At 31.3% G+C, this 72,089-nt stretch overlaps 1 protein-coding gene across 1 annotated transcript; it reads left to right on the top strand.

The window, feature by feature from the left end:
- The first annotated feature begins 22,189 nt into the window (after nucleotides 1–22,189).
- Nucleotides 22,190–70,293, top strand: LOC133194554 (uncharacterized). Its single transcript, XM_061330500.1, has 6 exons — nucleotides 22,190–22,242; nucleotides 22,527–22,764; nucleotides 67,482–67,601; nucleotides 69,289–69,361; nucleotides 69,503–69,645; nucleotides 70,084–70,293. Exons 1-6 carry the CDS (start codon nucleotides 22,240–22,242, stop codon nucleotides 70,155–70,157), a joined length of 651 nt encoding a protein of 216 aa, XP_061186484.1. The 5' UTR covers nucleotides 22,190–22,239; the 3' UTR covers nucleotides 70,158–70,293.
- Nucleotides 70,294–72,089: the final 1,796 nt, after the last annotated feature.

Genomic DNA, 72,089 nt, shown 5'->3' with positions numbered 1-72,089 from the left:
CTTCATGTGTATAACTTAAACAAACTTGCTATAAATAATATACCCTACTGTATTTAATGTTGATTTTCTTCTAAATAAGATTTTAAACGTGTTCTGTGGTTCACTCATAAATTATTTTTTACAACTTTCTTTTCTTTTTTAATTTAGTTTTAAAGGGAACAACGTCTTCAAATAAAGGAAGGAATTAAATGTATCTATATAACTATGTAAGTAATATTAAACTCTAAGCTTCGAATAATTAATGATCATTAACTGTACGCATTTTACGTTCTCCATGTTCACCTAGATGTTTTTTGTTATGTAACACAATCCGCGATCCCACGTTGCCGAGGTCACCATCGACCAGCCACCTGCGGTCATAAACCATGTAAACAAAACAAATATCTGTGAAGACTGTGATCACGTTTTAAATCCATCGTGTAGAAACAACGACTAATGAAACATTGTGTTTTTCCTTTCTTTTCTTTTTTTTTTTTTTTTTTTTTTTTTTTTTTTTGAATCTTTAACAGTTTAAGATAACTTAATCTTATCTTTGATTTAATCTTAAATTCAGACACTAGTGCATAAAATCATTTCGAATTTTAATCGCTTTTACCGGCCTGTTCACTGTCGACACAGCAATACGATTTTTTAAAAGTAAAAACAAAACAAACAATTTATTTCTCTGTCCCGTGTAATTGCATCTTTGATTTAATCTTAATTTCAAACACTAGTGCATAAAATCATTTCGAATCTTAATCGCTTTTACCGGCCTGTTCACTGTCGACACAGCAATATGATTTAAAAAAACAAACAAACAAACAAACAATTTATTTCTCTGTCCCGTGTAATTGTATTCTATTTCAATTGTAATTGAAAAGGTGCTAAGGCAAATAATTGCAATTAGTGATGGAAGTATTAAGGATTAATACTTGTGTAAAGTATAATTTTTACTATCAGTCTCTTAATTGTTTCTTCATTTAATTTTTCATTAAATATTAAACTATATACATCAAATAATACTTTTAAACATACAATAATTCATGCCTTCTTACAGCACAGTTTACATTCTGCTCTGTCGCTTTGTAACCCAGTCTTCGTGCACACGTGGCCGCAGAGAGTCGGGGTCATATCGGTGTTAAAATACATTGTGTACTCATAGCGATTAATGGAAAATTGGGTTTAAAATCATTTCGAATCTTACATATTATTTTATTTTACTTTATCTCACGCTTATTTTTATCAATCCTTACCGCCCGTGCATTTATTCATTTCAAGTTTTACGCATTTTAATTGCCGACTTAACCATTAAGTTTGCAACAATTTATTTTTCTGTCTCGTGTTTTAAACTGCATGTACACATGCATGATAATTGTAAGTGGAGGTGACTTTTTCAATTCTCGGCATCCTCACAATGTCAAGGTATTGTGATTTCGGAACCTGAATTGACATTGTGAGGATGAATTCTCGGGAAAATCGAAAAGTTTTACGGATACATACATACATACATACATACATACATACATACATACATACATACATGCATGCAAGTACAGAACATGCTCTTTTTATAAGCACGATCATGAATTCGAATGTACAAGTGTACATGTATATGCAAGAGCGCCCCAAATGTACGCATATCGAGTGTTTAAAATACAGAGAAATACAAAATCCCCGGTCTCTGTTTTACATTATCTTTGCAACAAAATATTGGTTAATCTGAAATCAATTTTATTGATCTATAGCTTATTTTGAAGTAAATTATTGGTCCACTGAGTTGATAATGAGTTGTTTTTATAACGGGTACATTTATAGTATTCCGAATCACTTTTTACATTTTGACTGTAAACGATTTTATTAACAAGTTTATAAATGGTTGGTTGGTATTAAAGGAAAGCCAATTCAATGAAAAATCAAATCTACAGTACACTGCGAGTCTATCTACGATACAGCGGCCTTGACAGGTGTTATATTTACATCACCTTTTTAGTGTATTGCAGGTCACTTCCGGGTATTTCGAATCACCAGGTAAATGGCTAAAAACAGTCAGATAACAACATTATAATTAATGAATTAGTTGGTATTGTTTACCAAAAGAAAAAAATTATTTTCTTGTTGAATGTTGTTGTTTTTTATATTAAGTTATTAAAGCCCCCCCCCCCCGCCCCCTCCCTTCTGTAGACACACTATAAACAGCGCTCTCAGAGGCGGATCGTGCAGAAAAGCAAATACCAACAGAATATTACTTTCTAAAATTACCTGATTGTAAATTGTTGTCCTGTAAATATAATCATGATAATTATGTAATTTTTTTTTACCTATGTGATTTTTTTTAATGCAAATAATTAACATTGAACAGTCATAATTCTACGAGTAGGCTACCAAATAATGATATAATAATGATAAAAAATATTGTGAAAAGGAATTAAACCAACTCATGTTTAGATTTCATGATTATCAAGAATGACGTTTATCACTGCATACGTGTACTCGTACATATCACCATTGATCAACACTGATCAAGTGTATACCGGGACCCGGGATAGTCTTATTATAGCTCTTGCATTGTCAAATCATTACTTTCATACCCATTGCATTTAAGAAAAACAATGTTAGAAAAAAAATAATAATCTGACATATAACAAGTATACATGTAGCGTGTGCAATTTATTTGGCTAGGGGCATGTACACACGTGGTTCGCAACTGTAGGGGGCTACAAATGCGGCCATAACTAGTATATTTTTAAGGTGTTATTAAAAACAAATAATACTCACAAAAGCTTATAAAATTGCCGTTCTATCGATACCTTATATGCCATGTTTCATCCACCAACAACGCCACGACATCGATGAGAAATACCATGCAACGTTTCCACACGGGCATTTTCTTCGAAAAGGATAGGAAGTTAATGAATTAAAATAATTAATTCTTTTACTTAACGCATTATGTTTACCTCTTTATTTGTTGTATGCAATAAGTATAGATCTTACTAATAATGACTGTTTGGTTGTCACACCTGTGCATGTGTCGTGCGAGGTACAGCGGTAACTAAGGTAAATTACCGAGAGTCGCGATATGCGGGGTGATTCGGAATACCCTAAATAACTGTGGTCCATTGAATTTCTACTAGTAAATCAACCTGTCAAATATAACATGGGCCCACATAATACGACTAAATTCGTTTCATGAATGAACTGGTTCTTAACAAATATATGTACAGTATACAATATCTTTTCTTTAAATCTGTTTGTTTATTATTTTCAACCACAATCTGCAGTACATGTATAGTTACACGAAATGCATGCACAACGGCGCTACACCTGTCAATCAAAATCACTCGATATTGTGAACTCAGTCTGGTGCTACGGTAGCATTTCCGAAGTGATTCAAAATATTCTTTCGGCTAATTCTAATTTTTCGCGTTGAATAATAATATTTTGGAACAAAGTTGGAATTAAGGCTGGAGCTGCATGCTGTGACTTTATCACACCGGCAGTCTGAAGTCTTCTCTTCTTACATGTATGTGAAGCATCTGTTGAGTAATGAATCAGAGAGCATAATATGCGGAACAAGTTTGATTGAGATTTTTACTTTTCCTTTAAGATAAAATGATTAATAACATAATTTATACATCTAATAGATACATATAAATGTACATGTATAGCTTTTTAAAAACAAGAATCTGTAATTGAAAATGTGAAAGTGAAGAGTTTAGGTAATAGTTCTTAACCAAAATTTAATGACAGTTCATTCCTTCCTAGTCTCTATATAACTTTAAATACGGCCGTGCCCTCTCCCCTTCAATTGATGTCTTATACATGCTTTTAAATTCTGTTTATGTATCAAGAAATTTCCACAGGTACTTGTGGACAGGATCCCCCCCCCCCCCCCAAATTCAACCCCGATGTTTGTTGGACACTTTTTCCCCCACAAATTATATTTATTACACTTATTCATCATGTGTACCATAGGAAAAAATCGAGTATAAGTACCTGTGGAAATTTCTATTTGCCCCCCCCCCCCACCTCCCAAAAAAAAAAACTGAAATTGCTTTCTACGGGATTGACAACAGGTACTTGTTGACAGACACCCCCCCCCCCGCCCCCCGATATTCAACCCCGGGGCTTGGACATTTTTTTCCACAAATTATATTTATTGCACTTACTCATCATGTGTACCATATGAAAAAATCGTGAAAACCTCAAAATAATCGTTCCACACAAAAATGCCTCACTATGTATAGTTAAAACATTAAATTTTCATATTTCTTGATGAAATTAACATTAAAAAAATCAACACAAAATTAATACCGAATTACATATCACTTGAATTTATCATAAAGCAGAAAATCTGTTCTGCGGGCTTCAAGGCCAGCTCAGGAACCTAAAGATATCCTCATTTTCCAAGTCCAGTACAGAACGTAAAATAAATGAAATAAATCACACGATCACTGGGATGAACTCAAAGAAAGAAGACTCTTGAGGAAAAGATATTTTGGTTCGAATTATAGACTGAAATAAACCGATATTCTCTTTTTGCCACTCTTTCCTGGTGCCCTGGGACTCTGAATGTAGGATCAGTATTTTTTTCACAGGTCCGTTGTACGGGGGGGGGGGGGGGCAGAACTTCTGAAAATAGTCTTTTGCTGTAGTTTTAATATGTAAATTTTGATTTAGTTGCTGCTTGCACCCTCCCCACTCTTTGTTTCTCTACGGTCATACATAGGCGAATCCCAGCAAAAATGTAATGACCTCCCCCCCCCCCCCTCCAACACACACTTTTTTTTAATGTGTATTGCGATAGGACTTAAAATTGGAAAACATTTTCTGTATATCTCTACATCGAAAAATATAAAACAAATATTTTTTTATATTTCCTTTTTAAAACAACATAGATAATTATGCATAGCTAATTAAATACTGAATTAAATATTTATCTTTGCAGACAATATGCTCTGGGTTATAGAACATGATGTGAAAGCGTATCGTAATGCACCTTGTAATCCTTTGGATTTTCAGATATAAGGCCAATGCGAAAACCCAAAGACGCCGACATTTTTTTATGCTACTGTAATCGAAGATCCGGGGGGCATACAGTTTTTGTCCTGTCCACCTGTCTATTTGTCTGTTAAATTGTGTTAGCCTCTTTGTCCGCAAAAACTTTAACTATGCCCATAAAATTTGATTGGTTGGAACTACTGCTTTCATATTTCTTATGTGTATTCCTAGTAACAAGGACTTCCTTCAGGTACCAACATATTTGACCTCTTGACCCTGAACTTGGAGTTTGAACATCTTTCGCAAAATTTTACCAAACTATTATAACCTTGGCCAAAACTTTTGAACAGTTGGTGCTAGGACTTTTATACTTCACATCTGTATCCCTTGTGTTAAGTCTCCTCCTTGGGTATAAATATGTTTGACCATTTGACCTTGACCTTGGAGTTTGACCAACTTTTAAACAACTTTAGCCTTGACAATAACTTTTGAATGACTAGTACTAGGGCTTTTATATTACATAGGTAATTTTCTTGTGACAAGGCCTGTCATTGTATACCTATAATTTTGACCATTTTACCTTGACCTTTGAGTATGTCCTACTTTTGAAAAACTTTAACCTTGGTTTTAACTTTTGAACAGTTGGTGCTAAGGCTTTTTTAATACCACATGTGTATTCCTTGTAACAATTAAGACCTTCCCTCAAGTACAAACAATTATGATCCCTTGACCTTGGAGTTTGACCTTTTAAAGAAATTAACCTTCGCCATAACTTTTAAACTGTTGCTGCTGTGGCTTTCATACTAGTATATATTTCACAGTATATTCTTTGTTCAAGACCTTTATTTGGGTAATAACATTTTTTTTTATCTTTTGATCTTGACCATGGAGTTTGACTTGCATTTGAGAAACTTTAACTTTTGCAATAAGATGCCATATGGGGGCATCAGTGTTTCAAAAATCACACGTTGTTCAGTATCCAAATCGGGCATAAAACATTTACAATGATCCTTTAAAGCAGTGAGTTGAACCTAATAAATTACGACTATAGAAATTATGATAATTTATTTCGATGTATGGTCTAAAAAAAAAAGTTTATTATACCTCTGTGAAAACTGAAAACTAGCTTACAAGTGAAAAATCACTATTAAATAGAATTTGATTGGCCGAGAAAGTCACGTGTCCATCATGTTTGCTCTGCAACAAAACGTCGTGTTTAACGATTGTGACGTCACAATTAAACGAGTTAGGAATTAGATTGTTTATAGCGACGCTGCTAACTTCGTTCGCGCGGTAACAACAACTAAAAATTCACCCCAAAAAATCACCTTAATTAATGGAATTGCATACAGATAGTAGATTAAACGTTCTTTGTTAAAATGTTTGCACTTTTCAAAATTCGTTTATGGAAATACAGCTAACATACGTCATGAGACGTCAAAGTCTAGACGTTTCAAATGTCTCGTGCTGTTTGAAGAGGCGGATCTTAAAATTAAGTGAACAATGCACTCGCCCCAACGGTCGCACCGTCAACATATTATTGTTGATTGATTGTGTCGATTTAAATGTGTAAAAATGTAATGGTGGTGTTTGAATGTTACTGGTGTGATCACACAAACTTGTCACCTAGGAATTTTTTTTTAATGAAACGAGGCTATTGGTGTACCTGTAACTTACATATCTTTTATATCGTTCTCATCAAATGCATGTTTGCTTTATTCATTGGATCTCCTTTGTAATTCCTGCATTTTGGTTAATTCGGTATTATAAACAATTTATTGCATAATAGTGAGGGAGACATAAAGATTTCTTCGCAAATGAAAAATCATATTTCCCTCGGGCGTTGCCTTCGGGGAGTATGATTTTTCATGGGCGAAGAAATCTTCATGTTGCCCTCTGGGAATATGATTTTTTATGGGCGAAGAAATCTTCATGTCTCCCTCACTATCATGCAATAAATGCAAACTGTGAACTTGTCAAGTGCGAAACACACAAAAGGGTATCGCTGATATCATACAGAGTGTTATCATTGCCTTGATCAGGCCCATAGGAAGCAAATTCAGTTTTTTTTTTTTTTTTGGGGGGGGGGCACAGCCATACACTTTCAGTTGACAGTTACGGGAGCACTACTACCATAAATTTCCTGACAAGCAAAAAAAAAAAAGGTCACCAACTACCAAAAATTCCTTGACAAGCAAAAAAATCAGACGTTTTTATTGAGGTGGCACAATATAGTATCTATTTCTACTATAGTAACCTATATATCGGCAAAATTATTGGGGGGCACGCCCCCCCCCGTGCCCCCCCCCCTCGGTTTACGGCCATGTTGATTAAATTTAGGGTCACTAAGGAAAGAATGTTTTGACTGGATGAATGGTCTGAAAGAACATGTGTTAACTTGTCGAGTCGGTAACACATAGATAGGGTTTGCTTATAACCAGAGTGTGTCATGGTTTGATGCAAGGTCATTTGAACGAGTTCAAGGTCATCAACGGAGAAACAACATTCCTTAACTGTCTTTCTACTGGTGAGACATTGCAAGTTGATACCCCTTACAAGATTGCTTATAACCTTAGAATGTGGCATGACCTTGACTCAAAGTCACTTCTTTCTGTTCGCAGCTCCAACGGAAGACCTACTCGTTGCTTTGCAACGAGCTCTGCTCTAGTTGATATAACCTATTCGAATAGGTGATATCACCTATTCAACTGGAATGAGTGATATCACAAATTGGAATAGGTGATATCACCTAATTGCAATTCTTACATTATAAAATAATGAATGCTCCCTTCCTCAAGACTATCTAGTTTTCCATTGGCCCCAAGAAAATTTGGTCTGCCCAGTTAATCCAAAACATTTTAAAGACTTTATGTTATCGATCCCTGTAAAGATATATAAATTGCACTCGCAGATTAGTTTTTCAAAATTTATTGATAGTTTCTGAGTTCTTTCAGTTATGATTATTCGTGTTCAAAAAGAATGAATTGTATAAATCTTGTCACCTGACTCACGAGATTTTTCGATAACATTAACAAATTATAAACTAAAGTGAAAGTAAACGAGGCTTTCAGAGACTCTAGTCTTGAGAGGAGTTTTATTTCATAAATAATTTGAATAGGTGATATCACCTTTTCGATTAAGTGATATCACCATTTCAAAATGATAAGGTGTTATGACCTATTCGAATAGGTGATATCACCAATTCAGAAGCTTAGTAGGTGATATCACTTATTCGAATAGGTGATACTGGTATCACCAATTAAATAGGTGATATCACTTATTCGATTAGGTGATATCACCTATTTGAATAGGTGATATCACTTTATACAGTAAATACCGAAACGGCGCCTCAGAGAGGAAACTGAAAATAATGGAATGTTTGTGACGGACAAAACAAATAGTAATGAATTAAATGAACTTGATACAACATTGAGTACTTCGAGACCGGTACTTTGGCTGAGACCGTATAAACCGAGGTCCCGTGTCGTAGAAGATGCTGGCACGAAAAAGATCCCTCACTGCTCAATGGTCCTGAGTGCCAAGTATACGTCAAGATCAACAGGTTGACCTTTAGAAATCACCTTTTCAGGAATTTTTTTTTGCAATTTTTTTGGGGTGTTTCTAGGCATTTTAGACCATTTTAAGGCATTTTAGGGCCACTTTTTTTTTTTTTTTTTATTGATTTTGGGGGCCTCGAGGTCAATTCTCCGAATTCTCCGAAAATTCTCCGAAAGTACGCGCTAATAACTTTTTAACTGGTAATCAAATTTTATTATTTTTGGTGTCAAAATAAAGGTTAAAGTGTCTAAAGTGTCTAATTTTAGTGTGCAAAATTTCATTAAAATCGATCAACATTTAATACCCATTCTCCATCATTCTCCGACCACACCCCCTTATTTGTTTGAAAAATTTGAATTTATTTTCCCCATAACTTTCACATTATTATATCTACACCGTATTCTTGTAGATCTTGACACGCTTGAAACATAGATATCAAGTTTTTGAAAATCGACCCATAAATAAGGGAGTTATGGGCGCCGGAAGTTCAGATTTTTGAGAAAATGGCGGACCGCAAGAAATTTTCCGAATTTTTTTAATATAAAATGCCTATAACTTTTTTATTTTTTATGATATAATTATAAATTTGGTATCAAAATGTTGGTAAATTATTGTTCGAAGCAATCATGTAAAAAAAATAATAATTTTTGAACCGGAAGTATGCATTCTCCACCATTCTCCATCCCCACCCCCTTCCGGTTTTCATTTTTTTAAACTTCTAATGGTAATATCTTTTGAATTTTAACATTTACAAATTAAAACTTGATTAATATTGATAGATATTGATGAGATCTTCACAATGATACCAAGAATTAATATTTCGGTCAATAAATAAAGGCCTTATTAAACCGGAAATACCGAGAAATCCGAAAATCGGAGATAATCACGAAACTAAATATCATGTAACTTGGACTGTTTTAAAGATATTAATATATATTTGGAATTTTATGTTCTTTAATTTAAAACCCCAGAGAGTAAAGTATAGCAAGTAAAACTAATTATTTAAGATAATAATTACATTTCAATGAAAATAATTATTTAAAACACGGGGGTGGGGTAGGTATTTCGCTTCCTGAGCTTTTAAAGATGCCGATATATACACGAATTTTTTTTCAAAATGTTGCTGAATAATTGTACTACATGATAAAAATATATTTGGAAGGTATTCAAAGCAATCCGCGACGAGAAATAACGTTTTAATTAATTATTATTGGAATTCCGAAAAGCGCGCTCTGGCTGACGTGTAGGGGGGTTCGGTTTTTCGCGTATAGGTCCTATACGGATAAAGATAGACACTTGGCATTAATTTTATTAAAAAGAGCATTAAATTTCAAGCAGGACTAAATATTTTAATTGTCTATAAAAGCACCATAGAAGAACGGAGAAGCGATAGAGCAATAAATAATAATGAAAGACGGCAGGGGGTGCGGTTAGTATTTCACTTCCTGTGCTTTTAAAAATGGCGTTGTATACACGATTTTTATTTCTAAATGTTGCTGAATAATTGTTCAAGAAGATAAAATAATATTTGGAAGGTTTTCAAAGCCATACGCGACGAGAAATAAGGTTTTAATTAATTATTACTGGAATTTCGCAAAAGCGCGCCCTGGCGGATGGGTCCAAAAATACATTAAATAAGCTCATAGAATTTTTATTTTTTAAGTTACAATAAATCTGATTAGATATAATTCTTTGTCTCAATGAGACGAAGAAAATGATCTAAAAAAGTTTTACCTAGCTCTATAAATAAAAAAAAATTATAGCCTTATGAGTATGTTTTTCACACGCGTCGAAAATTTCTAAGTCCAAATAACACTATTTAGGTTATAAAATTTTTATTTTTTAAGTTATAATTAATCTGATTAAATATTCTTTTTTGTCTTAATGAGACGAAGAAAATGATATAAAGAATTTTGTTGTAGGTCAATAAATAATATATTTTTAGCATAGTGGGTATTGAATACCCACTTTTAAGATTGACCTTAATTTTAAAGGTTTTTTGGAGGTAACTTTTTTATTTTCCAAGATAAAATAAATCTGATTAGATATAATTCTATGTCTCAATGAGACGAAGAAAAAGATATAAAAAAGTTTTACCTAGCTCTATAAATAAAAAAATTATACCCTTATGAGTATGTTTTTCAAACGCGTCAAAAATTTCTAAGTCCAAAATTACATTAAATAAGCCCATAAAATTTTTATTTTTTAAGTTACAATAAATCTGATTAGATATAATTCTTTGTCTCACTGAGACGAAGAAAATGATATAAAAACTTTTACCTAGCTCTATAAAGAAAAGATTTATAGTCAAAAAACCTGTATTTTTCACTCGGCGTACGAAAATTCCGGACTTTCATACCCGACTTCCGGACGAACCGGATGTCCCACGGGAAAAAAAAAATATATATATCTGTAATCTACTCGTCAATACAAATCTAATGACACCTCACAAATAACGACTTTGAAAATTCTCGGATTTTCACTCTGGACCCCCCCCCCTCCCGTCCGGAGGGGTAGGGACAGAGTTTCCGAAAGTACCCCAAAATGTTCCCCTGGTGGAGTACTACTGCCCCACACCCCGAGTTGCCACCTGGGACCCCCCTAACCCGGTCAAAATAGGCGGTGGGCACTCAGTACCCACCTTGGAAAAAAGTGGGTACTGAGTGCCCACCCAAAGTGGGTACTGAGTACCCACTTTAGCAAAAGGTCAAGCTTTGCAGCTCTTCACCGCCAATTGGTGGCGTCTCCATATGAGTGAAAAATTCTAGAAAGGGACGTTAATCAAAGAACAAACAAACAAACACATTAAGTAAACTCGTTATAAATGAACCCCCCCCCCCCCCCCCCACACACACACACACCGAATAAGCATCCACATAGGAACACTAACTTTATCGGATTTTTTTTTTTTTTTTTTAGATTTTGGAATCTCGGAATCTCTCTCTCTCTCTCTCTCTCTCTGTATTACAAACTCAAAGCACGATTAGAAAGGATATACACTTCTTTCATGAGTCTAGTTATTATTTATATTTAAGGTATCTTCAACCCCATGTGACGTCATAGGTTTTGATCTTCGTGGATAATAAGAATGAGTCTCATTAAAAAAAAATGGCTTTCATTTGGTGTAATAGAAATATTGTAAAAATATCTTTCAATAGTATATTTCTTTTATAGTTTGTCAATAGTAAAGAAAAAAAATTTGGCAAGGGCAATTACTTCTACTTATGTTTTTTTCATACATGTTCATAGTTATACTTCTGAAAATTTCCCTGATACTATTATTAAGAATGTAAATATATTTATAAAATAATAGTTAAAATTTAATATAATAATTATTTCGTAAACTCAAGCCGTTTTTAAGCATCTTTATTTACGTTGTATACCGAAAGGTGCCATGTTTACATTTTGATATATGCTTATGTTTTAATTTATGTCTGACATCTTTAGAAAAAATGTAACCTCTACATTTTATAATATCAAACAAAAGTTGAAATAAAGTTTTTTTTTTTCTACTATGAACAATAGGACTTAAGTTTTGGATCTTAAACCCGTTTTTAAGCATCTTTATTAAGGCTGTTTACCTAAATGTTCCATATTTACATTTTGACATATATGCTTATATTTTAATTATGTCTGACATCTTTAAAAAAAATGTTGCCTATGTATTTTATAATATCAAACAAAAGTTAAAAAAAATTCTACTTTGAAAAAAGGTTTTGGATTTCCCTTTATTAAATATAGATATTATTTCTACATATTTATGGAGGATGAATTCTAAAATTAGAAGAACATTTCGTTTTAAATTATATATATTGATATCTTCTATATATTGGATATCATCTTCCACTTTTTTAAAATCCCCCGCCCCCTCCCCCTTTTTTGAAATTGCCGGATTCGTCTAAAAAATGGTGAACAACCTATCAACCCGAATTACTTACCACGCACATGTACACGTATTCAGTTTATTTCTAGTTGACAGATTATTCAATTTTTATGAAATAATATTATTCTGAAATGACCATAAAAGGAACATGAAATTTCAAAAATGGATAACATTACAATTATTGAAATAAGAATCAAAATATTAAACAAAGTGACAATCACTTTTCTCAATGATAACTAAAACATGTACGTCATATTGCAATGCTGTGAGGAATTTTAATTTCAATGGAGATTGGTTCATAGTAGTTCATTCATTGATGGAATCATACGAGTTCATTCATTGATTCATTGTCTAGTATTCCCTTTAGGTGTTTAGTGATGCCTTTAGAGTTAAAGAAAAAGGTTTACAGAACTGAAAAAAATATATTATGTAACATATCCACCGCAATAAAAATATTAAAAGTTGTAATATCAAGGAAGCTATGTGACTAGTGTTTTGAAATGTTCTTGTGTATATTAATTAAAATGTCTCCAAGCCCGATGTTTATTCACTTAGAATTAAATGTGGTAGCTAAACACATTTTCGTATAAAATCCAGAGGTGTTCCCAGAGAGAAGAATACAATGTAATGGGAAGGGATTTGCCTGCTATTTATAGGAGGTCTACATATAAAAGGCCTAAAAACTGGAGTTCTATATCTCGGAAACTAGAGATGGTACCATCACCATTTTTTCACAGAAGTGGTAACTGACCACTAGTAGCCTACCCTCAAAATTTCAGACCCCGGCACTGGGGACTTCAATGTCCCCGAGCCCGATGTTTATTCATATAGTATTATATAATAGGCCTAAAAACTGGAGTTCTATATCTCGGAAACTAGAAACGGCACCATCACCATTTTTTCACAGAAGTGGTAACTGACCACTAGTAGCCTACCCTCAAAATTTCAGACCCTGGGACTGGGGACTTCGATGTCCCCGGGCCCGATGTTTATTCATATAGTATTATATAATGGGCCTAAAAACTGGAGTTCTATATCTCAGAAACTAGAGACGGTACCATCACCATTTTTTCACAGAAGTGGTAACTGACTACTAGTAGCCTACCCTCAAAATTTCAGACCCCGGGACTTATGTTTAAATTTTGAATTGCGAACTGCGTTCTGGAATGCAGTTCACTTTTCAATTGCGAATTGCGAACTGCGAACTGCGTTCCAAAATCTGATTGCCTTGCCAAGGCCATTCTGCATAGCCGTGTATTTAACAGGGGTTTCTACAGTGCTATGATAGGCAATTATAAACCTTATTCAGCATGTGAACATTACTAAAGCTATGAAATTAGATATGCAGATGTGGCTGGAATTCTTCAATGGAATTATGTATTTTCCAGATACTGAATGTAACCCCCCCCCCCCCCCATTAAAAAAAAAAAATCTACAGCTTTTTACCGACATCATAAGGATGCGTCTTTTATTTAAAGGGACAGTAGGCCAAATGTTGTGCAGAAACACCAACTATTCTAGACCTAGCATTTTTAGAATTTTAAAATACCTAATTCTTGGCTTTCACTATTTGGGGAACAAAAAGATAATCTTTCATACTGATAACTTAGCTCTGGTTCACATTATTAAAAAACAAATGACATCATCTGAGAGAGATATGTCTCTCATTAGACAACTTATGCTTATCACATTAACAAACAATTTACAGTTTATGGCTCAACACATTCCTGGTAAACATAATGCCATAGCCGATGCAATATCTCGTCAACAGTGGGCCCGATTTCGAGACCTAGCCCCAAGAGCAGACCACCAGCCTCAGACAGTTTTTTTTTACAATGCACTTTTACAGAGTAAATACGTAGGCAAAGTACGGGTACGTAGGCAAAGTATATTTATTAATCGGTTTGCTTGTTTGTTAGATTGTGTATTGTTTCACGTCCATCTAGAAAATCTTTCACTCATAAGAAGACGCCACCACTTACCAGTAAAGTGTTGCAAAATTTGACTTATACTCGGCACTTAGGGCCATTAAGCACTGAGGGATCTTTTTCGTGCCAGCACCTACTGCGACACGGGGCCTCGGTTTATACGATCTCATACGAAGGACTGGTCTCCACGTCCCACAGTGGGATTAGAACCCGCGACGTAAGGAACAGCTCCTTACTCCGCCACTCTAGAGCGTACGCTCTACCACTGCGCCATGCGGATGACTTAATCGGTTTGCAATTCGTTTAAATTAAGACTAAATGAACACCACATGAGTAGATCATATAGCATTTAAGTGTCTCAATCCAATGCAGTGTAGAAGCAACTAACATCATTAATATGCATGTATCTGTGACCGCTTTTTCAGCATGAAGGGCTAAGAGAAGTTACTTAAGCGAACAGTATATTAGCAGGTAAAGTCTTATTACAGGGATTATGAAAAGAGTTGGCCGGGATAGGGAACTATACACGTGCGCCTTTCACAAAAAGTAAGAATTTGATATGATATTAGATGATTTTGGAAGCATCCCGAGAGTACAAAACCTCTTGTATATTTCACAGTGAGACAAAATTAACGTTAGTGTGGTTTTTGTACTCTAAATCACTTAAGCAAGTTAATTTTTATGATTAAAATGGGTAAAATAAGATTTTCTTCATATTAAACGATAATTATTTAATTATTATTACATGTACATGTAGCTGACTGGCATTTAATCATTAATTTCATTCAACCCAAAGGGCTTTATGATAGATTTGATCTCATACCAACCCGTATTTATAGCCCGATAGATGTTTTAAAATGATACCTTATTACTTATATTTACATTTGTGACTTATTCATATTTTATATTTGCCTGATTATAATCTTTAACGCGTGAAACGTTTTATTTTTCAAACCCAACGACACGTGTTTGATCCACTGATTGCGCGTCGACCTTTTATGACGTCACTGAGAAATTACGTCGAACGTTTATGAAGCGATGAACCCGTGTTTATACAGATATAGATACCAGTTGCTTTTAATAGTGTTATATAAAAGAAAACATTTGCAAATGTGAATATTACATGTATAAACTCTCCAGTTTAAAAATAAATGATCTCATTAATTTCTTCATCATAATTTCACACTTTGCACTTGATGGACGGATCGATTGTTGATTAGACTGGACTTTGCTGCACAACAAATCCAAACCTACATGTATATAATAGCTCATGTATAGATCAATAGTTTTTGAGGTAAATACATGTTATAAATGAATAAAATACTCATTTTATATTGTTTAGATTAAAAAATAAATTTCATATTAACTGTATTTGACGAGTGAGAAACGGATTTAATTTGATCCTTAATATTTTTTCTTTAAATGTTTGAAAGATTCGACCACCAGAAATGCATATTGCTCTTTTATTATTCACTGACTATGAATTTTGATTTTATTTCCCTTATCATTATCTCTCTGCCATCTGAGTGAATGTTAGTTTGCAAAAATAGTACATTCCTTCAAAAATAGATTTTCAAATTTACCTATAGAGTCATCTTTTCCGACAGTTTTATATGTACATGTGTAGGTTTGATAATGAAAGTGAAAATTTGAGATTTCTTCGTGGGAGATATGTTTTCCAAAAAAAAAAAGTATATGGAAAGAAGGAAATTCGTCTGATCATGTCATTTTAGCACGGAAATATCAATAACCTATAAATATAGTCTTACTGACCTGTTTGATTGAGAAAATGTGTTGTTTCAGAACGCAGCTATGTTAAGGCTGTCCGAAGGCTTAACATGCATCAAAATATACATTTTATTTTGAGCTAGATTTTAATTTCAATTGGTAATCTATGTATGAATTTGCAGTCAACTTGTGATGAGAGTGTAATCAGGTATTATGATAATGCATTTTTGTGATGTCACATGACTTTGTTGATCACGTGACGGACACTTATAAATTCCTAAATGTTGCACAAAAATCGCATCGGCACAAGTGCAAAACAAAATCATTGAGAAAAATTGTCAGATAAGTCAATTGATCGTGATCTTTGGTACATATAAAGAGCTGGGGGCAGGTCTGAATTTTACTTTTTGAGAAAATATTCCACGAGAAATTCAACTTACCCACATACAAGGGGGCATTTTCCACTCTTTATCGCAATTTATACAAAATAGGATAAATGACATACAATGCCCCAGCAAAATTCAGTTAGAGGACATACTTCTCTAGTAGATTCACAGTGAATATCTTCAATTTATCCTTATTAATCACTTGTGCCAGTCAAATATATACACAATTTTTAAATTCTAACTCTGTCCACGGACGTGTAAAGGGGAACCGATTCACAGTGAATTTTTTGTTATCGTTTGAATTGATGTATATTGGACAGGTTAAAGGAATAACGATACTAAAATGCAAATCTTCAACATAATAACAGCACACTTAAGCTTAATGAAGAATCCAGACATTTGAATAAACCAATAACGCTGAAAAATCTTTACATGTCATGTGAAAGGAATGTAAGAGTTATGACACTTTCCCCGTCATGTCAGCTCAAGTATGCAGTGACTTGACGTCATATGCTATTATGACGTCATATCTAGGTAGTTCAGAGAAGTTACTACAGTTGGAACAGTTTGATATTTTACGGACAGCCTTATCCTAGCCGCGAATTGCATCAACTATTTTATTTTACTTTTACGTAGGAAGAATTCAATGTGGCAGAGAAAAGTTAGTTGCTTTTAGTTGTTTTTTGAAACAGAATTTTTCCGTCTTAAATACTGATTCATGTTGTGAAAATGTGTAATACTTTTGTAGAGATGCAGTTGTTTGCTTAGCTGGAAAAATGTTCGACAAGGAAGCAAATTCTTGTGTCCGTGCGTATAAATTTATAACCTTAAAATGTGTACAAGTAACATCATCATAGCCTAGAGTAACATTTTGCTATTTATGCATAATTTACAAATCCAGGATATATATTTTTTCCATGTGCATGGTATACACAGTTTGCTCCACCGCATAGAAAATTTTTAATCTCTATTCCAGGATAGACGTTTTTAAATTTAACTTTTAGGATTTTCTTTGCCAGGAGAGATATATTTCTCATTTTATGAAGAAAATAGTGTTGATTTGAAATACAATAAATAAAGACATGTAAGAGACTACATAACTCAAACTATCTTAATGTTTTTGTAGCGAATTAAAAGCTTTTTTTAAATGTAAATACTATAATTTCGTATTTATTTGACTGCATCCACTAGCATGTCCTCCTGGGTCCTTTGGAATCAACTGTACAGAATCATGTCCCAAAGGGAATTATGGAGTTGGATGTCAATCTTCCTGTCCACAATCATGCCGATATACGTGTGATATTACAACAGGAGAATGTGTACAACTAGGAAGTCAAAGTCAGTATTTATATATTCAACAGTTGTATCATTTTGATTGGCTACCACTGTTCCAAATTGAATGGATTTTAAAAATAGCATTTTGTTAAAAAATCGAATTTGGATACGGTACATGTAAATGGCAAACATAGGCAAAAGCAAACTGTAGAAAAATGTAATATGTCATACCGTACATGCATACATGTAAATGCAGTTTGAAAATTCTGTGTTTATAAGGTTTAAAATAAATACCATGCAAAATTTTTAATATATTCGTACAATCAACAGTAGGTCATTTATAATACCAATTGACAATTAATACAGATAGAAACACCGAATATAATGTTATAGCCATGTTTGAGATAATTTACTACATTTACTACAGTGTTATGAACTGTTTGCGTTTGTATAGATTATATAGAGACTATAAATAGACTATATAATAATTTTATTTATTGGAAATTTTGGAAACTTGAAAGGTATGCCAACTCAAGTGGTTCAATCAATAGCGTACTCTAATAAATTCAAAAACTCAATTCAATTCTTTTTCGCCCTTGGCTTGACAACTCATCAGAATATTACAAAATGTTACACAAATATACATTATAACTAACTAAAATCATGCATTTAGTATCGTGAAGGGAGGGGGAGGGGGGGGGGCTGCTTCCTTCCATTTAAAAGAAAACTTTTTAATTGTAAAATGTTCATTAAAAGGCTAGTTATTCTCTTTTTTGCAATACAGTCAAATCGGGGTGATCCGATAATTTATTTTAAAAAATTTGGTTTTCTATCACCCCACTCCCACACACACACCCTCCATATCAAACACAAAAACATATCCGAAATTTAATTCAGAGTTTTGAAAATTTACATTTTTTTTATCTTGCTTGTCAAACTTTTCGTTTTTTTGTTTTTTGGCTGAACCCCCCCCCCCCCATTCCACTTTTAAAAACGATACAATTGTCTGCAAATGAACTATATTCTGTAAATAAAGTGTATGTCAAAACTGTTATGACAATTTTATGAGCCATCAAATTCGTTTTCCGTAGTATTACCTTGGTTTACATAGTTATCTTTTTTTCTGATATTAATCTAGGTCAATTTTAAGAGTTAAAATAACTAATAAAATAATTAATATATAACAATGATCGTCTGCCTTACTTAAATGTAAATTATATTAATATTATATATTGAAATAACACTCTTTGAATTGAACTTACTCAGATTTGTGCTGTTCTTTTTTTGTAATTTTTACGATCGCTGTTTCCCTGTTATAGTGTCACTTCAAAAAAAGATACAGATATGTCGTTGATGATAGCCTCGCAGTTGTCAAAGTTTCCAGTAAAAAGTTGTTTTTAGGCTAATGTATGCAGTTTTAATTCTAAAATTGTTTAGTTTATACTTCCAAGAATTGTTACATAACAATAACCTCCAATATTTGTCGTTTATAACAACAATTAACTATTTCTAGGCATGGACATTCGATGTTTGGAACATTGTCGAGTTGATTGGTAACATTTGTACAGAAACTGTTTTACAAATTTACTCTCGTTGAATCTTATACTGTAGATAATTACCTAAATTAAATCTTTTCTAGTTTTATGTACAGCTTGTTAATAGATCCGGGATCTCCCCTTACACATTTAAAACTCATTATTTAAAGTCCTTTTTCTTATAAAATTGCTTAAATTTTTGTGACAGACAGACAGACGGGCAAAAGCAATCTAATCTCGCACTTTCATGAAAGTGAGGGTCAATAAGCACTTACATTATTAAGGACTTTTGAACACTTGTCATTCTTCAGATTACATACTAAATGTACAATACCTAGGGAAAGATAGGGGTGGATATTGGCTGGGAATTTCGTATTGCGATATTTCTATTTGTATTGCGATATGTATTGATATTTTCAGTTGAAATGTTCTGTTTATTATTCTATTAACCTCCATCTATAAGCAGAGTGTGTAAAACTGTTATAAATACATGTTACAAAAAAATCTTGTTGATCGCTGCACGAAGACGGGTTTTCGCTTAATTCCCAAAATACGCTGTGCATTGCTGTATATTGCTGCATCATTTATGTAGAAGTATAAGGAAACTGAGATCTGTACATGTAAAATGTCTCTATAATAAAATGTTTCATATATTTATTTTTTTCAAAATAAATATTTGAACCCAAATTTGACTTACAATTATGCATATTTGATAATAGTGTAAAATATTTTTCTATGAAGAAAAAAAAAAAAGGTCGATAAATTCAATAAATGAAGAAGAAATTATCTGAAATCCAGTGTGGAAATAAAAAAAGAAAGAACAAATGTCTAGGGAAAAATTAATAATTTCATAAACATTGCATTGTTGTTTTGGGCAAGTTTTAGATTGGACATTTCCAGTGTGGAAGCGTTGTGTAAACTGGAGGTATTTTATTAAATACATGGGATATAAACTTACAGAATTAAGATTTTGTTTTATTTGATTGACGTTAAATATGATTGTTATAAAGAACAAAGTAGAACACGCAAGTTTTAAGTAGTAAGTGTGATCTTCACTGATGTTTACTCAATTCGAGTTAAAAGTATCGATTTTCAACCCGTCAGTAGATCCTGTCATTTCAGTACTCAGAGACCTAGATTTATAGCAAACAATAGGCCAGTGGACCACAAACCTTAATGAATACAAGAATTATTAAGTAAAAGTATACGACAGTTAGGCAGACAAAGGTTAAAATTGGTTTCAATGAGTACATCATAAACGTTTGAATTTAGAAATTTAATGAGTATCTCATATGTTTAGCTGTCATGGTATGGAATGATGCGTAAAATAACAAAAATGCATGAAAATCAATCAGCTCATATGTACTGCATGTAGTTGTCAGTTAACCAAGTTTTTCCAACTATGGTTAATGGTAAATAGGCCCTGGTGCACTTGCTCCAAAAATTCAAATATAAATCAAAAGAAAGCAAAATGTATGCGTAAGCAATTTTTTTTCTTGTACATATGTGTAATGTAAGGAATTTTCTGATTTTTGCAAGGATGTTCTCAGAACAATGTTCACTTTTATGATATGAAAGTTAAATAGTGAGCAAGCAAATCAGTTTCTTCATTTTTAAATTAAAAGACTCACTGTTTTATATGCCTGAATATGAAAAGGTCAATTACTTATGTCAGTCTAAAATAATCTTTTGATATCAACAACCCTTTTCCAGTATCAAGGCGAAGGCCCGTAAGAAGCATTTTTAGTTGGGGGGGGGGGGCACCCATAAATTTTTCAGTTGACAGTTGAGGGGGCACTACCAAAAATTTCCTGACAAGCAAAAAAAAAAAAGGTAATGAAGTAGCAAAAATTGTTTGACAGGCCAAAAAAAAAAAAAAAAAAAAAAAAAAAAAGAAAAAAAAAAAACCCAAACAAACAAACAAACAAACAAACAATTAAACAAACAAAAAATAGTTCATCAACTAGCAAAAATTTCTTGACAAGCAAAATACGGCCATGTAAGCATTCATTTTTATGAAATAATGCATTCGTTTGCAGGAAATATCAAATAAATACTTAAACGGTGTTTCATACATATAGGTGCACCTGAATAACCCGAGACACTCAAGTTCATTTCATGTAAACATCCGAATGTCGAACGACCTGACCCACTTTTGCCTCTTAATATTATTTTGTTTGACAGTGTCATTATTTATAATGTAATCGTTTTCAATAGTACTGCTAACTGAGTTTCGATAAGACGGAAATAATGTTATAAATTGCAGACTTTGTCCGAAGTTTGTATCATAATTAGTTTCAACGCCAATCCATGCAATACTTGCACTTACGGAGGAAGTTGCTATTTGCATTTAATACTGAATTGTGTGATTTCCATAGTTGCCTTTTTTCGATTGAGTTCTTAATGGACAAGGTAAGTAAAAGATTTAGAAATCTTATATACATTTTTGTTCGTTGTCATTATCAAATATCTGGATAGCAGGATATTTGAATGAGTTCATGATCTATTTATGTATAAGTGATTTGTCGTCGAGGAAATACCGCACTGTAAGCTAAAAAAACACAAAATAAAAAAAAAAAAAAAAAAAAAAAAAACCCAGTTATTATACATGTTTTTGATTTATAAAATTTGCTTTATATGTTATCTATATACAGTTTACATTTTTAAAGGACATTTCAGCCTGTTGAATTTATTCGTAAAATTAAAGTCTTTCCATTTCGATTCTAAATTTTACTCGTCTTTTTTTTTTTAATTTTTGGCGCTTATCAGAATGAGGTAAATCGAATTTAAAACACAGTTTGCCTAAACCTAAAACAGATGAACAAATATATGGTTGAATCAAAATAGTGAAAGATTATTTCAACGCTCTCTGCTTGAGTATGAAGACTGCTCTTTTGTTGACAATGTGATGGTTTAATTGTAGGTCACTCAACACAAAAAGATGTCTGTTTGAATTCATTCTGCAATTAATGGTACTGCATTTATGAAAATCTGAATCAATATATGAAAAATAAAGATAATGAATGTAATTATATGTCAAAAACCATTTCACTACAGTTTGCAACGTATAGGATATATTTTAAGAATAGAATTACATAAATTATATTGATAAGAAAGAAACAAGTAAAGGGTTAATAAACCCTAAAGCAGATTACATTGTGAATGATTTACAGAATATTAATTGTTTAAATATATACAATCCATATCACCGTTCACAATGAGCATGTGAAGCTTAAATGACCTATCTAATTTACAGGTATGGCAGAATGTCAATAAAAATACATTTGGATATGTGATTCCCTGTACTGATTCTTTAAAAACAGTTTCCAATGTTTTGTCCTGTCCCAAAAATTTATCAGAACTCAAAAAAGCAATTGAAAGAAAAAGCTGCTACAAGTGGAACCACTCCTGCAGGTCTTTTGAGTACCACTGTGTTATCAATGATTGGACAAATGAAACAATGGAAGTTTGTGCCCCATCACTGCTTATAATTGGTGAGAACTGTATAAGATTCTGGATTTCTATTTGTTAAAATTGGTACACGATTTTTTAAGAACATTTTTTTTCGAAATAGGTTCTTTTGTTTTAAAGAATAGCTTCACCTTCTATATTTCGTATGATCAGTAGATTATGATAGGAGTTGTATGAATAGAACAAGTACAGATGAAGATGATCAGTGTACACATTCAACTTTCATGAGATTGCGAAAATGGTAAAATATTGATGTATGTCAAAATAAACATGCAACTATTGCATTCTTTGTTGTAAATGGAATGGTATACATACAAATATGTGTATCTCATGATGTTTACCTCTTAAAATGTTGTGAAATTTCCAGTTATAGTCAAATGACGTAGTACAACTTTAGAGAGAGAGAGAGAGAGAGAGAGAGTATTTGATAAATGAGTAATTCTTAATCATCTGTTTCTATCTACATTTATTTACAGTATTGAAAGTATATGTCTAATATATATATATATATATATATATATATATATATATATATATATATATATATATATATATATATATATATATATATATATATATATATATATATATATATATATAGAGTTTGTGGATAATTCAATTCTTTTGAGATTTTATGATTTTTAGGTGGAATATGTGCCATGTTCGACACGGAAAGAAAAAGTGTCCGTGCCAATTATTTGGCAGATTGTAAAACGTCTTTCCCTGCATGTCCACAATCATATAATTCGACAACATCATATAAGTGTAGGCATTGAAAGAAGTTCATCTCGAAGCTATTTATGAAATATAATTACCAAGTTAATTGTAAATTGTTCCTATTCATATATTTATTTGTTGTAAAGTGCAAACTCTTTTCTAAATAATTATTTAATTTAGACTTTCTACATTATGAAATGCTTATATCATTATACAGTGCAGGCAAAGTATGAAAATTTAAACAAGAACATTTTATTTTATCAAACAAAGCTGTAAAGAAAATCTAATTATATATGCACTCACCTACATTTAAGTTTTATAATTTTTATATTGCACTTATGATTATTCATAACATTAAGTGGATTTGTAAATCCTTAAACAATTCTTGTGTGTCTTTCAGATTTTGGTTGTTTTTCTAACGTCGTCGAACGAAGGGTGACTACTCTGCAAACTATAGTTGCACAAGATGTACAGGAAACTTCAACACCAAATATAATTGATAGGTAATTAATATACAAATTCATTTTTTAAATAATGATTATTATGTTTTTATATTATTATGCTCTATAAATGTAGAGAAAACATTTTAAAAAAGAAATAAGGAAAGCATTTTCTCTATAATTATTTCATGATATTTTTTTTTTCAGAAACCATAAGAGGGATGGGAGCAGAAGTACCTTTTTAATTTGCATGATTGTTTTTACTCTGATTGCATGTTTATCTGGATTATCAGTGTACTGCATTAGGAAACGCGGTTGCAGCTTTCAACTGTGTGCAGTTGCATATAAACATAGACTCATCAACCTTTATGATACTCAAAGAAGACACACAAATCAAATTGAATTGATCATTCACTGGCATGTATTTTTACAATGTATAATTTGTTAGCTAAAATTATGATTGTGGAAGCATATAATCTGAAACCTGTCTATTTTGACCTTTCTTGGTAGCACGATATGTGTTATTCCTGTGTTATTGTCCAAAGAGAAATTCCTCGACAGGATAAACAAATGCGCTGAAAAGCAATTTCTCTCTCTACCTATTTCAAAGTTTCAAAAAATGCTTCTGGTTAAATATAGAATTCCAAATAATCATTAAATTATGTTCCTAATGTAAAACAGTGTTTTGTGCATGTTTTTACCTAAAGAAAAATCTACGTAACTATAAAGACAATAACAATCTTTTTATTTAAAATGTTTTGTAATATACATTGTTTAACATTAATTTGAAAAATTGCATGAAAAAAAGGGGGGGGGATAACGAACAGTGATCGATATCAAAAATCTATAAACAATACAAATTTATGAAGAGGGCATAAAACACAGGCCCCTAGAAAGTCCAGAGGTGGGATCAGGTACCTAGGAGGAGTAAAAATCACCTGTTGACCATGTCACAACCGCCGTGAGCTTTATATTCATATATCAGAGACATTTATCATTAAATATAAGGTAAGATGTTGAAAATAAATGTAGTGTTCGAATTATACTTTGGAACTTGTAAACCAGATCCATTGACGGTTTCTCAGTTTCAGCTCTGTGATTGCTTTAAGAAGGCTAAACTTTTCGTGTTTGCATATAATTGGAAGATGAAAATTGAAAATATGTATATAAAAAAAAGTATATCAAAGTCAAAAGTTATCTCAACCTTCTCCATACTTGTGTTTAGAAAATGTATTATTTTGCATTTGACAGGAAAACATCCAAGCAGGAGACAAGACGAAATTCAGGACCCAGACAAAGACAAAGAGACAGCATTGATTAGTATGAATGAAATGACGTCAGTCTAATCTTTTAATCCATTCCTTTTTTATAATTTTTGCATTATTTCTTTAAAACTTATTCAGTCCGTTAAGATTCCGAAAAAAAGGTTGTATTGATCATTATTGTTTCACAAAGACTGCAATTCTCTTTAAGAACCCCTTAAGTCTTCTGATGATATACACCTTTTTTTTTTGCAATGATTTTTTTTTTTTTATGATTACAACTTTGATCCTTTTTATATCTGTTAAATGATAAAATGCACTGTACTGCCTGTTTGGTGAAAATTTGGTTTACTTTTTTTTTTGCAAAACTAGTTTTTCACCGTTTTAGATGAAATTTTGAATATATTCGTTTAAAGCTGAAAGTGTCATTGTATAATCATCTTTAGCTTTCAGAAGCCTTGCTTAATGATCAGATTTCAATAATGATACATTTACACCAATATTACGTAAGTTTGCTCACTGTTTTTAATGTTTCATTCTAAAAGAAACAATTGAGTCAAAGTGCAAGTGCAAGCTTTTTGCCAACACCCTTTATGCCATTTTTAAAATTTGATATGTCAGGTTTTGTTATTTTTTCAAAGCTATTGTTCAGACTTAAAACAAACTGCATACAATTTTCATAGAGCTGTCTAATTGATACATCTTTCTTCCATATTTTACAACATTTCCAATTATGTTTAAGTATCTATAGCCAATGTATGAAAATGTAAAAAAAAAAAAGTTAATTTTCAAAATTTCACAACAAATCATCTCAAATAAGACAATAATAATCTGTTTATTTTTAAGGATATTTCATAGTATGATACGTGTACATTATATTAACAAAAGGAATTTCTTTATGGGAATAAAATGGCAGGTTTAATCAACTAAAAGACAGCATTTACCTTTTTTTAATCAATTCAATATTAACAGCTTATAAGAGTAGTACATATGTAGATATTATTTCCCATACACATTAATCCATAACTAATATCATAACCTAAGCAAACACACTGCCTTTTCTTTTTGGGCTAACTCAATTTTGTGAGATAATTTAATTCAATATAATAATTACTTCATTTTAAATCTTAAAACAAATATTTATGCAATCAAGTATACTGTTTCTTTAAAAACTAGTCTATATTCATAATGTGTAATCTACGCAGATTATGCTCAATTGTGAATGAATTCCGATTCAAAATTAAGCTTATCCAGATTTTAGTGTAGGTCAAAACAAATGTTTCAGTATACAAAGCTATTCACAATTTGTCAGTTTTTTAAAGATACTTTTCAAAAAAGTATACATGTAATATTTGATATTAATTATGGCCTTTTTTTTTACCCCAAAAAAATTATTATTTATAAGTTTTCGATAATTAATGATGCAGGTTGTTTCAATATTACTTTTGTGGAATTTCTCAAGATTTATGACATAAATAGTTAAATATATAGAGAACAATAGTTAAGGTTTCAGGGTTTACGACAGAGCATATGCTAACTGTAATTATCAGATATATATTCTTGTAACCTGATCAAACCGGATAAACTAGAAACTTATATTATTTCTAACATATACCTCAAGGCAAATATACACTGAAGTCTTTCTTCAGTTTTTAAAAAATAAATTCTACAGTAGTGTAAACTGTGAATGATCCCTCAAATTACAAGGTCAAGATAACGAATAGTGATCCATCTGATAAAAATCTGCAACCAATACAAATTTGTGAACAGGGCATTAAAAGTGGATGTGGATCCTTGGAAGTTCCAAAGATTAGATCAGATGCCAAAGAAGAGTAAATATCCCATGTTAACAAAACTAGACAGCCAATTTATTTTCATTTTAACACGTACAATTTTTCTTCAATCCAGCTCAAGTCTTTCCAAAACGTGTTCATATGTACCAATGATTTTAAAAGTATCTTTTGATACATTGTGTTCATTTAAAAAAAAATATATAATGTTAGCTTTAATAATTACAATATGTGTTCATTTTTATGTTTTAACCAGTTTTATTGGTGCTTTTCATACTAAATATGTTCAGCAATCTTTCAATATAGAAAAGATTTAAATGCTTTTAGTTTTATCCAATAACAGGATGAACCTGCGTCTTTAAGTCAACTGAATGTTCACTGAAAGATCTGGAAAGTTCACTGAATGGGATATATCTGCTATTCAGTGACCTTAGAGTCATATTGCAGTCACCATTCTGTTAAATGAATACCAGAGGTTCATCTTTTTAATGCCGCATATCTCTTCCTTTTTACATCTAAAGAAATATAGTTTAGATAAATCGTTTTCATCTGTCAATTTTTTGTTTTAATATTGTCAATTATTCTTTCATTAAGAATTAACAGTGCCCGGTTTTAAACCTAATCCATATTTTACTGTTTTATTGATGAAAAACTGTTTCATGTTCATTTACTATTTGAAAGACATGTGTTCAAAAAATAGTTTAAGGATATCCAATCCTCAGTTAGGAAGGATAACTCTTAAATTTATTATTTTATTTAAAAAGTCTCAAAATGAAGCTTGAAATTGAGATCTTTTCATGCAACCATTTTCATTTTATGCATCTCATTATGATTCAAGGTTCTACTACGTCTTAGAAGCTGTCTTGGAAAAAGTTGACATTTGTACCCAATAAAAGAAAAAAAAAATATTCATTTTTAGAGAAATCAAATTTCTTTTAATCTAGCATTAGATACCAATTCTTATTAGTACGATATGAAATAGATGTGAAATGTGATGTCTAGCAATGATAGCACAAGCTTCTTACACTACGTATTACATAACAATGAAGTAAAGAGAAAAACTAAAATACTGCAGACGCGGCTAGGATAAGGCTGTCCGTAAAATATTAAACTGTTCCAACTGTAGTAGCTTCTCTGAACTACCTAGATATGACGTCATAATAGCATATGACGTCAAGTCAGAGCATACTTGAGCTGACATCACGGGGAAAGTGTCATAACTTTTACATTCCTTTCACCTGACATGTTAAGATTTTTTAGCGTTGTTGTTTGATTCAAGTGTATGGATTGTTCTTTACGCATAAGTGTGCTGTTATGACGTTGAACAATTGCAATTTAATATCGTTATTCCTTTTTCTTGTCCGATATACATATATTCAATCAATAACAAAAAATTTACTGTGAAACGCTCCCCCTTACACATCCGTGGACAGAGTTAGAATTTATAAATCGTGTATATATTTGACTGGCACAAGTGATGAATAAAGATAAATTGAAGATATTCTGTGTGAATCTACTAAAGAAGTGTGTCCTCTTGCTGAATTTTGCTGGGGGATTGAATGTAATTTATCCTATTTTGTATAAATTGCGATAAAGAGTGAAAAATGCCCCCTTGTATGTGGGTAAGTTGAATTTCTCGTGGAATATTTTCTCAAGAAGTAAAATTCAGACTTGCCCCCAGCACTTTATATGTACCAAAGATCACAATGAATTTATTTGTGTGACTATTTTTTCTCAAAAATGTTGTTTTGCACTTGTGCCGATGCGATTTTTGTGCAACATTTAGGAATTTATAAGTGTCCATCACGTGATCAACAAAGTCATGTGACATCACAAAAATGCATTATTATAATACCTGATTACACTCTTATCACACGTTGACTGCAAATTCATAGATCGATTATAAATTGAAATTAAAATCTAGCTCAAAATAAAATGTATATTTTAATGCATATTAAGCCTTCGGACAGCCTTAACATAGCTGCGTAAGCATAAAAAAAGATACAATTCTCTCCAAATGCCTGGATACCTATATTTTTTAATCCTAAATTATATTTGTTGATCAATTTTCAATTAGAAAATGCATAGCTGGTGTTCTTATTCGCATTTCCTGAAAATATTTTTGAGATTTAATAATTTTCCTTATATAATATGATTAACTATATTGATGAACTTTGAAGAAATACCATGGGTAAATTCGGGTTACTATGTGAAAACAGAGATATTTTTGTGAGCATTTTCACTTACTTAAAAGCTTGTTTTTAGAACCTGAGGATCGGACTACCTTAAAATACTTTGCGTTTTCTCCGCCAATAGAATCATTCATTTATTTTTTATATATATTTGCTCAGTTGTTATTTTTTATGTTTTTCACTATTGCAAACTCATTTTTATCTGTAACCCAATTTTATTTTTAGTGCTTTAAATACCATGTGAGTTAAGGTTCACACTTAATTCAAATAAAGAAGGATTTAAATATATTTTCATTTCTTGTATAATTGGGTTTTTTTTTCAGTATTACTTGTATTGTTCATGAATTGTGGTAGATTTACATGTATGAAGCTGATCAGATACAAGAAATCTCTTTCCTTTTTACATTAAAAAAAATTACAAGCAGATATAGTCTAGATAAAACATTTTCATTTGTTAAAAAAATTTGATATTGTCTATAATTGTCTCCAGAGAATTAATCTATGCTTAATTTTAAACCTAATCCAGGTTTCACAATTTTACAATGGGAACTGTTTTGTGTTTACTAATTATTTGAAAGGCATATGTTTAAAAAAAAAAAAAAACAATTAAAGAATAATAATAAAAAAAAGTTTCCAACATATTGAGTTTTCCGTTCTAAAGAAATACATTGTATATCTTTAAATACAGTTTGTTCATTTTGAATTTTTTCATGCTTTCTCTTTCGAATTCGTTATTGTAAACTGTGTTCATTTTTATTGAATCCAAATATATCAGTGCTTGCCATACCAAATGTGTTCAGGCTCAAACTTAATTCAATAAAGAAAGATTTTATTGTTTTTTATCTCTTGTGTAATTGTTATTTCTGTTATTTCTGTGTCATTTTCATGAATGTTGATAATTTTTGTAAGCTGATCAAATATTGGAAATTATAGTCCCTCTTAATTCTAAATGAATGTTAGCAGGTGTAGTCTAGATAAAGCATTATTACCCATCAAATTATCTGAATATAAAACAATTATTGTTGTTTCTGAGGTCAATACGATGATTTAGCAATCTAAGGAGAACAATATACACCGAGCCAGAAGGGCGAGTTGCATATTGTATTTCAAAGGTAGGTAATTGTTGCATATTGTATTTCGAAGGTAGCGAAATCATTGTATTGACAGAGAAAACAACAATAATTGTTTTATTATTTGATTGAATCATGCAAACTTGTTAAGCATCCCATGCCACTTACTTCTTGAGATTTGCTGAAGGCCTAGCTAAACACAAGAGAGAAGTGACGTCAAAATAAACATAGGCAGTTTTATTAATTTCATAAATCAAATTTAGTTAAATGTCGAAAAAAATAAATGTCAGACACAAAGGATTGATTTTGAAATGGTGGGGAGTCATGAGGAAAGAAAATAATAATTTACCTGTCAGTGAAAAAATTTAGTCCTCCAAAACGAGGAGAATTCTCTAAGTTCCAAGTGTCATTTTAGGGGAGGGAGTGTTGAGGTCCATTACCACGTTGCTGGGAATGTGTTGGGTGGGGCGACCAGCCTCATATTGAACATTTTCATGCTTCATTTAAAGCAATATTTTACGTTTAGAAAAAAAAGCAGCGGGAGGGTGCAGTCCCCCATGCAGCCCCCAATTCTATGTCCCTAAATATTACGAGTGAAAGCCAGGTGGATGTGAAATAACTTTCCAGAAGGATTTGCATGAAGTTCCCTAGCTATTTTTAGCTCAATGTAGAAAAAAAATCTTATGTTCACATGGAGGGTCACTGCAGGTGAACATTTAAAGGACTTATCGCATGATTTTTCAAAAATCTTAATTTTATGAAAAATATTATCTACAACCTTGTTTATTAAAATTCTGAATACAATAAACGTTGATGAAAGCGTATTTTAAGAGATATTGAGAGTTGAAAATCAAATACGGCAATATGCATATTTCAGTCGGATTTCGGCGAAATACTGCTCTGACGTCATAGGCGACAATTCAGTGATAGAGAGATGCGCAGTTGCACACTATTTACGGAGTTGTCAACAACAAATGCAGCTTAATCATGAAAAATGCTGAAAAAAATAATTCCTAACGTGATTTTCAATTACAATAGAAACATTAACTAGTTCTAAGGTGTAAGAATAAGAATTTTGAGATATTTTCGTTTTTTATTCGAAACATTTAGAATCTGTAGGTCTGATTACGGCGATGTTTCGTGATCGGAAAATTATTTTTCAAGACCGCCATCCTTTACAAAACATATGAAGGCATATTTGCATAAGTTAATATTATTTTGAAAACGAAGAATAACAAAGTTATGTAATTTAAATTTGTGAATCAAATAAGTTCATACATGTGATAAAATGACAAATCAAATTGTGTTGTTACGGGAAGTTTCTTCGTCTTCGCCGCGTCTCTCTCGCTATCGGATTTTTCAGATTATTTCTTGCTGACAATTCTAAAATATAAAATGGATATTAAATTTCATATCGATAAAATCAGTGATTTGATCCTCTATAACGCAGAAAATTCAGGTTGTTTCGCGTATATTTTAGTAAGATTTACGTAAAGAGCTGATCAGCCATTGTCGCCTTTGACGTCACAGGGTCACATGATCGCTATCTAATTAAGTTAGGTTTTTAATTCAGGGGTTTTCATTTGAGTCAATAATTGTTTAATTACCGCGGTTTATCCGCAGTAAATACACAAAATTTATAAACTGTGGTCATAAGGAACGTTTTACGCTTTTAATTTCAAATAATTTAGAAACATGCGATAAGTCCTTTAACATAGCTATGGTGTAGAATTTTTTCTACAATGTTGGATATCAGTCAATTAAAGAGCTAAGAATTATGCAATCATACAATAATTCAAATTATTTTCTTTAGGAGAATTCAACTATGCTTATCTTTTAACCTAATTCAGATTTCACAGCTTTTATGACAGAAAACTATTTTACGTTCATTAATTATCAAACAAGATTTGTTCAATAAAGATATAATTTCAAACATATCAAACATATCGAATTTCTTTTTAATGGAATAAAACATTCTTAAAATTAATTCTCATAAATATAAAGCCATATGTATAAAGATTATTGTTTGAAATGCATATAATTTTGGAATGTTTCGTTTACAGCCGTAAATAAGTTCTCTGTAACTTAAATGGAACTATCACTTTGAATCAAGAAAATTATAAAAGGCAAAAGAATAATATATTTTTTTTCTTTTAGAGATGATGTAATCAGCAAATATGTTGAATGAATACCAGTGCAGTATAATTGTTCGTAAATAGATTGCATATAAAATATAAACATTAGAAAGTGATGTCAACAAGCTAATTCAGAGAATTTGTGTCCCCCGCTTAGGGAAAAAAGAAGAGCATGCGCAGTTCGGGGGTGGGGGTGGGGGGGTCACACTGCCCCCCCCCCCGTATTTGTAGAATTTTTAAATGTATACATGTATATTGAAGCAAATAAAAAAACGCCAATATGGATATAAAGATTTGATTGCTTATTCTTTAATATGTGTACAGCAGATTCTTTTTAATATACAGAATATTTATCACGCTGTAATAATGATTTTACGAGTTTGTACACGCCATACATCATAACTTTTTCACTACACATGTTGAATAGTATCATTTAGTAAATCAAAAAAAAAAAAAAAAAAAAAAAAAAAATCTTCCGGGGATTGAACCCGGGCATCTCGCTTACTAAGCGAGCAACATACCACTAGACCACTAGATACACTTCAGAGTACTGCAAATTAAATGCAAAGATTTAGTCAGTAATGATAATGTTGTAAGAGTTATGCTTCTTTGACTATGTAACAAGAAGTTGATCTATTCATTTCCATAATATGACTTAACTCATATTGAGTTAAGTCTGATTAAATGCGAACATTAGGTCACATATAATGTTTATATTCACGTTCGATATTGTCAAATTTTACACAATGCATATTGTCTAATTTAGCCTTTACCAAACAGTTCTAATAGATGCAAATAGAATACATAATGTCGGCCGACAATCTGTCTTATACGTAATAACTCTCTACAGGCCCCTGTGCAAAAAATAGTGCCAAGCGACTTTTAATATATAATAGATAAAAAAAAAAAAAATGAGAGGGGCGAGAGATCCATAGGGAGTTATGGAATTAAATATTTTTGCAAAAGCTCATTTTTTTTTTTGGAGATATCGCCCGGAAACGAAAGTGTTACAAACAGACGGAATTTGTGAATTTACGACCTTGAACTTTGAACTTTTGACTTCAAAATCAATAGAGGTCTTTCTTAGGCCACAGGGGGTTGCTATGTAAAATTTCATTGCAAAAGCTTGAAGAATTCGCGAGATATCGCGCGGAAATCATAGTTTTAAAGCAGACAGAATTTATGAATTTATGACCTTGACCTTTGACTTTTTGACCTAAAAATTATTAGAGTTCTTTTTTAGTCCATAGGGAGTTGCTATGCAAAATTTCATTGCGAAAGCTCAAAGGGTTCTCGAGATATCGGGCGGAAACGAAAGTGTCACAGACAGACAGAAATACAGTAGGCGGACGGACGGACGGACGGACAGACAGACCCAAATTAATATCCCCCACTTTCAGTGAAAGCGGGGGACAAAAAATGTATACAATTTGAAAGAAGGATATTAAAAAGTTTATGTAATAGATTAAAAATATAACTTTTTATACTCTGCGTAAAAGCCGTTAATACGTGTAGGCTTTCGCTTTATAAATAAAAGAATTTTACCGTTTCAGAATTTCCTGTTGCAATTTTGTTTGTAAAATGTTTTCTGTTAACATCATTTTTTATACCCCGCTCCGAAGGAGGGGGGGGATACTGTTTTACCCGTGTGTGTCTGTGTGTCTGTGTGTCTGTCTGTCCGTAACAAAATGTTCGTCACAGTTTTCTCAGCAACCACTCATCGCAGATGCTTGAATTTTTTGCACATTCTTTATTTAGGCATGCCATATGGTGGGAACCATTTTCGTACGAGTCCAATGTCAACTTCCTGTTCATCCGTGCATCTGTACGTACAATACATAACAAATTTTGGTCGCAGTTTTCTCAGCAACTTCGAATTGCAGATGCATGAAATTTTAGGACACTCTTTGTTTAGGCCTGCAATATGGTGGGATTCATTTTCGTACGAATCTGATGTCAACTTCTTGTTCATCCTTGTGTCTGTCCATAACATTCACATCTTAGCGGGGTAATACTAGTGAGCATTGGCTCACAGACTTCTTGGTTCTTATAAATCAGAAATTTTCATGTATCTAATTAAAGCTTACTTTTGGATTCTTGCGTACATGTAAGAATGACCGACTAGATAAAGATAAAATAATCTTTTATTCCTGTTTCGTTTGATGAAATATCACTTTTCAGACGTCATTAACTTAAATGTAATGTTTCTTAAGAGAGCCTGTTATCTATATAGAAAAGCTTATAATACAAGTAGTGATCATAATGTTCGCCAACTAATTGAAATACTTCAATAAAAGAAATAAAACTAGGTTTCAGTGTTTATTAATTTTTGAAGTAGTTCTCTCCGATTTTAATGCATATCTGCCACTGTTCTGCTCAAGCGCGAATATCGAGATCCAGGCGGTCACGTGACATGCTCCGTAGCATAAACAATATTTTAGGAATTTAATAATTATATTATTGTCAGGACATAGAACTATTTTTATCCCCTGCATTCACAGAAAGTGGGGGATATTAATTTGGGTCCGTCCGTCTGTATTTCTATCTGTCTGTAACACTTTCCTTTCCGCGCGATATCTCGAGAACCCTTTGAGCTTTCGCAATGAAGTTTTACATAGCAACTCCCTATGGCTTAAAGAAGAACCCAATTGATTTTGGTCAGAAGGTAAAAGTTCAAGGTCGTAAATTCATACATTCTGTTTGTGTGTAACACTTTCGTTTCCGAACGATATCTCAAGAATCGTTTGAGCTTTTGCAATGAAATTTTATACCAGAGCACCCCGTGGCCTCTCGCCTCTCTCAAAGTGTCCCGCCCCGTTTTTTTTTTTTTTTTTTTTTAATTTATTTCATCAAAAGTTGCTTGGCACTATTTTTAGCACAGGGCATCTGGAGAGTTATTACGTTTAATACAGGTTGTCGGCGGACTTTATATTCTAATTACATCTATTCGAATTGTTCAGTAAAGGCTAAATTAGGCACCATATATTGTGTAAAATTTTGACAATATCGAACGTGAATATAAACATTATTTGTGACTTAATATTTGAATTTAGTACAAATCTTTTTTTTTTTTTTTTTGTTTGAACTTTCAGTAAGGCGTGACATTCTCGGCTATACATAATTAGCGTCTCTCAAATAGTGACCTAGATTCTCATTGGTTGCCAGATTAGATCATCAATACTGACATTTACACAGCTTTTCATTTACGGGTGAAATACACTTGGAATAAAAATGAGTCAGACGTCAACGAGTGACGCAAGGAACCAATTACATAGTTTCTTACAGTAAAGAGATGTGGCTTATGTCTTCTCATCGTTTGTTAACAACAATATAAAGTTGCTAATGTTATATTATTAATTTCTTAAACAATGAGAATCTAGGTCACCATTTGAGATACGCTAATTATGTATCGCCGTTCAAGCAAAAAAGAGAATTGTACTACTTTGCTGTATAATCAAGTGCCTCAGTGGTCTAGGGGTATGATCCTTGCTTAGCAAGTGAGAGGTCCCGGTTCAAATCCAAGACGATCCTTTTTTATGTTTTTTTTTTCTTTTTTTTTTTTTTTTTTTTTTGGGGGGGGGGGGGTGTTACTAATTGATAGTATTCAATATGTGAAATGAAAAACGTCATGACGTCTGACGTGTACAAACTCATAAAATCATTATTACAATATGATAAATATCTATACTTATAAATTAATACATTTTGCAAATAAACTCTGAAACGGGTGCACCAGAGTTCCTACTTACTCCTCTAAGAATACACTACATTCAAGATGATGTCCGTAAACTATATTCAGATTTCACTCGCATAGTAAGTATCGTACAGTAAATTAAAAGTCTACTTTCTTTTTCTATAAACAGCAATGAGTTAGCCAAAACGTGAGTACGGTGGCGGTTCCGGTTGGCGGATTTAAGTTACTGGCAATTTTTAATGAAACTGACAACAAGCAATTGTTTATTTATTTCATAAAACGTCATCACTGAATTATTCAATCAAAACTTGATTTAAATGATATAAAAGAAATAAGTTGTGATAAAGCTTCAAGAACATCATATAGCATCGAACCCGATGTTAAAAAGAAAAACGTGGCGATTATAGCTGCATGAACATAAAAAAGCTTTTGTGTGAATGGTCATTGAAATAATGGCACATGTAAATCATTGATATAACACTATAAGTTGTGAATATATTTATATATCAAAAGACTATTACATATATGTAGTAGGTTTTCCTAATAAATTTATCGGTAAAATTTGTATATATTCCTCATTCCTCACAGAGAGCATCGTGGCAACGAATCCGAAGTACAATTTGTACTTAGTAATAAACTTTGCTTACATGAAAAGAGAAAATTAATGAATAAGGCATTGTTCAAATACGATTAAAGCAGCTGTGAAATTTTGTGCTTTAATAAATACATTTCATTTTTTTTTTCTGAGTACAGTTTTTGTATCAAATACTTGGCCTATTCATAGGATTTAAAAGCTATTTTTTTACAAAGGTACTTGGATCTTGGTTTATAAATATGTATGTACCATATTGATATGTAAAAAGAGTAAAGTACATTTTTCATATATCAATAAGGTACATACATATCTATAAACCAAGACCCAAGTACCTGTGAATTAAAAAAAAAATCAGTAAAATGTGCTTATTCGCTGCTTTTATCCTTGAGAGATATGAAATAAGAGCATCTGAAGTACAATATCCATAATATAGTATAACAGGGTTCACAATAAAAGTCAATTAATGAAATTGTTGTTTTCAAGTTTATACAAAAGTGGAGATGGGGGGTGGGGTGGAGACGTACATCTACTTCATGCGGAATTTTGAACAAAGTAATCCTTCCTGTAAGCCTAGCCTGTAGGCTGTCAGTAGAAACTAATATATATATATATATATATATATATATATATATATATATATATATATATATATATATATATATATATATATATATATATATATATATATATATATATATATGTACATTATTGGAATTTTTCTGTCAGTAGTGGTATAAATTCAATTCCCCGCGCTTGCGCAGGGTTTCATCTAGTTCTATATAAAAGGAATCCTCCATACACATATTAAAGAATAAGCAATCAAATCTTTATATCATTTTTTTTTATTTGCTTCAATATACATGTGTACATTTAATAATTCTACAAATCCAGCAGGGGGGGGGGGGGGGTGTCCGACCCCCCAGAACTGCGCATACTCTTCTTATTTCCTAAGCGGCGACACAAATTCTCTGAATAAGCTTGTCCTAACTTTTACTTGACGATCATTTATAGCAAATTGCTGAACTAAGGACACGTCTCCTCCCAAGCTTAATTTCACAAGGCACCAGGACAAACACCATTTTAAACATCTCCATTCCTACATTAAAACACTCAATCCAATTGACGGCTAAACTTCTGCAAGTCTTTTGCCTTTCTAAACCTTGTGCAAATTATAATATGCTATTGCTGAGGAATTTCAAAGATATACGTTAAACATTAAGACCGTTCGTTGCTCGAGTACGACAGAGTAAACAATTTTTTTGTCACAAGTCATCTGCATATTGACGTCATTTTTGCATTGTAACGTCAAAACCATGGAGCAAATAAAACGTAACGTCTGCTTTTTTTAGAACATGTTTATGAGTACATGTGTGCCAAATTTCATTTTGATCTGAATTGTGGTTTTGTAAATATAGAGATTTTGATATATTCGAACATTTTGATCACTCCTCGTATATACTGAAAAAAATGTTCTTAATGTCTCGCTTACTGTAAACCAACTTTTGTTCGCGTCCGAGAAATATTCGCGAGTTTCGCGACCTACTTTTATTCGCGAATATTAATCGCCGCGAACCATTTATTTTGCTTTGTATCTGTAGAAAATGTTTCCTCAGTCGGGAAAATTAATCGTCGCGGATTGATTTGAAACTGACGAATCGTGAATAACAGTTGACGCGAATAATAGTTGGTTTACAGTAGTCATGATAATCATAATACGCAAATGGTACGCTATAGCATGCAAATGATAACTTTTAGATAATAGTATTATACAGTAAGCTGGAACCAATAGTTGAAAGTAAATTTCCAGTTATGAATCATGAAGGATTGTCCAAAGATTTGGTAAAAGATTAAGAATTACTTGTATAAGGATAAGCATTCACACCATCAGCTAGGATTTAATTAGCACTTATATTACTATCAAGCTAATTCATGTACAAGTAATGTTGATTATATATACATGTATAATGGTAATTCTAGTGATTGCTAACAATACTGATACTGCAACATGTTACCTGTATCTGCACTAATAAAGCTATGCTGGATGATGTGAGATAACACTAATGTAGATGAATTTTAATGATAGTTTTTTTTTAATGTTGTTTACTTGTGTTAAAAAATCACTGTAGTGTATTATACATGTAAAAAGAACATATTTTCAGGACGCATTTGTTGGGATATTGTACTGAGATGTAACAAACCATTTGGTTTACAGTTAATTTATATCCTTACATGAATTTACATGAAATCTAATGATAATCTGATGTATATATCATATAATGCATCAAATATAGCAGCAAATATTTTCATGCAAACAACAAGTTTGTTTTTTTCTTGTGTTTTTTGGATTACAGTACCAAACTTGATTATCACAAATCCGGAGATTTCTCTATTTCCTTGTATAACTGGCGTATCAAAAGTACTCATATTCGGTTTTCTGCACATGGGGAAGTTACATGAAATTGATAAAATTAGCTTTCTTTACATCCTGGGCATATTTTACATGACACAGAGGGGACTAATGGTGGAATTCATTTTTACATTATTACTTATGATTACCAAACCACACAGAAAATTGCAAATTGCAAAAAAAAAAATATTGCAAATGTAATGAGAATGTCGTTCAATATCCCTAATTCCAGGAACAATTAACCTATTCAAAACTTGTCTTTGATAAATATTTATGTGCTATTACTGAGCTATACAATAAAAATTATTTCCTAGGGATAAGTATCAAAGCATAACCCGGAAGGATAAAAAGCAGTGTAAGGAAGTGTAGCTGTTTTTATGTATAAATTATTAGCAAGGAGATATTCATACGAGTAACTAATAAAAGTGGCTTTTCTGATCTGTTTGATCTAAGAAACAATGCTTTTTAGAAGTCTTCCTGTCACACTTCTTATGTTCGTCTTTGTAGAAAAAAATGAATGGGACAGAGGACAGTAAGTTGTTTTGTCAAATTAAATTTTACTCTCTTTTTTGATACTGTAGATTGGCAAATATTCACGATGGATTAAATTTCACTATGTCTTCGATTTATCATTTTTTCCGCGAAATTAAACGCATCGTGAAATTTTTACACCGTGGAATTAAAACGACATACAGTTGTATATTTTGTCTAATTAGATGTTTCTTTTGTAGAGCTGATGTTGTTTGCGTTGGTAAAGAAAAATTTGAGAAGAAGACGCATTCATGTACAGGTAGGAATACGTTTCTTGTTGAAAAAGAATTAATAGTGGCTATAGTATTTGGAATTTATGTATGCTTTCAAAAATGATAAGTCCACATAGTTTTTGAAAATTGTTTTCTACAGTCTATATTGTCTAGGCTCTGTGTTATTTTTCTTATGAACGACTGCTAATAATGAGATTTGGACTTCCATTCAAGTGAAGAAAATTCTGATTTCTTTTCAATTAATTTCACACTGGCACTCCTATTTGTAATTACGTTTGAATAATTAAAAACTTTCTGTAATTTATTAAAATCTATTTTTGCAATGACTGTTCCGGAGTTTTGCTTCCTTCATAAACATTTTTGTTTTTCGAACTTATATATATATATTAGCGAATACTGGCAGGTGTTGGCTGTACTAAATACAAGCTTGCAAGTGCATATTTGTTCAGCCAACGAGTGTCAATATTCACTAATATAAGTTCAGTACCTTTGATATTGCTGGAACATATCCCATTAAATTATATTAATCATTAAAAATAAATGACTCAATATTTTTAGCATCGGTAGTTGAAATTAGAACTGCGCAATAACACCGTCTGTCCTGGAAGTGATCAATATCATAACATTCGAATGACCCTAACAAATGCTTTGATTTACTTGTTGAGGTTGTATAACTATTTTTTTTATACATGTATATGTACTAGAATGTCCCCGCGGTTACTATGGGATCAACTGTACAAAGCCATGTCCTGCAGGAAATTATGGAATTGGATGTCAAACACACTGTCCACAAGCATGCCGAAATACATGTGATGCTACAACAGGAGAATGTTCACAACTACCAAAAAGAAGTGAGAATCATTTTGTTTATTATTTCACTGTAACACATATAACCCTCTTACAGTGGCATTTGCTTAAAAAAGATTTGGACTTCCATTCAAGGGAATATGATTCTAATTTCTTTTAAATCATATTTTTTATACTTACATCCTTGTATTGACTTGAACTATCAAAAGTTTTCTGTAATGAATTATGATTTATTTTGCATTGACAATACATGTATTCTGTTCTGATTTTTTTTCTTCCTTAATATTCAGAATATCAAAGGGTTATTGAACTTATTTTGGGGAATATTGAGACGAATTGGCTGTACAAAATGCACCAGCTTGCGAGTTCAATAACTCATTTATTATATTGCTAAAATATTTCCGATTCATTTATATTAATTATTTTAATTCAATAACCAATGAGAATTTTTCAGCATCTGTCATTAAGTTCTAACTGTGCAAAAACAGCATTTGTGCAAAGTTCTAACTGTGTAAGAACAGCATCTGCGCCGGGAGTGTTTAATTTCCCATCATTCGAATGACCTTTCCAAGGGTTTTGATTTGATTATTCAAGTTTCTGTAAGTATTTGTTTACATGTACTAGCATGTCCTCCTGAGTACGATGGGATCAACTGTACAATGCAATGTCCAGCAGGAAATTACGGACCTGGATGCAAGTCTATCTGTCCACGAGCATGCAGAAATACATGTGATGCTACAACAGGAGAATGTTTACAAGTGCAAAGTGGAAGTGAGAATTAGTTTTGTTTTTCACTGTAACACATATATCCCCCTAACACTAGAAAATTTGTTCACTCAAAATATTACAATAAATGTAATTTTTTCTTAATAGTCTTGAAAAGATGTATTCACGTATTTGAAGTAGGAAATCAATGTTAACGAATATTTGACTATTGCTCGGTAATACCGACTATAGGCTAAATATTTTTTTTAATCGGTTACTTGTTTAAATGTGCTATTTAAAAAATTACTCTAAATTCAAGTTTGATGAATTGAAGGATTTTTTCTCCTCGGCTGTACTATTGTTGTTAAAGCTTAGACCTCGATTCTATCATGTTTGGATCATATTTCTTATTTTCAAAAGTATTATTGCATTATGATGTTTTATATGAAGTCATTCAAAGATCTGATTTGTTGTTTATATACAATTGCATTATTTAGATTTCTTGCAAAATGATTATAAGTATTCAATTCTTTACCAATATGGTTGAAATATTGCCGACTCGGCGTTAAACAATAACAATCAATCAATCATTAAATCTTTATCAGTCATGGGTCAATTATTTAACAGAGATTAGACACGCTTTAATGGCTTCAAGTGATCTAGATTAATAACATATAATAGCGTCTGTGGACAAAAAAAAAAAAACAAAAAACCAGTATTTGGCATCTGATGTATGAGCTAATCCTGTTTTGTTCGGATGCATGGAAAAAATACATTTCAACGATTTAATAAATACTTTGAGAAATACCGATTCATAGAACAATAGATTCAATTAAATATTTAAAGTTTAAGAAGTATGAAAAATTCATCATGATAAACTGGTATAAGAAAACTTATTTTGGAATATTTCGATGAATATTCGACTTAAGACCACAATTATTCGACTAGGCTTTCCGAGTGGATTTGACATCCCTAATTTGAAGATTTCAAAATATTACATAAGACACTTCATTACTAGTTTAAAATGTATAATTGCCATTAAAAAGTTCATGACGCTTCCATATAAACATAACATTTCAAAATTTATCACTTGTATTATTAGAGAAAATATAATGTTTTCAAAAAACAACAACAATAACAACGACACAGAATGAAATATTATTTTCTTTTGTAATAGTCCCAGCAAACTTTCATTTATCTTGGACAATACATTATAAATCATGATTTTCATTTTTTAAATAAATGGAATTATAAGTTAATAGCAAACACAAATTCTATAAAAAAAAAAAAAAAAAAAGTTTCCAAAACTATCTCTACATTATTTATATAGAGTTGAAGCCGAGATTTTTGCCGAAAGTCAAACTCAGACTCATATTCTGTACTTTTCACTTTGATTTCTCGCATTCTTTGATCATTTTATTCATAAATGAGTACAAATTTATACTCTTACAATCTCGAAAATAAAAAAAAATGAACTAAGTGATGGTCATTTTCGAAAAACGGAAGAATATGAGTACGAAAGTATTTAATAACCTCTGGGACTGATTTATATTTCAGGTGAGCCTACAATCATAGAAACAACATCACAGAGTCATGCTGGTCCTCAGTCTCAGAGGAAATATTTCTCAAACTCAATAATTGTTATAATACTTGGATCTGTGTTTGTATTCATACTTATTACTGTTTTGATTTACTATGTACAAAAGATATTACGTCACACCTTGTTGAGGAAAAATCAAGGTCAACTTAGGATATCCCTATCCTTGAGAGAAGACACAATATACCAACAGATTAATGAAAACATTCTTCCTACTTAGTATTCTTACTTTTACTTGATAAAGATTAAAAAAGAGGAGCTTTTATTGTTTGTCATTGTAGATGATTATAAAATATACAAACCGAAGTAAAAAATAAAAATAAAGCTGACAAATTTATGCAAAATCGATGTCAGAGAAAAACCTGTACTTATATCCGGATTATGTTTCGAATCGTGTGTTTTTCTGGCCTTGGCAAGTTTGGCCTCAATATCTGGACCGGCAATCAACAACGAAATTGAAAACGATGTAAAGGCTTTCTTTTTTTATTATTATTATTTTTATTATTTGATGACTAATGCAGTCAGTAGTATTAAAGTAGATGTAACGGTAGTAATATTTTTTTTTTTCTGTAATTAGTTTTGATATATTTTGTATGCATTATTTCTGTGTTCTTTTTAACCCCTGTTGGGAGTAATTACTCGCTTTATCATCAGTTTAATATAACAAATATTGACATTTTCAACAGTTTTCTATTGGAAAACTCTTTCTAAGTTTGCTTATGTCTGGATATAAACAACTGAATCACTGTATATTTTGCCAAGTGCAAGGTAAAGTGTTCTATATGCATGTCAATTTCCAAGGCTGTCACTTTGACGTTAGTTGTCAGTGATCTCATGAGACAATAGGAATTAACATCATTAGTTTCATTTTATTAGAAAGCGTTTTTGAAATCTAAGTGTTACAATCATGGCAAGAAACCTTAATGCATGCAGACAGATGATACATGTAATAAAACCTAGATGCTGTCATAAGAAAGTTATACCCGCATATACGTGTTTGCTTCTAAACTCTCACTTCTATCCGAGAAATGAAAAATACACAATAATTATTTTTTAAATTTTTTTACCTACATAAAATACCCGGTATATTCATGCATTAAATTGAGGAAAAAATGCACAGGTTAGCATGTGGCCAACAGGCCTCTTGTGTCACTGTAGAAAAGCCGATGACCGTAATATAAGTTAACGGTCATCAAAACATGTCGGCTGAGCTGATAGGTTGAAAATTTATCGATGGCGATTATAAACATTATTCAATAAAACTGAGTAATTTTAGATAATGGTTAAACGAACATCGATGTTATCTCCACGCCAGTAGTTGTTGTTTACCCAAACAAAAGAAAATGAAATGATAAAAGGCCTTCGAAATTTTGCAGTATGATGACCGTAACAAACACATTCCACCGAATAGATGATGACCGTAAACCAATTATATAGATGACCGTAATTTTTGTACAAAATCATGTTAGATGTTATATATCTTATTTAACATCAATTCTACATGTTTTATAACACCACTGTAAACAATTCCAATATGATAGGCAACACTGATAGAATTCATTGAAGATTGATTGATTGATTGTTTGTTGTTTAACGTCCCTCTCGAGAATATTTCACTCATATGGAGACGCCACCAATGCCGGTGGAGGGCTACAAATTCTGACCTATACTCGTCACTTATAAGGACATTGAGCAGGGAGGGATCTTTTTCGTGCCAGCACCTACTGCGACTAGGAACCTCGGTTTATACGGTCTCATCACGTCCCACAGTGGGATTCGAACCCTCGATGTAAGGATCAACTCCTTACTCGGCGACTCTAGAGCAGACGCTCTAATCACTGCGCCACGCGGGCGACAAATCAATGAAGAAGAAAGTATCGTAGAAAGTATGTTAATGCAGTTTTGTATGTACTGGAAAAGATTTAATTCGGGCAAATATCTACAGTTTAGGATTCACCTAGAGTAAATTTGTAAAATAGTTTCTGTGCAAATGTTACGGATCAAATCGATAATGCTCCAAGCATCGAATTTCCATGCTTTGAGATAGTTTAGATTGTTATCATCTATCAACATTGAAGGTAATTCGTAGAGGTATGAACTAAACATTTTAAAATTAAAACTGCATACATTATCATCAAAACTACTTTTAATTGGAAATTTTGACAACTGCGAGGCGATCATCAACGACATGTATCGTTTATTAAGCGATCGTATAACTTGGAAATAGAGATCGTAAATTAAACCCATTAAAAAAAAAACCGCTAATCAGAGTAAATTCTGTGTAGGAAGTGTTATTTCGATGTGTAATATATTATTACATTCAAAAAAGGCAGTCAATCATTGTGATATATCGTTTTTATCTATTAAAATTGACCGATATAAATATCAGAAATTAAACTTAACTATACTAATCAAGGAGATACTACGGAAAACGAACTGGAGGACTCGCAAAAATGTAAAGTAGGAATTTTACCTCAAAATTATAGCATTTATAATATGTCAAATACATGTAATATATTTCAACAGAATTGAATTCATTTGCAGGCACGTAGTGTCGTTTTTTTTTAAATGGATGGCTTAAAAAATGTCAAATTACCTTAAAAAGTTTGACAAGCAAAATAAAATGGAAAATTGTCCAAACTCGAAAGATCCTATATTGAATATATGTGTGTTGGTTTGGAGGGGGGGGGGGTTGGGTTGGGTTGGGTTTCAACTTCTTTCACTATCAAATTTTATTCACAAAGTACCAGAGTGTCACGATTTGACTATACTGTAAAAAAAAAAAATTATGTTTAAAAAAGTGGAAGGAAGCAGCATCACTACCCCCCCTCCCCCCCCCCCCGTTTTGTGATATCCCCATATTTTATTTCTTAAGGACGACAGGCCTAATTCAAAATTTCGCACCACTGCGCAGAAAATCGTGCATATGCCTTGAATCAAATTGACTTAATTATGTATTGCAAAAGATAAAAAAATATACGTTTTTAGTTCTTTTAAAGATATTCAAACTCAAAAATATTGTGAATATTTCAATTTATATTCATTTGTTGATTTTATAGATAAATGATTTATTTGGCCAAGGTATTTTCATTGAAAATCTCCCCCAAATTGTGCCCTACACCTGAGTTTGACATGCCACCTGAAAAATCTACACCGATGACCCATTTATTTTTTGGCATAATTTGCTGGTAAATTATCTTGTTAACATTGTCCTCTATTATGAATAAAAATTCTATTGCAGAATTTTTTTCAATGATCACTCTTATACATGTACCCTGCACTGGCAATTTCCCATTACTTCCTATAGTAATTATGGCTTTCCATCGCCATCTTTTGAAAAGCTCCCCATTAAAAATCTACATCGATGACCATATGATTTTTTTATTCATTTTAACTCACCAAAAGTCACTTTACCTCATATTAAACTTTGAATAAAAAATCTATTGCAGAAATGAATTAGGTCCGCCGTCGTTAAATAAAATTTGTAACATGACGACATGAAGCACAAAAGCAAAAAAAAAAAAAAAAAAAAAAAAAAAAAAAAAAAAAAAAAAATGTCAAAAAGGACACATACCTATCATTTCCCCGAAATTTTCCGTATCCCGTAAATAAAAAGTATAAATACTATAATAATAGCAATTTTCAGTAAATAAAAAAATACTAGAAAGATAACACTTGTAATTTTAGATTTATTGATAGGTATCCCAACTCTTGTAATTTTTATTTTTGTAGTATAAGGAATTATTTTTTTTTTTTAATTTACTGAAAATTTCGGTAAAATTTATAGGTATGCCAACTCCTGTAATTGAACAGCCATTCCATAGACAATAAAACCTGTTTTTCTATAATCCTAAAATTCGGTCCTTCCAATACTTTTTGTTAGTATCTGGTTTATTTTAATCGAGTGCCAATAAACAATTAAAAGCAAGAGTTCTGGATTTTTGAATTTGCCGTCTTAAAATGTGGACATTATCCAAGCAGAAGATTAGAAAATCTGTCACCCCCCCCCCCTTCTTAAAAATCAAATGTTGGGTGTCCTGTTCCTTTTCAGACTTTCAGCCCATGTAATTCGGTAATCTCTTACTATATTTCATGAAACTGTTAAGGGTGTTAAATGAATTTCAAATTGCACGATCGCATGTTTGTAATACTTTGAAATTCTTAGTTGTATGACCGCACACAGAATCGTTGCCGATTGTAAAAACGTTTAACACGTTGAAAATTTTAGATGCGAATAAAGTCTTTGAAAAAACATCTGTATATAAGGGGGGGGGGGGAGGGGGGGGGAACTTGTATCATATTTGAATGGATTTAAATGGATTTATGGACTGACAAGCTGACAACAAAAGGGCATGCTCTACATCAGGTACAGGTCTTGCATTCACTGTATGTCTAGAGAGGAAAGAACAATTACCCTGCACGGGAGACTGAATAAACGTATGCATCTCAAATGAAATCCCTAAACCAGATATATAATCTTGGAGGACATTCCCACTTGCAGAAACTGGAAATGGTTTTATATCTCAAAAAAAAAAAAAAAAAAAAAAAAAAAAAGAAGCTTTACTCTTAACCATATATAATCTTGTTCTTTGTGGCATAACACTTTAAACATAATACCAGTCATGGCCCCTGGAGAACAAAACTCCCAATTGAAAATTGCCAAATATCTCAAAAACAGATGAAAGCTCTACTCAAAACCAATAAGAAGTATATATATATATATATATATATATATATATATATATATATATATATATATATATATATATATATATATATATATATATATATATATATATATATATATATATATATATATATATATATATATATATATATATATATATATATATATATATATATATATATATATATATATATATATATATATATATATATATATATATATACTTATTCTTCTTATTTGCATCCAAAAAATAAGGAAGGCCTGTGTATTGATTATTTTGTAGAGCAACTGCTTCAGGGTCATCCCTTACCCCCACCACACCAATCCCTACCTCCACCCACCATCCTCTTTTAGATTTAGCTCACTTGAACTGAACGCTCAAGTAAGCTTTATCATCAAAATCTCTGTCATCGTTGCTGTCTTTGTCGTTAAGTTTTTACAATAATATCTTCTTCTCAAAAAGACCGCTGAACCAATCTAAACAAAACTGCCTTGAAGTATCATTGGGTAAAAGACATGAAAGTTTGATCAAAGGAAGGGTCAAACCCTCAGAAGAGATAAGAATGACTAAAAATTAAAAAAAAAGATTATCCTCAAAAACCAATGAGTCAGAAAAATTTAAACTTATATGTAAAAGCTGCATTTCATTAGACTAGTGTAGAATCATTTTGTCCAAATCATGACCCTAAAGAGGAGTTCTGGGAACCAGATCTTGGTAGAAAAATGTACTTTTTGACCTCAATTAACCCCCAGGGTGAAAAAATGAAAATTCAAAAAATAAAAAAAAAATAAAAAAAACTTATTGCACATCTACAGGACGCCACCAATCATCTTCTAAAAAATCATTAGGGTACTGCGTAAAATGTAAGAGGCGTTCTCGGAACCTAGGGCTTTTTCAATAAAAAAAAGTCATTTTTCGACCCCAATTTGATCCCAAGGGTGAAAACGAAAATTCCAAAACCTTATAACACATCTAATTGACGACACCAATCATATTCTAAAAGATCATTAGGCTACTGCGTTAAATGTAAGAGGAGTTCTGGGAATCAGATCTTGATAGAAAAACATCATTTTCGACCCCCATTTGACCCCCAGTGTAAAAATAAAAATTCCAAAACATTATTGCACATCTACAGGACATCACCAATCGACTTCTAAAAGATGATTAGGCTACTGTGTAAAATGTAGGAGGAGTTCTGGGAACCAGTTCTTGTAGCAAAAAAGTCATTTTTTTCCTCCCCTATTATGCCCTTAGGGCAAAATTGAAAATTACAAAACCCTATTGCACATCTACGGGACCCCAACTATCATATTCCAAAAGATTAATTGTTTACTGCTTAAAAAAAAAAGAGGAGTTTGAGAAGAAGAAAGTGTGACAGACGGACGGACGAACTAGGGTTACAACAATATACGCGAACTTTCTTTAAAAAGTGCGGGTATAACTATTTGTTTCCGCCTCCAGTTAGTTGTTGAAAGCTAATGATACTATTTGAATGATTTGTTGTTTTTTTTTTCCATATACCAAAACTATCATTAACAGTTACTGTCAGTGTTTTTTGGAAAACATTGAATATATAAGGTCCCTCGATCGGGATGAAATTATCCCCCCTCCCCCTGCTCCGCGTCGGGCGATATTTCATCCCTTGGTGGCTAACAAAATCAATGCTGCCCTCAACCCAAGTCAGTATTTGTATAATATAAGGAATCACTGTCTTGTTTGTTTGACATTAATGGCGGCATTTTGGAACGTGAAAAATATACACTTAACAGGTTGCACTTCGATATTTAAGGTTACTACAAGTATAAAACATTTGATTTTCTCTACGTTGGACTAAAAGAAATCGAGATTTTCCAAAAGGATATGATTTTGTCTTGAAAACAAGAAAGGCGTCAAGCTTGCCTTCGCCCAGCTTTATCATCTTATCATTGAATAGTACCTGTATAATAAATTCAGTATTACAATTGTTTGGTCAATACATGAGTTCTACAAAACCCATTAATATTTGACTTCATCCTTTTGGGTATAGCTCAGTAGTATACTTCCCTTCAAGCTAAATCAGTGTATTGACCTCATAAACAGTAATAATCGTATCATTTTTTTTTATATATAATTCTCATGTCAATATTGTCAGAATTTTTGTTTTTGGCAGTCTTAAAATTTGCAAAATTGACATACCAAAGCATGCATGACCTGATCTATACAATTGTCTATTTTTTTTTTCTTTGCATGAAAAGTAAATCTAATATAAACTGTTTCTATTTTTTAGAAGTAAAATATCTTTAAAAAAAAAAAAACAAATGAAAGCACATTTAAATGAAATGCAGATAAAGAAATATTTTAACGATAGATACACATCAACGATAGACACACATCAATTCTTTATAAAATGTTAAAGTTAAGCAGTTATTGAATATTGATTTTAACCATTTTTTATTTTCAGTTTACATAGTACAAGTATACTTAAGTGATAAATATGAAAATCTGTACTCTATATCTATTAAATAATCGTCGTAACCATCTCTATTTATTTCCTCATCCAGTTCCCATGTACGTTAAAGTTTAATAGTTCTACACACAAAGGAAAGTATTTCCGCTTTTTCTAAAAATCCCTTTAATCCAACCCCAATTGAAATATGCTTTAAAATTGAACCTCCAAGCACCACGTTATTAATTAGGTATACGTTTCTCTGCATTTACAGCTACTGGAAAGAGTTAATATAGGCTAGGAAAACATAACTTTTTATTATATACATTTAATGCTATGCATTTTATTGGTTAATATTTAATTCAGTAAAACTATTTGTTCATTACCTATTCGAGGATTATATTTTCTTTCCCGTATGAGATGTGTCCCTTTGCCAAAATGTCCTGGACGGTTTCTAAACTTAAATCTTTCTCTTATCTTATTATTACAATATCTCTAGGACTGATCTGACAAGGGAATCTGAGTTTATTAGTGGCACTATAAAAAGATAAGATTAATAACTCTACTATAAATGTTTTTACATTTGATAATAAAGTTGTCATAGTTATGGTTCTTTAAATGCGTCCAACACGGTTTAATATGGTTCATGTTCAACGGGAATTAAATTACGCAAAATAACTATTTCTTTAAAAAATATGTTAAAAATTCATTTGTGAGCTATCTGGGTATAAAAATGTTTTTAAGATTGAATGCATAAATCGAAATTATGCCAGCTTAGAGTAGTTAAATAAATTAGTAGATTTTGAAGAAACTTACGAAATCTCGGTCTTGTTAAAACATTTTACTGTTCTATCAACAACTTTAATCATCACTTTTCTAATCAGTAATCAACATTAGATCTTCATATTGAAAACCATTTCGTTTAAATTCAGAACCTGAGAAAGGTAATCTCAGAGAGTTGAAGATCATTTAATTTTGTAATGGGCAAAACAGTCTCAAGATCTACTTACAAATGTAAGACTAAGACTATATATATATATATATAAAGAAATATTTTATGACACATAAATTGCATCGAAGCAAGAGAACGTTTTTTCAAAGTGAAAGATTTAATTTTATATTGGTGTGTCGGCTAAAATATCTACAAAATATCCGATAACTAAAAAGTTAAAAATGATCTTAAATTCAGTAACTTACCACAATCAAGGTTATGATATGACATTTTAAAATTCTGATTTTATTTTATAAAATGATCGCCAAGACCCCCCCCCCCCCGCCCACACACACACACACACTCATAAGTAAGTTTTTGAGTGTGCACTCTTATTTTTTCTATGTAAAAGTTTTTTTTTCAGGGAATTTTACTGTTTGTCCATAGTCAATATATTCTCCATGCTTCCTTTACCAGTTTGAAAAAAAATGATTTTGCATGTCTGCACTATTAATAATAAACTAGAAATTATCAAGTGGGTCTATTTTTTGTAAATTATCGAACATTTTAACTAATGGTACAAAGAACGGAGCTTGGGATAACATTTAAAAAAATGATTTGTTTAAAGTTCAGCTCATACAAGGACTATTAAAAACCAAAACATGGTCGCTTACAATTGCAATACTCCGAAGAATAAGTATCATAACAAGCTGAAGGTGATCTTTGAACAATTTTAAAATAATTTTTATCTGATGTATGTTTCCCCTAAGTTAGAAGGATTTTTATTCATGACTCAAGTGAAACGTGTTAATTTTCACGGTTTTTATATTTTTTGCATAATTCTATTTAGTTGCATATAACGCCCCTATTTTAATGTTTTTTTTTATGTTTTATAATTTTGACTAAAGACTCAAAATGTAAGTACATGAGTGAATAGTCTTAATTTTTTTTTATTCCTGATTCAAAGCTATATATTTCTTTAATTGCAACATCTGATTCTAATCCACCTTTAACCATTGATGTGCATTATTTCTTTTCGTCAGATGTAAATAAATTATTTGTAAAAACACCAGGTATCATTACCGAGTACCTTGTTTACTCAAGTTGAGTGTGTCTTTAAAAAAATAAATAAAAAAAACAAAAATCTATCCTTCTTTAGAAATAAAACTAAATAATAATACCAATAATAAAAAAAAAATCAAGCCTAGAATCAAAGGCAAATAGTTGGAAATATAATTTTTTTGTCTTTTCTAGCGCAGCCCCTAGAAGTGATGCGCAGTTCACAAATCTTGCCCGTTTTAAAGAATTTTAAAATAAGTAAAAATGGAGCAATCAAAATTCTTACTTGGGATTTTTTAGAGAACGATTAATAAAAAGGCAATTAATGAATATTCATAAATAACCGACATTTGGAAACTTTTTTTGCTGAAGGAACTCAACTTGGTTTAACATAAATCTCGTTTTGGAAAGGGACACTGAACTTAGAACTTCATTTTATTTATTCATTTACTTTTTGTTTTTGCTTTAAATTTTCTTTTGTGTTGAACAATCTATTATTATGATGTTTTGTAAATACTCTTTCTACATTTATATCGTTTTAAAAAAATTTAACAATATTGAATTTAATCAGCTAAAGGGTAACAATATCTTATTTGCTTATCAAAAATACGACTTTTCTTTGTAGGTTGACAGAGCCTTTGTAATTAAAAGAAAATGTAATTTGTCTTATAGATGTGCATGATAACGAGCAAAAATTCTATTCTTAAAACTTTAAAAAGTGTTCAGATTTGTTAGCAGTAATTTTTCATCGGCTTGTCATTAGTTTATCTGTAATTATTCCTTAACAATTTCATAAAATTATCCACTTCTTTAATGAATGTGTTTCTGTTATTGTGATAAGAATATTCAGGTACGTTGAACTAGTGATGATTATATGCTCAACTGTCTATTTTTTTTTTACTCAAATGTTTAATTGTAATTATGGACTATAAAATTTATGTCTTAATATAACCTTATTTATATTAAAATTACAATTCAACTGTGGACTTATTAATTCTAATTTGTTCTCTAACTCTAACTTGAATTTACGGAAGCAACAAAGTTTCTACACTTGTTGTGCTATAACTTGTATATTGTCTTATATTTTAATGTCTTATCAATATATAAAGTGTTATAACTCATTATTTATACACATATTTCAAATTGTATCTTTGTTCCATAACTGATTTTATTTAACTAATTTTATTGCTATAAGTATTATCAACTTAAAAAAAAATATTGATTTGAAGATATTGATGAAAGCAAGATATTTAATCATATCAATATAGTGATGTTGACATGTAAAGATAAATTATATATATATATATATATATATATATATATATATATATATATATATATATATATATATATATATATATATATATATATATATATATATCCGCTACTATTTCCCCAAAATAAAGAATACTAGCAGTTAATAATCAAACATCTGTGTTTTTTTTTTCAGATATTTTATTTGGCTGACTCCCACCCTTTTCTCCTTTTGACTTTCTAATTGTAAGCTTATGCAGATTGACTGCAATGAACAACAAATTATTTTACATATTTCTAAGTAATAAGAAGTTAGATCTGATGTACTGATAGTTATGTTTTGTCTGATATATTCTATCATGATTCTCTGCGTAAATTTTTGAGCGAGAGGGGGCATAGACTCTGGAGGTTCACGTCTGTGTGGCAGATCCTATATTTACCACAGAATGAAAAAAAATCAAATATTTACAGTGAACATTCTCGAATAGGACTTGTACTAAATGTATGTATGAATGGAACATCGAAACAAATGGGGAGGGGTTGTTACTTATTATTTTAGTCACATCAATTTTTAATTCTGTAATTCTGCATACTTTGCAAGCACATAGTTTTTATTTCAAAGAGAGATGGATGAATTCTATTCATGAGAAAAAAAAAATCAAATTATTACTTGACTTGCGTTTATATCTAATTTCTTATTAATTAGAATGATGTAAGTTCATTATTGTCGAGCTTACTACATGCATATCTTTAATTTTCATGCTTAAATCAATATTTTTTCGATATATCTCTTTAATTTTCATGCTTAAATCAATATTTTTTCGATATATCTCTTAGCAATAAAATCCATTACACAGAAAAGATGCTTTAAATTCTATGAAAATACCCAGATACAATGCAACATATGAATGAAAATAAGAAATCACAACAGATTATATGTTTATAAGACAATAGAAAGTGAGACAATGTACAGAAATATAACACAACAAGTGTAGAGACCTTTTCCCTTCCGTTCATATATATATATATATATATATTTTGTTGTGTGTCGAGCTAACTACATCAATATCTTAAATGCTCATACTTAAATCAATATTTTCAAATCAATATTTTTAAGAAGATATATCTTTGAGCAATGAAATCCGTCATACAAAAAAAAAAAAAAAAAAAAAAAAAAAAAAAAAAAAAAAAAAAAAAAAAAAACTTTAAATTATGTAAAAATACTCAGATACAATGCAACATATAAATGATAATAAAATAAGAAATCATAACATATTATATGTTGATAAGACAATAAAAAGTAAGACAAGGTACATTAAAACACAACAAGTATAGAGACTTTTACGCTTCCGTAAATAGAAAAAGATAATTATTTAAATAATAAAGATAACGTTCCAATATTCGTATCAGAATTTAATTGATGGACATAGTTTTGTCTTATTTTTTTCTTTCCGTAAAATCTCTAAATCAGTGATGTATATTTTCACAAGTTTATTCAATTTAATGAAGTTGTTAAATAAACAATCAGTCAATCTGAAAAAAAAAAATCGAGAATTTCGGTCAAAATTATTTAATGCTCTTTGTAAAAACCAGAAAAACGTTTTCTTCACATTTTTTTGAAGCTGTAATATAGCTTTTCATTATTGTTATGTCCATCTAACACTGTTTAATGCGGAGTTTTTATGGAAATAGATTGATTGATTGTTTGTTGTTTAACGTCCCTCTCGAGAATTTTTCATTCATATGGAGACGCCACCACTTGCCGGTGGAGAGCTGCAAATTTTGTCCTATACTTGGCACTTACGGCCATTGAGCAGTGAGGGATCTTTTTCTAGCCAGCACCTACTGCGACACGGGACCTCGGTTTATACGGTCTCATCCGAAGGACCGGTCTCCACGTCCCACAGTGGGATTCGAATCCGCGACGTAAGGATCAACTCCTTACTTCGCGACTCTAGAGCAGACGCTCTAACCACTGCGCAACGCGGGCGACTTATGGAAATAGATCTCGCAGTCAAAAAAGAGACAAGTTTAATTATTTATGTCTCTTGTTGAAGATACTAATATAAATTTTGTTTCTTGATTATAAAAATCACATGAAATTTTAGCTTTTAAATATATGTTTCAAAATTATTTTACATAATTTTCTAGATGAAGAATTTACAGCGTTCTCCGAGGTGAAGATTTACCCTGAATCATTTGTTTAAGAAACAGGTGCCCGTCGCCGATAATTGTCATCATCGCGATACGAGATGTGTAATTAATTAGTCTAATCCGCGCAATTAGCATAGAATATACAAAATGTATACAAGATATATAACATCGCAAAGCTCCTCAATACAACATGTGAACTTTGTGTTCAATCTCTACAACTTTATAATTTTAATCCAAAAAACTTTCAATAAGACGTCGTGGCGTTAGGGTAAGATGCCAGACTACCATGCAAGAGGGCCATCTTTCGAACCCGAGTTTCTGCAGTATTTTTTTTTCTTATATTCACTTTTTATTTTGTTTTATTCGACAATAGAGTAAATTAATACCGTTATAGTAGGAAAATTGAAATTAAAAATCTTAGTTAAAAAATAAGCCGAATATTTAATAAAAAGATACAACTGAAAGATAACTGAAAGATCACTGAAATGTATCTGCCATTCAGTCGACTGAAAAATGACTGAAAAATGACTGAGTGACTTCCGCTTTTGTTTTTGCAGAGTGAGCACCAGAAAATTTTGCTTGTGGAAAATGACCTTTATTGTTATCTGTAAGTTGCAAATCTCCACCATTGGTCTGTTGGCAGAAAGTAGACTGTATAGATGTTGAGATGTATGAAAAGGCTATTGACTGTGATGAAATAGATAAGTCTGTAAAAGGATTGTCAAATAACAAAAGTCCAGGTTCCGACGGGTAAACTTTTAAATTTTACAAAATGTTTTTGCCACAACTCTCGCCTGTTTTATATGAAAATTACCGAGCTAGAAATACAAGGCTATCTGTCACATTTGATGAAGATGGGTATTATTACATTGACATACAAGAGAAAAGGTTACAAACGATTTTAAAAAAAATGGAGACCAATAAGCCTACTTACTGTTGACTATAAGATGATAGCGAGAGTGATTTCCAATAGGTTAAAATTTGTATTGCCAAATACTGTATCTGAAAATCAGACTTGCTGCGTTATTGGTAAAGATATTGCTGACACATTGGTAAGTATAAGAGACATAATAGATATGGTGGAAATGGATGATTTAGAAGGATATAATTAAAATATAGATCAAGAAAAGGCTTTTGAGAGAGTAAATCATGCTTATTTACTTGACGTTTTGAAAATGTTTGGATTTGGGCCATCTTTTAGAAAATGGATTAGCATTTTTATACAGATATTTACAACAGTGTAAAGAGTAATTGAGTTTTAACTAATTATTTACCAATTAAAAACTCAGTAAGACAACGCTGTCCTATTTCTGTATTACTGTATGTGCAAGTATTGTCATCAGAACCTTTAAGTTGTATTTTTAAAAGTAACACGAGTATTGTGGGGATTTCTATACCAATGTCTAATGAACACAATGGTGTTTCAACATGCTGATGACACAACTCTAGCAGCATGTGAGAAGAAATATATTTTTGAAATTTTGAAAATGTTTAATTTATATGGAAAAGCTTCTGGTGCAAAAATTAACATACAAGAATCTGAAATAATGTGTATTGGAAGTGCATGTCTATCTGAGAATAAAAAAGTGTCACTATGTATAACAGAAAAAAAGGTTATGAAAATATTTGGAATATATTTTGGAAAGAACAAACAGGAATGTGAAATTTTGAATTGGAGACACCAAGTTCAGAAAATAAAATAATTTTTATTTATTTATTTATTTATTTTTTTTTTTTTTGGAGATTAAGAAAGTTAACAATTCAAGGAAGAGTTATTAATATATCGTTTGTGTCAAAATTGCAGTATTCTTTAAATGTGATAGAAATTCCTAAATGGGCTCGAGAAAGTATTAAAAAAGAATGTACTATTTTTTTGTGGAATTACGGGAAACATTTACTTTCGTACAAAACAATAATTGGAGAAAGAAAGAGAAGGCGGTTTGAATGTTATAGATACGAGGGGTAATCGAAAAGTTCGCGAACTATCCCTATATTTACAAAACCACGATTCAGACCAGAATGAGATTTGGCACACAAATAGCCATATTCTATGAATAGAAGGTGTTATATAATGTTTTGCCCCGTGTTTGTGAAGTCACAATGTGAAAATGACGTCAATATGTAGGTGACTTGTACTCGTGCAACGAACGACTGTAAAGTTTAACCTACATCTTAGAAATTCCTTTGCAATAGAATATGGTAATTTGTACAAGGTTTATGAAGACAAAAGACTTACCAGAAGTTCAGTCATTAATTGAATTGATTGTTTTAGTGAAGGCAGGGAGATTGTTAAAAATGATGTTTGTTCGAAAGCAAGCTGGGGAAAAGATGTGTCCTTTGTTAAGCAATTTGTTAGGAAAGATCGCCAAGTTACAATTAGAAAAATAGAAAAATAGTTGAATATCTTAACAATAATATAATTATTAAATCCCTAAAATATCGATTAATTTAGACTTGAAACATATGAGATATGATAAAAAGAGGTCGTCCATACTTTATCCACATTGGATGAAAGACGCTTCCGAGACAGAGGACTCGGGTTTTGATGATCACCATGCTAATTATGGAAAGGGATGTCCTTTTCCACCCACCCTATTGCCGAAATTTGGCCATTTCTGACAGATAGACTGTTCTTGTTATAAAAATTAACTTGCATGTTAAGAAGTATAAGACTCGGAAAAATCTTTTAGCTTCTGTGAACAGAACGCCACGGAGCATGTCAAGTGACCGCCTGGATCACGTAATTCGCGCATGGGCAGAAAAATGGCAGAGGTGCATTACAGTTAGAGAGGACTTCTTTAAAAAAATGAGCACCTCATTTTATTTCTTTTAAGGAACTACAGAATCAATCTTCTAGCAGTACAGAAACAGCTCGTCCGCTCGACCGCTCGTCCATCTAGGCAAGTCAAACAACTTGATTTCGATGCCGATGGAATTCTTGTTGCGCTGTCCTACATTACATGGTCATTGAGAATGGAAGTGAGATACAGTTATTTAGACATTAGCTTTATTAGAGGATCGTTACCGATACATATTGTAATGAATTAATTTTTATTTATAAAGCACGTTTTACAACAACTCTTAAACTAACATGACTGCCCTAAGTGAAGAAATATTAATAAAGAAAGTACAGGATGCCCACTTCCGCCTCAACCCTGGGTTGAACTCTCGACCTACGGAATCTGTCTCCTAGCAGTACAGTAACAGCGTGTTAGACAGCTTGGCTATCTAGGCAAGTAAAAAAAAAACTTGCTTTCAATGCCGATGTATTCATCATAAGTTGCCATGATATGTACAAAACACAGAGTATATCTTGCTTTGTTAGAAACCGAAGCCCTTGAAAATGCAAATGGTTTATAGATTGATAATCATAACTGTGAGTGTGCTCGAACAAAGGGTTCCCTGTGATACAGGCATGATCGCAATATGATTTCTGGTTGGTGCAAAAACAACAATTTACAGTAACATATCAAGGTAAAAAGAATCAGACTTAGCAGTCTTTCTATCAGAGGGCTCTGCGTGTTTTTATCATAGATTTAGTTAAGCAAAAAGACGTGGGGGGGGGGGGCTTTGAGGAGTGTATACATTTTACGTCGTCCGCCGACATAAAAGATAAATGCATGGTGTGCAGTGTCTTATACCTCGGATTCTATATAGAAACCCTTACTAGTAACTCTTATCAGTAACCCTGTATGGAAACCCTTATCAGTGTTTTATCCCTATTATTCTATATAGATACCCTTATAACTGCATGAATAGACAATGTAGATTGATCATTTTCCCAACTTTGCCCCAAATAAAGTCTATGTTTACTTCTTCAAAAGAAGGGATATGAGCTAGTGTATACGAAATAAATTGCCCAAAGTTTATTAAATGAAATTATTATAATTATTATTTTAAAATTAAGATGTCTAATAATTAGAATAACTTTGATATGATATGATAATGGTATGTAGTCAAAAGTGTTAATTTTATATGCTTCCAAAAGTAGATACGGATATACAGTATCAACTGCTGTCAAACGTGTCAGCAGGGAATTTCTGTTAAAGGTTGTAGAGTGAATGCAAGGGCCAAACGACTGATTGAATGTACTTGTCATTTTGTTGATGGGTATGTTTCAAAGGTAATGGAAATAATGATATTTCCGAGATGATTTAAAGTTCATAATCTTTTTTTTTTATATAATATCAGATTACTAAAAACATATAAAGTATTATAAAGACCTTAAAGTTGTCTGAAATCCATATTTTTTTTTTACTTATTGAGCCAAGCTTCTTTGAAAATGACATTTAGAGAGTTACATTTTCTTTTCTCTGTCAGACTCTACAAGTGCAAGAATAGATGGTTTTCATATGTTATTTTTAAGCATATGCATGTATTATAAATGTACTATATTGAGATAAGATATTATGAGAAACGAAGAAATTTGTCCAATTTTAACTCAGCAAAAGAAATAAAGAACATAATGAATTATAACCAAAATATCAATCTAGAGGAGAAATTGTTATCAAAGTAAGTATGGAATCATCATCACCACCATATTTATTAAAAAAAAAAAAAAAAAACAAAAAAAAAAACAAAAAAAAAAACAAAAAAAAAAACAAAAACAAAAAACAAAAAAAAAAAAAAAAAAACCTTGTATGTCTTATATCGTACACTCAGATCTAGATTATTTGAGTCATCTGTGACACCATTAATATTTATTAAATAGTAACTTATTAACAGCTGAACTATGTCAACATCATTTCATTCCCACTATTTCATATAGATGTTTAAGGGTACGCGGGTTATGCAATTTTTTCTGCAATAGCTACAACCTTAATTCCCGTAATAACAAATAATAAAGAGAGACATTTTATTGTTAAATTCATATCTAGATAAATAAACATATAAATTAAAATCAAATTAGCAAAATATTGTATTTTAGATGTGTCGTGTATATACTTATACGTTTTATTGATGAAGGTGTCAGAGAGACTTCTCAAACAATCTAATACAGGTGATATGCTTAGCGGCGTTTACTGATTGATAAATAAAGGTGATATAATATTCAGTTGATGAAGATATATAATATTAAGTGTAATACATAAATACAATGAAGTGATGCTTTTAGAGTCAGAGTTTTACATTGTAAGCTATGCTTGTATACAAAAAAGTGAGTCCAAGAACAAGAGATATTTTCTTCATGTTATCTTTTTGTAGGAAGAAATATGATAAAAGTAAAAAATCCTTTGATAGTACATGTTAAATTACGCCAGGTTCTAAGTATTATAGAAAAAAGATAGAAATATTCTCATTCGTTACAGGCAAAACTCGATGCAATTTTTTTAAGTGAAAAAGTATTAAAAAAAATCAGAAATAATGTCAACAGAAAATGTAACTGAATGTTTTTATTAGGCTCACCAGTTACTAGTGTATCTATATCTTACAGGCATGAGTCAACGATGAAAAATTACATGTATATAATGGTTCCTATACTTGGGTAAATAACTATCACCTTCATCCATTCCATCCTCATATCCTCATATCAGAGATTTTACAACACATACATTATACAATTTATATTATGATATGCTAGGAACATCAACATGTTAATGTCATGAAAAGGGGGGGGGTACACTCTAAGGTATTAACAAGATCGAGGCAACATCATATTTGAGTAGAAGCCCTGCTTAAAAGCGCAGGCAACATCATATTTGAGTAGAAGCCCTGCTAAAAAGCGCAGATGAACTTTACAAAACATTTCTCTTTGGTCATATTCGTCTTTGAACGTTACTTTTAGAGGCTAGTAACGTTAAATACAAGTCATAAGCACACATGTGTGTTAAGTGTACATATAAATGAACACCAATTTGTTTAATACACAATCAAAACATGAGTTCTGATATGCTCTTTGATAGAACATCGCAACACAACATATTGGGATCTATATATATATATATATATATATATATATATATATATATATATATATATATATATATATATATATATATATATATATATATATATATATATATATATATATATATATACATATATAATCATAAAAGAAAAAGAAAATGCACAGTTTCCAAATTTCATTTAACACAAGCGCTTTCTGGATTTAACAATCCTTCTTCAGGTGTATATACTTTGAGCTGCATTTCATTTGATTTCAAATCAGTTCAAAGTATGTACACCTGAAGAAGGATTGTTAAATCCAGAAAGCGCTTGTGTAAAATGAAATTTGGAAACTGTGCATTTTCTTTTTCTTTTATGATTATTTTTACTGTGTGACATCATCTTTTAACTAGTTTTGAATTATATATATATATATATATATATATATATATATATATATATATAGAGAGAGAGAGAGAGAGAGAGAGAGAGAGAGAGAGAGAGAGAGAGAGAGAGAACACATGTTGGAATAACTGAGGTGTAACAGTCCATAATACATGTAATTTTGCAAAAGCATTGCTGTCTGATCCGTCATTGTTGATTGATCTGTTGGTTTGGTCATCCTCATGTGTATGCCCGCAGCAGTGACAATCCAAATTTGTGATAATGAAGGACACAGTGATATAAATGTAAAAATATAAATGAAAGAATGTTGAAAACTCAGCTACATCTAAATTTAATTTTTTTTTAATTGTGCATAGGTATAACCTTACTTTGCAATAATATCATTTAAGTTGTAACAGTAATACTACGCCGAAGACCGAGTTTTCCAAACAACTGTTTATGGCCGCAGTGAATCAGATGCTTACATGTAGGAAATTTGACTGTTTTACAAAGTATATCCTACTGCATCAAAACATCTTGCGACAATTCACACAAATCAACCAAGATTTAATCATTACTATTTCAAAATGAAGTAAATTTGCACTTAAAGTATTTGTTGTAAAGTCTTAATAACAAAGTTAGAACTAATTGACATTATTTCAACAAAACGTGATAATTTCTCACATACAGAAAATAAAAGATAGCGCTTTCATTTATGTTCTTCCGAAGGAGAAATTACTCTAATTCCTTCTATATAATTACTAGTTTGTAGCAGAGGGGAACAATTTTGTCAGCTCTTATCACCCGATACATAAAAATTTAGATGATAATATTTTAAAGAACAAACATTTTTCTGATATGTTAGGAGATAAAAATCTTAGATTATTATTCGCATCATTTAACTTTAAAATATTGTATACATTGCACATGCCAATTACATGTACATATAAATGTGTAAGTAAATAATTATCAAGAAAGGCGTAAGGAAATATGAATAAGGCTTAAAGGAAAATAATTCAAAAATGAAATTGATGTAAAATAGCTCTTCTGATACATATATAATGTTCATTATTTCCTTTAATTATATAAGATAGCTTTTGCCAATAACATCCTCCCAAATTACACGTATGTAAAGCGAATCAAAATGATTCAAGTTAAAACTTCCCAAGGATCATTAATATACTATTGTACATGAACATGAAAATTTTTTCTCATGAGGTTTACCTTTAAACTCACGGAAGTTTATTGGTAAATAATCAGACAGTTAGATTACCACAATCAAGAAAATCCGTAATTAATAAGCTTGCAACTTTTTGAACTTTACAGAATGTCAGTACTATACTTAGTTCTTTTAAATGTCTATGTGCTTGTAGTGTAAATTTTATAGTGTCATAGTCATCACTATAGTTAATAAAAGTTTTCAAAATCATCACTATAGTTAATCAAAGTGTCATAATAACTATTTTATCTGATTATGCATGTAGTGTGATTTTTTTCAATGTAAATAATTACATATCAGCTTAAAAAATTAAACGGGAAAATACGATTTAGATTATAAATGAAACAGAATTAATTTTGAAGAAGGTACAGTTTTGGCTTTATTGTGTCCTAAAAATTTAATGTTCTCGAAAAGTTTCGAAACTGGCTTAAATATGAGTTGAGTATATTACTGATAAATCATGAAAAAATATGGCATAAAGAGGGCCATTCTGGAAATATGACGTCATTAATTGGATGCAATTCTCTGTTATAAGCAGAAATAGCCTCAAAATGACCCTTTCCAGAGATTATTTTCTTTAAGACAACAGTGTCCACAGCGGTCGCCCACTTCAATTTTCGGATATATAGTGTAAAATTCATTGAAAAATTTCATATCTCAAAATCTTTGTGGGCGATGCATGTGGTCTATATTATCTGAAAGAAAATTTAATTAAAAATTGATGTCTTCTGCATTTTTAAAGAAAATACGGGAAAATGCACAAGTACATAACGTCACTATTAGCATTTAAAAGGTCATGCGAGAAAATGAGTTGTATGATCTTTCCGTCTGGACTTTCAATGATTCAGAAAGTATGAGTTTTAATTTTTTACATCACTTTCATTTTTAAGAAAAATACAGGCAAGATTTGTGTTGAAACCGTAGGCACCTTGTTCTTTGATACAAAATTTAACACGCTTTAAATACATTGTGTTTGCAGTGACTAGGATCTAAAAATGTGTATTTTATATAATCAATGCATAATGAAGATAAAGTTCTAATCAATCAAACGTAGCGTCAATTTATAATAAATATTTAACTGTTTATAAAATATATTCATTGTAAAGGAAATCTCTCAAAACACACAATTCATGTTAGCATTAAAAAAAAGTATTTTTTGTTAAATTCAAACCACTTTAGAATAAGACATGATTACCTTTTTTCATGCATCATAAGTTATAAATATACACTTTGTTGCCTTTTGTCAAAGAAAGGGTTTATAGTAGGCGTGACATGATTTTCCCTCCGAGCTAGACATGTTATTTAACCTTTGGTGTTTCAAGGGGTTTGTGATTTTGTCCATTTGTTTACTGGCCTCACCTATTTTGATAAAGTTTACTCTCTGGGAGTTCTTGATGACCTGGTTTAGGTGTATGACACACTTTTTCTGATGTTTTAAAATACTCGCAGGTAAAGCAAGTATGTTAACAAGGAGGTCACACATTTTTACAGAGTATTTGCAACGTCTTAAAATATGTCTATTGATACGTTATTGGGAGGTAGTGATTTCTATCTTATTTGACAGTAATCGTATTTTGAGAAGATGAGCGTTTTTCAAAAAGGATTTTCATAAATTTGGATTAGAAATACGAAAAAAAAAAAAAAAATAAATAAATAAATAAATAAATAAATAAAAAATAAATCCCCTTTCTTTTTTCAATTCTTAATAGGATCACAAAAAATTATAAATGACGTAGATTGGAAAAATGATAATATGTTGAAACGCCGTGCTTTAAAGATAAATTCGTTTGTTTTGTTTTGATTGTTGTTATCGAAACCATTTTTAAATTACACGTCACTACTCTTTTGACCTATTTAAGGGGAAAAGAAATGATTTGAATTGGCTGAACGATAGCTTGGATAAATGTTCAAAAGCAGAGATGACTACCTTTCTTGAGTATGTTCTATGTACCTTTATTAACATGAAAAGAATACTTTCTAGATTCACAACAAATTTCGTTAAAATTACGATTTGATTGCATATTCCTGTTTGCTTGTCTGATTTTGTTTTCCTTTACAAACATATATGAATGTACAATTACAGAGATTACTTTCAACTAATTAGGTTGCTTAAAGTGCCTGAAAAAGTCAATATTATCATAATCACGGTAGAGGACACGTTTTTCTAACAAGACATGTGAGAAAAAAGTCCCATTTTTTGTCAGAATGCAAAATAGTTATTTTCATATCAATTATAAAATATGGCCGCCATATTGTGCAATTCTATTGTCCACATTTAAGTACAGGAAGAAATAACAGTTCTGCTGACTAGCTAATAAAAGATGCACATTTTTCTATGGTTATTAGTTAAAGTTTAACTATTATATATCTTATTTATTGTAAATCATCACAGTATTTTTCTCCTATTCTACAAATGTACATCTTCTTAGAAGTAAAACGCAATTTAATGTTTCAAATAAATTCCAAAAATTGCCCTATTAATGATATCTCATAAAATACATACACTGTTTTGTATTGATTTTTCATTGTCTTTGCAATTTTTCTACATCTTGTCAATATATATAAAAATTGCCCCTAAAATATATTATTGTTTAGGATAGTTACCCAGCCCATAGGAAGCAATTTTACTTTGATGGGGCACAACCATACATTTTTAGTTTAGGGGCACTATCAAGTACCAAAATTCCTTGAAAAAGAGGTCATCAGGCGTTATTATTGATGGAGGGGGCACAAACATATAGTAGTTTTTTGTGGTATTCTATATACAGCTTATCAGCAAAATATCAGCAAACTTATTAGGAGGGAGGGGGTTCCTACGGTCATGTTACCGTTACCTATACTAAACATTTTGACATTATGAACGCTTAAGTTATTTTGAGATTTTGATTTACTATAGTGATGACACTGAAAACTTAGCTTAGATGTTGTGATGGCTGTGACACTATAGAGATTATTATTAAAAAACTTTAATTTTCTATACTTATCACTCATACATATATACATTATATCTTTGTGTATAACAGGCTAAGTCTATATAATTGCATACATCTTGCTTGATATACCAAATAACGTTTATATAAACATGACTTACTGATATAAGAAAGACCAATGAAAGACAAGCATCATTCATTTTAGAAATATTTAACAGGTAACAGTAATTGAAAAGCAAAAGTTTTGAAGGGGAACAATACTAAGAATAATATATATTTATGATAAAATATATTGCATGCAATGTTCACAGAATTGTTCTACATACAAGACATCAACAGATATCTTTGATCAAAGGAGAAAATCTGCAAAACTGTATAATACCCGGATATATGTTGTGAAATTAAATAAGACCTCTATAAAATAAAATTATATACTGTAGTAATAATGTTTGAACTTTGAATTATTTAATGTAAATCTTCCAAAAGATTTACCACGGTTATAACTTTTACACTTTGAGTTACTACAGTGATAACTTTGATACTTTGACACTTTGATTTACAATAGTGATGACTTTGATTTACTATAGTGATGCTCATGACACAATAGTGATAACTATGACACGATAGTGATAATTTGTAAATCTTATGTTTGCTATAGAGAAAACTCTGAAACTTTAATTTTCTATAGTTAGCTAAATTTACATATGATTTACTATAGTATGCTTAGTATGGGAATAAAGACATCAAATCAATCAAGTCATTAAACCATTTCATTTTTCAATTTTAGGTCTTTAAACTGGAACAGTTGGACCAGGATATACCTTTGCATATTGGTATACGATTTAATGAAATAAATGTGAAAATTTGTAAGGGTATTATAACATATATCATTTGCTTACATAAAGCATTTGTATAAATCTAAAAAAAATGAATTCCTTCCTCATATACATGTACATGAGAAATCGAATAAAAAATAAACAATATGTGAGTTGATCGAAATGTTCAGTCAAATATTTGATGTTATAGATTGCATGAATGTACTGACTAATTCTTGTCATTTTAGTTTATTCTAAGTTTATAAACTTGAAAAATGGAATATAAACCGGAACCGCAACTTTATGTTTTAAGACTGTAATTTTAGATTTATGAAACGTTAATATCATATTATAAGATGCAGAATAACATTGAATTTTGCTTCCTTTTAGATTTTCCAGACACTTACAAGGGACATGTTAGGATATGTGGTCCCTTGCAAGGACTCTGTTGATACCATTTCCAGTGTTTTTTCATGTCCAACGAACGAAGATGAATACATTAATGCTGTTAAACAGAAGAGGTGCGAATATAAAAAACATTCTTGCCCGTCATTTGAATATCACTGTGTTCTGAATGACTGGATGAATGATACTATAGAAGTGTGTGCACCATCTCTGTTGATTGTTGGTACGTGTAATATAAAACTGAGGTAGCTCTCTCTCTCTCTCTCTCTTCTTAAAATTTTCCTTTTTTCTGTGTAACTTAGACCTTCTGTGTTCATTATTTGAGCAGTTAATGTTTATGTTTTTAGTCCTGGAATCAATTTTATTTAATTCTCTTACTTGTTTTTTTTTTTTTTTTTTTTTTTTTTTTTTTATGTAGGTGGGATATGTACTGAATTCAATTTGGATGAAATGAGTATTCGGGGTAGTTTTCTGACAAACTGTACTGCATTCGATACACCATGTCCATCGGTGTACAGATCAACGACGTCATATAAATGTAATGTATATGTAAACATATGCATCTTTAGACATAACTGGTTTTATTCATATACATGCATGACTTTTGTCTTTTTATACCCGCACTTTACTAGGTCCTGGTCCTTCCGTCCGTCTGTCCGTCAGTCTGTCAGAGCATCTTCTTCCTTAAATTATTCTTACACTTTAAGCAGTAACCAGTAACTAAATCTCTGAGAATGTGATTAGTGATGGTCTGAGAATGTGCAAAGAGATTTTAAAATTTACCAAAGAATGGAGGTTAAAATCTTCTTACATTTTTTCACAATAGCCCATACCTATTTTGGTATTTGATTGGGAGTGTCTTTCAGATTTGCCATAAAGTTTCGGAAGTTTGATTTCATCCTGGAGGTGATTCGGGTAAAAATGTCCTTTTTCTATGACCCCTCTTACATTTTTTGCTGTAGCCAATTTATCTTTTGGAATATGATTGGTTTTGTTATGTAAAGTGCATTAAGATTTGGAATTTTCATTTCCATCTCAGGGGTGGAGTGGGGGATGTAAAACACAATTATTTTTTTTAAGCTGGTTAACTGAACTCCTCTTTCATTTTTTTCAGTAGCCCATTCATATTTTGAATATGACTGGGAGTAATCTGTAAATGTGCAATTAGACTGTACAGTGCACAATTGCAATTTTCACCCTGGAGGCAACTGGGTGTCCAAGAGTGTAATTTTTTAAACAGAAATTTGTTTTCCTGAACTGTCTTAATTTTTTTTTTTCAGCAGCTCTTTCATATTTTGAAACTTGATCCGGAGTGTCTTGTAGATGTGCAATAAAATTTCAGAATTTAGACTATCATTTGTGTGTGTGTGTGTGAGGGGGAAGGGGGGGAGGCTTTATAAAAACCCGTTTACCTAATTCTCTAACATTTCTGCAGTAGCCAAATCGTGTTTTGGATGGTGATTGATGTTGTCCTGTGGATGTGCAGTATAGTACATGTATCAGAAGAATGATTTTTACTTTGGGGTCAGATTATTGTAACAAATGATCTGTGATGTTTGTTTTACAAAAACTAGGTTCTCTGAACTCCTCTCATATTTTTCACAGTTCACCATTCACATTTGAATGTCTGGGAGTGTCTTGTAGATATGAATTTTGGTTTCCTTATTGTACCGGTACTTATGGAATTATAGTGGTTTCTTCCCTGGTTATCCAATTATGAAGGTTCACACATGTAAAGACAAACACCTAAGTGGGGGTATTACTTTTTTCCTCTATTATATATATATATATATTTTGAAATTGCACGTTCTCTTTCTATATAGAAAGTCTGTTATAAAGAACATTAATAACTTTAATATTTTCTACATACAGACAGAGCCCCCTTAAAGAAATATATCCCTTTTGATGTTTTATGTATCCTTAATATATGTTATTGTGACATAATATAAGGTAATTGAGCTATGAGGCATTGACCAAACCCTAAACTCTCAAACATATTACATGATTTAGGATAAAGGTTTCCCTGACAGACATATACAACTTTTTTCATCAATTATTTTCAATTGAATTAAGAACAAAACTTTCATTGTATTTTGCACTTATAGCTGTTTACATATTTTGGTGATAATAAAAGACACCAGTTTAAAGAAAATTTCAAAATTATTCCATTTCAATTAATACATCAGAGGTATGTCAATATCATACATGTAAGCCTCTGTTTTCAGATTCCGAATGCTATCTAAATTTACAGCGAAGAGGGACGTCATCAGTGAAAACAAATTTTACATCAAGTGATGGGTAAATGATTTAATGTTATATAGTTGTAACGACGTAATTTCAAATTCAATGGAAATCAACGCAATTAATTATAAAGCAGTAAGATACATGTAATATCTTAACTGACGTTATATATATATATATATATATTTTTCTTTTCAGAATGCACAAGGAAGATGAGGAAAATTTTACTCTGATTGTTTCCCTTGTATTTGTATCGGTGACTGTACTTTGCATTATAGCAGTAGTGTTGTATTTCATCCGAAAAAGAGAGAAATATAGACAGATATGCGTCGCTTGTGCAAGTAAGTTTTTTTTATATCTCAAACAATTAAATATCCATGTTATTTCACCCAACAATTTCTCAAATACATTCGTCTGTATATGTCGATACTGTTTTTGGATTTTGTACAAACCTCAAACATTATTTTTATCGATACATATATCTAAAAAATGTGTTGAAAAGTTATTACAAGCAAATAACTATCATTGAAAAAAAAAATATATATGATTTTTAAGTTCAATATCAAGGTTCCCCACAGAAGTTATATCGTATTAGTACCGGTGTAGATGCAAACTCATAAAACTGTCTTGTCATGTCATTTTTTTTATATTTCTGGTATCCATACAAATAATGAAAGATACCAAACTTTGATAAACAGCAAACACAAAGTCTATGAAATAATCTGAAACATTAGGAGGCATATCATACTTTTGATTAGAGATTTGTCTTTACTTTACAGATAAAAATAAAACAGATAAGGGAAGCAAGGTAAGATATACAACACCAAATGGGAGTGACCAGGTGGAAATATAGATAACTCATTAAGATGTAGACTATATCTCCTGTAATTAAGACATTTGTTAATAAAATCTACATTTTCTTTCAAGTATTTACATTTTGGGAATGCACCTCTTTTTCTTTCCCCTGTTTAATTCCAAGATTGATACTGATTAGGTTTTGTAACGTTTTTATAGATGTTGTACAATCATAAACTTTTCTATTATTTTCGTATAACTGCATAGTGTCTGTGTTATTCTATTATTTTTTTTTAATTTGGATTTTTTCCTCCTAAGAGCAAACTGCTTGGAAAATGAATGCCTATTTTTTTCCAGTGTTCAGAACCATGTATTGTTGTTGTATTGTTGATGTTATTATTATTATTTGGAAATTGTAATCATTATTTCAACATTTTGCTTTTGATTATGCAGCATTTTTTTTAATTTCCGAAGTAAGCATTATAGCTCATATACATGTATGTGTTCAGAAATATACAGCTGTTTGTCACTATTATAACTTCTAATTTGGTAATATTAGCTTTAGCTTATATATGTGTTCCTAATTATGTTGCCTTTTTTATTCTCAAATGCAACTATTAATGTTCCTAAATGTGTTCATAATGTTCATAAATGTGTTCATAATGTTCATAAATGTGTTCAGAATGTTCATAAATGTGTTCAGAATTTTACTGCATTTATCACTATCATTATTATCATCATTGAAAAATGTAAGCATATGTAATTTGAATTATCAGCTTTCATTATTCTTGATGTATACCTATTTCCTATATAAACATTACCGGTTCTTCATCATAAAGGATACATTACTAGCCGTTTAACGTTGATGGAATTCTGTGTTTAAATGCATTTATTTAGACATTAAAGAAACCCTGTTTTGTTATTGGAACTACAGCCATGCTAAAATGCACAAGTAGGCTTAATTAACTGTTTAAATAAAGTCTCGTCTTTATCTATGTACAGTCCCTGAAACGTTCTACTTTCCCATTTTTCCGTTCGCTCACCGTTCGTTCACCGTGCGTTCACCGTTCGCTCTCCGTTCACAGTTTTGCGTTCAGCGTTCACCGTGCGCTCGCGTTCACCGTTCACAAAGCGTTCAGCGTTCGCTCTTCGTTCGTTCACTTTGCGTTCATCTTGCGTTCAGCGTTTACTTATCGTTCAGTCTTTATTGTCATTCGGAACTCCGAAGTGAAAGGACTTATCTTTTTTTAAGTAAGGATTTACAGGTTTTGAATTTAAAAATTAACATATCGTGTTTAAAGATTCAATATTTCATGGGGAAAAAATTATCGACAATATTTATTTTTATTATTCTAACTTAGCTGTTCGGTTATATATTAAATTTATCTGGAAAATAAATGTTGTTATAAGTACATGTATGTACCTATGTAGAACGATGTTGAAAAATTAAAGTTAAATACGGGCAATATACAGATACTTCAAGCACTGCAGCATTTTGTTGTTACGCTAAAGACGACAAATCGTTAATGGATAGATAATAATCGAAGTCAATTAATTTACAGTGTACCAATTGCAGCAAAAATACGAAAATATTTAATTCTATCTTATTTTTTTTCAAATAATACAGAAATACATGTTAGAACTAGTTCTGAGAATAATAAACAGTACAACGGATATCCAGTTAATTAAATATCTTTATAGCGAATTAAATTGATAGTGTGGTTTAAAAAAATATTTGTTTAAAATGTAATAAATTATAGATTTTTTTTTCTACTTGATATATAAAAAGTCCTTAATTAGACAGAGAGAAATGCCTTATAACATGATCATCATTTATATAACCAAGGTGATTTTCCAGTAATGATATTTTTTACCGTAACTTTATATGTTTGCCATTCGATATGATTAAGAGCCCCCCCCCCTCCCCTTTTTCCCCTAAATCGGTTACTTAGTATTTCCAGTATATTTTAATTAACATTTAAAAAGACGT

This window comes from Saccostrea echinata, unplaced genomic scaffold, assembly GCF_033153115.1.
Source record: "Saccostrea echinata isolate AGI-Se365-2 ecotype Australia unplaced genomic scaffold, CSIRO_AGI_Sech_v1 ptg000029l, whole genome shotgun sequence".
Classification (NCBI taxonomy): Eukaryota; Metazoa; Mollusca; class Bivalvia; order Ostreida; family Ostreidae; genus Saccostrea; species Saccostrea echinata.
Note: the sequence above shows the minus strand (reverse complement) of the source record. Positions and strands in the feature narration are given on the sequence as shown.

Coding starts and splice junctions, on each gene's coding strand:
- LOC133194554 (XM_061330500.1), top strand. Junction 69,362..69,502: donor AATTTTACATCAAGTGATGG/GTAAATGATTTA, acceptor TTTTCTTTTCAG/AATGCACAAGGAAGATGAGG. Junction 69,646..70,083: donor GATATGCGTCGCTTGTGCAA/GTAAGTTTTTTT, acceptor TTTACTTTACAG/ATAAAAATAAAACAGATAAG.